The sequence below is a fragment of the Danio aesculapii genome, chromosome 15 (genome assembly GCF_903798145.1).
Source record: "Danio aesculapii chromosome 15, fDanAes4.1, whole genome shotgun sequence".
NCBI classification, from domain to species: domain Eukaryota; kingdom Metazoa; phylum Chordata; class Actinopteri; order Cypriniformes; family Danionidae; genus Danio; species Danio aesculapii.
Genome location: NC_079449.1, coordinates 26491153 through 26560442, shown reverse-complemented (window position 1 = coordinate 26560442; position 69290 = coordinate 26491153). Strand labels below are relative to the sequence as shown.

General features: G+C 36.6%; 1 protein-coding gene across 1 annotated transcript; it reads right to left on the bottom strand.

Moving 5' to 3' along the window:
- Positions 1 to 10418: 10418 nt before the first annotated feature.
- Positions 10419 to 39130, bottom strand: drd2a (dopamine receptor D2a). The gene is given in 12 exon segments (XM_056474557.1): positions 10419 to 11787; positions 15291 to 15626; positions 17501 to 17523; positions 19198 to 19264; positions 20289 to 20379; positions 20381 to 20489; positions 24628 to 24762; positions 28334 to 28359; positions 28362 to 28409; positions 28411 to 28446; positions 34511 to 34815; positions 38853 to 39130. Coding segments are annotated over 11 exon segments (1338 nt in total). The 5' UTR covers positions 34790 to 34815; positions 38853 to 39130; the 3' UTR covers positions 10419 to 11599.
- Positions 39131 to 69290: the final 30160 nt, after the last annotated feature.

Genomic DNA, 69290 nt, shown 5'->3' with positions numbered 1-69290 from the left:
TCAAACCACACCACGCTCATTCATTTAACATGGCTATGCTGTCAGGAATTGCAAATAGAAGTCATTTGTCCGCACAATTATGTAATTATTGCAGCAAATAGCATTGAACCAAGTCTATCCTATCCCTTCGGCCCCGAGTGAAAGCCTTGTTTTGATCTGAGGAGAATTCTGATCGACTAGAGGAGCCACATTTACATTTCTTTTTCAAGTAAGCACTTGTTCACTAAAGCAGTCTGCAGGAAAATGTTTTCAGTAGAATGGGATATTCTGGGGATGATGACCCCCTTAAGAACAATGTAAATTCAAATACATTTGAATTATAATACATTTAGGTCATGTTTCCTGTGCAGTTTTGAAACATTTTGCAGAAATCTACATTGCAAAAAACAAGTCGTATGAATCACATTTATTATCATTTGACAGCAACGGAGAAACGCCGCCAAATGTAGCGAAGTAAGAGTAATGATATTTCTCTAATTCCTGTGACGCTCCTTCGCTGAGGCCAGCTTTCAGCCTCCGCCACTGAGACTGCAGCTCTGCACAAAACGTTTGGCCAGCGGAGAAATTAAAATGGTCGTGCCCAACTGAGCCTGGTTTCTCTCAAGGTTTTTTTCTTCACTTCCGCCATTAGTGAAGTTTTTTTTCCCTCTCCGCTGTCGCCACTGGCTTGCATGGTTCGGGATCTATAGAGCTGCGCATCGTTGGATTTGCTCTTCAATATTTGGACTCTCAGTAGTGATTACTAAACCACACTGAACTGAGCTAAACTGAACTGAACTTAAACACTACAAACTGAACTACACTGTTATTATTTACTATGACCTTTTATGTGAAGCTGCTTTGACACAATCTACATTGTATAAGCGCTACACAAATAAAGGTGAATTGAATTGAATAATTACTTTTCATTATATAAACCATAAACCATTTTAAAACCATTTTAAGGTCAATATTATTAGCCCCCTTAAGCAATATTTTTTTGATTGTCTACAAAAAAAAAATACAATAATTAATTACTTGCTGAATAACTTGCCTAATTAACCTAGTTAGGCCTTTAAATGTCACTTTAAGCTGAACACTGGTATCTTGAAAACATCTTTTTGTTAAACACAAATTGGGGAAAAATATACAGGTGGGGTAATAATTCTGACTTAGTACTACATATATATATATATATATATATATATATATATATATATATATATATATATATATATATATATATATATATATATATATATATATATATAGTCATATTTTTTATGTTAAAAAAATTATGTTTAAATATTATATTTTAATGGTTAACAGTGTGAATGACTAATATGTGTTTTCAGGTTGTCTCTATAGTAACCTTTTGCGACACAACCTCTCCAATGCGGCGCCTCACGATATTTGCAAACAAGTCATATGAATCATATTTATTATCATTTGACCGCAACGGAGAAACGCCGCCAAATGTAGCGAAGTAAGAGTAATGATATTTTTCTAATAATTTACTTGAGTAAGAGTAAATGTAACGAAGTAAATGTAATTCATTACTACCTACCTCTGCCTAAAACACTGTTGTCATGTTAATTAACCGTGAGTCAGCCAATGAGTTCTTAAGTCTTTTTTCGACCCCAGGCTCATTGGAAGTGCGTACCTCTGCCAACAATTCTACAAAACCTAAAATACTTTGCTCAAGGTGTGTACTCATACACTGAAAAAATTATTCAAAGATGATTCCTTGGATTAACTACATTTTCTTACGTTAAGGGGTTGTAAACAATTTATTTGGGCTGAATTTAAACAAACAAATTAAGTTGAACATTATTAAATTTAATTTGTTTGTTTAAATTCAACACAAATAAATTGTTTGCAACAGTTTTGCAGACATCATTTTTTTCAGTGATACTGCACGTTTGTTTTTTGTAAGCATCACCGAGACTAAATAATACCCTAAACCTAATCAATTATGTTAACAAATGCAGAGATGATACAAAACTGCTTTTTATAGGCAAACACAAAGTTTTACTGCTTTGTTTTTTGTTTTGTTTTACACTTTATCACAAGTACAATGTTGTTCCTTAATTGAGCAAACGTATAGTCCAAATGGAGAGTTGTGTGACACAAATGTATTTGTTTTTAAATCATGCACGTTCTTAAAATGTTTTGAGGTCTTAATATACTGTAGTATCATGCTTACTGTATATTCAGTAACATAAACTTGGCAGCATTGTTAAGCAGTGTGTTTTGGGACATATTCATTTAGGATTTAGCAATTTGTAACATGCCAAGAAAGGCAACTCATTACCAGTAGAGACCCAAATTGATTGTTGTTTCCACTAAAACCAATACAACTCACATTATTACCATTAAAGCCATTACAAATTATTTTTTCCCGCAGGGTGTCGTGAAACTGTAAATATAACTGTTTTCTAATTTAAAGTAGACCAAATGTAAAAATTATACAGCCGTAAGATACTGGGGTGGAATGCCCCCTGTGGGACAAGATTGTGTCAGTTCATAAAAAATTATAATAGTTTGGCTTAAATGTTACACAACCAGAAAGGTGATTTATTTGGGTCATAAGCAATTGGAGCAAGTGGAGTGGAGAACACTGATATACAGTAAAAACAACTTGAATTTTAGGTCTCAACACTTTAAAAGCAACTCTTTAGGTTGGTACGACATTTTGTTGCAGCAGTTCAAACGGCAGATTGATTTAACAGCTTTTCTAGGCAACTCCAAAGGGCTGGGGTATGTTAAGAGAAACAGTACAACTTATTTATTGAGGTATCAGCTTCTCATAATCGTCCAGTCATTCGAAAGAACGCTTTGAAAACGTGTCACGAAAGTTACATTTAGCCTACATCAGGAAAGCCATTAATTTCACCATAGCCTACACACTACTGCTGCTGATTTGACACATATGCATACATACACACACAGCCCTATCTAGATAAAAGTCAGTTTTCACACAAAACAAACTGTTAAATTATGTTAAATTAATTAAGTCCTACTTTTCCACATAAGCAGTATATAATTTTAAAGCAGCGAAAAGGCCAAAATAGTGACTGTCCATGTGAATTGCTTATTTATGACAGCATTTTAGAAAAAATATGCATTTCTGACATTTTTTTAGAAGTTGCATTCAAAATATACATCAGAGGATGTACAATTGGATGGGCATGACACTTCTGACAGCAAGCTAGTCTCTGTATGCGATAAATGTCAAAAGCAATGATTTGATTCTGGCAAATGTGAGCAGCTGATGGACAAACCTGACTGGAAGAATTTCTAGGAATTGAGAAATCCCGCTGGCAAGAAAGTCTTTGTATGCTCATATGCCAGAAAACCATTTCAAAGTATAAGTCACAAGAGTATATTGCATTGATAGAAGATCTGTAAAAAAGGGTGAAAAAACATCCATTATTTTATGAAGCATGTGAGCAGGTCAGTAGAAGCCGGGTGGTTGTCTTGGGGAAACTGTAAAACTCCAATATTATCAACATGGGTTTGTAACGAAATTTAGCATTAACCTCATTCTGTCAAGTTTCAATGTTAAATGAATAACAATAGTGTAAAGAGTAATCAATTGCATATCTCTAAGGATTCCTCAATAACATGCAGTATTTCTTGCATTAATATTGCACAAGCCCTCACAAAGTTAAATTCAGTCAACATGATTAATAATCTTTAAACCCTCACCTCAAACTACCACAGGACTTGGTACCAAACCCTGCATCAGCCGTTTGGTCCTCAATACACTACTAAAAAAAAAGTGATTCAAAGGTTTTTGGATGAAGCAAAGTGTTTGGCAGAAGCAAAGGCCTACTTTTGGGACTAAATTATTCTAAGCAGCATCTAAAGATCCTTGGCAACAAAAAAGATCTATATTAAAATATGAAACAAGTACATATAATTTCCTTTGGCACTTAATTTAATGATGTGTACATAAAATAATAAATATAATGGTAATTGTATCCCCATATTACCCGCTCAGATTTTTCCTTTTAATATCTTTTGTATAAGTTAACTGTCTGCTTGAGGACATTTTATGTTAAAATTATTTAATATTGGTAATTTATTTGGTATAACCTGAATAAGTCAAAATTATTATTGTTAAGTTAAACCCCTAATGTTCCAGCGTTCTGCACATGCTATTGTATATAAGCTATTATTTGTAACAATCCAGGAAATGGTCTAGGGAGTTAAAATGTTTTTAAAACTGCAACTTCAGTTGAAGCAGGAGCAATATTTTGAAACCATTGCTACTTAACAGGTTGCATCCAAAAACTTTAAAATGCTCTCTTCAGAGTAGGGCTGCACAATATTAGAAAAAAACTGACATTGCAATATTTTCATTCACTGCAATATATATTGCGATATAAATGCAATTTCACCACATGACATGAATAGCTTGAACAGAATTCGTAATTTTAGATTGATTGGGATGATTCTGTGGGGGAGTATCTGCATAAAATGTCATTTAAAAAATGACAAGCAAAGTATAATACAACAAAGAAAAGATGCAAATAAACAATGATTTATGATTCTCTGGGGAGTCAAACAGTATTCAGGAGCAGAAATTAGATGATTACTATATAATAATAATAATACAAATAATATCAACACTATTTGAGTAAATAATTATGTAATGTTTAATATATTGTGCCCAAATGGATGAAATCAGCTTCAGATTCTTACAGCCAGGCCTTTCACTTTCAATTTTCAATTTCACTCTAAGGTTAAAATTTGAAGTTACTCCACTATGTTGTTAACTGTAATGTCTGGTCAACTACATTGCAGATCCCTGCACTAATGCGGACTTTCACATTGTGATATCGATGCTGAAACGATATATTGTGCAGCCCTACTTCAGAGGCAGCATTCCAAGCCAGGAAGGCATCAAGGCATGTCCAAATCACTTTCTGTCTTAAAGACAAGCCAGATCCTGAGCATTCCATTACAAACAGTTGAGCTAAAAAAAAAAACCACGTAGCATCTTGAAGCACTCTTTTGGTGTCCATTTGTGTGGAAAGGTAAATTTTTTTACCAACGTTTTCTAATTTTAATAACGTTAAGAAGTTATAGTATTGTAGTAAGGAAATTCACTTTTAGTTATCAAAGCACTCTCTATTTTCGTTTTGAAAAAGTCTCAGAAGTCTCTCTGAAATCTGTTTCAATAGTTCACACTTAGATATTGCTTGATACTAATAGCAGGTTTGGCATGCTGTCCTGGGAGAGAACCTTGAGCTCGGAGATAATTGAGCGCTGGGCTCCTGCCTGATCAATGAGCATGTAAGGGGGTACGAGATTAGGTAGTTCTCGAGAGCTCCCCCTGGTAAAGGAGGAAAAAATGGTGGATGGGGGATTCTTCAAAAATAAAGAAAAGGGAAATCAGGTGAAATGGGCTATTAATTGTAGGTTTGAATTAATCTGATTGGTTTATCAATAATGGTGGACGAGAGGCTAGGCGCGACCAATCACATCATGTGTTCCTCTCGATTTGATCAAACTTCATTTTTCAGGTGCTTCTAGAGTCACTACCTCATAGGGCAGCAAGTTAGCTTCCTACACTTTTGAACACAGTAACTGCTTGTCATGATGATCTACTGTATATCTTTTGAAATACCAGGTTTGGTTTATCAAGCAGTGGTGGCAGCTTTTCCTCCATGTCCACTGCTATAAATACTGTATATGATCCCTTATATTTGAAAAGATCTATCGTTTATTAACTGGAAAAATTATTCATCTGAACCTGAACCATACTATAAATGCTCTATATTGTTATCATTACTGTATGTGATAATAACTCTGCTATTGTTTTATTTATTGTATATCGGTATAAGTGTGTGGGTGGCACAGTGGTGCAGTGGTTTGCACCATCACCTCACAGCAAGGTTTGCATGTTCTCCCCGTGTTCGTGTGGGTTTCCTTTGAATACTCCGGTTTCCCCCACAAGTCCAAAGACATGCACTATAGGTGAATTAGGTAAGCTAAATTGTCTGTATTGTATGTGTGTATGTCCTGGACCTTCAGGTTGGGGGTTGAGCATTGGGCTAACGACCCACCTCATAAAACCTAGATGTTATGAAACACCAACATGGTGCGGCTAAATATCATCTTTGATGTAAATGACCCTGTGAGTAAGTATAAGTGGATAGAACTTTAGTTATCAGTCATATAGTAAACTGTTCTCAATTGAAAGGTTCCATGTTTGTAAAACTGAGTTTTCTCATTTTCTCACCCTCACACTTCCATTCCAGTCCTTTGTACTATTTCTTTGTTCCGCTGAAAACAAAGGAAGATATTTGAAAGAATGTCAGGAACCAAATGAATATCACCACTCATTTATGAACACAGCAGGAAATAAATCTTGTGGAAATAAATGAGTTGGGCATCTGCTTGTCATTCTTTGAAATACCTCTTTAAAAGTTCATGGAAACCAATTAAGGACTTTTTGTTGTAAGACTGTTCATCTACAGGAAATGTTGTGCTCAGAATGTAATCCTCTTAAAGAATTTCTAACTTTTTATTTCCAATTAAAGGGACAAAAAATGCTCTGATCTGGGACATTAAATCACTTTCAGTTCACTTACTGACCACTGGTGTCAAAATTCTACATGTAATCTCTTTAATACCTTAATACTTTAATAAGTATTGTTTAAAAAGCAATACATTTTTACAAAGTTTTTGATTTATTAGTTAATTACAGTTTTTTATGATTAAATATTCAATTAATAGTTAACATGAAAGTCAATCCAGGATGGTTGCAGATGCTATTGGACTTTACCATTTTTTCCATTGATTTTATATTCTTTCGATGAAACTGATTCTGACTGCAAAACAGACGTGAGTTACTACCCAAAGCTTGTGTACAAGTGAGTTTAGCAGTTGTTTGTAGTGCGGTGGTGTGTGTTGATCATCAGCTGTGTCCACAGATGCTTGCCATAGGGCTAATGTCATCGTGTCGTCCGTCCACAGAGCATGCTGTGTGCCACATCAGTCGAGTCAACCCTCGGGCCAGGAAGCAACTTTGTTTTATGGCCCCAATGTTCTTATCCTCCATAAAGTTTGCAGGGAAGTCTATGCCCAGAGTTGTCACAAGGTTTACGAGGATGAAATACATTGATATTGATATCGGATGGCAGACATTGTTGTTTGTATCTCTAAAAACATCTGTCATGATAACAGCAAGCCGTCGGTGAACAATTACTTTATTCATAAGCTTATATCAGTGTGCGACATACATCTCATGAGAACATGCATTACATTGCAACGGCAGGCCCATCACATTCAATGTGTGTCATTATAAAGCATGAAAAGCTACGCATGTAAACAGAAAAAAAGGAACCTTAAATAAAATTTACACTCATTTTGCTGACATTTTTTTTTTTTTTTTTGCACGCCTGGCCAATGCTCTTTGCTGTTCACACAATCCATTCCACAGGGATGTCATGCAGTTCAGCTTTATCCTCTCTTTTCACTCCGTCACTTATATTTACTTCCTCGAGGCCAAAAAACAAGGAACTACAATGGGGAATGCCTCCATTGGGAAGGCTAACTTATGATGGTCAAGGTTATTTTGTTTGAAAATATCAGCGTTTCACTCAAATTGCATTATATTCTTTGCTTTGTTTTTCTTTTTTGGTGTGAAATCCACTTTGCTGAAGATGTGGCGTAAATGCGTTGATATTTATTAAGAAACTGCACTGTTAACAATGTTTGCAAATCACACAGTATTTAACTGTAACATGAACTGCATTTTACTGTAGGAACGCTATGCAGTATGTTACTGTATTTTGAAGTTGCATTGTGAAAATTACAGTATTTTGAAAGTAAAGATATACAATACTGTAAATACACATACAGCAATATAAACTGTGCTGTAAATGTAACTACAGTATATTTGCTGTAGTTGATTTACAGTAAGTTACTGGCAAACTGCTGTACTGTAGATTCTACATGAAATCGTTAACAGTGTACAGCTGATTACAGTCAGTTTGCTCAATGTGTTATTTAATGTGTTATGCTGGATGGTAGTTGCAGAACATCTAACAAACACAATATAAACGTGGGACATAACGTCAAACATGACTGGCATCAATAGGCTTTTTCATAGAAATTAAAAAAATTGTTATATCAAGGGGTGTTACAGTACATCTATACGTTCTGAATAATCACGGTATGTGTCACAGTTCAATTCATGTACTCTGAGGATAAATACAGGCAGTCCAATCTCCAAAGCCATTCACACAGAACATATCTTTGTATCTGAAAATGTGAGATGGAGCTCTCAACAATGCTTTTTAAAAAAGCAACCTCTCCGCCATGTTCATTCATTTCCTTCGGCTTAGTTCCTTTATTCATCAGTGGTCACCACAGCAGAATGAACAGCCAACTTATCCAGCATGTTTTACACAGTAGATGCCCTTCCAGCTGCAACTCAGTACTGGGAAACACCCATACACTTTCACATTCACACACATACTGTACACTACGTCCATTTTAGATTATTCAATTCACCTACACTGCATGTATTTTGGACTGTGGACGAAACCGGAGCAAAAAAACCCACAAGAAAACGGGGAGAAGATACAAAATCCACATAGAAATGCCAACTGATCCAACCGGGACTTGAACCAGCAACCTTCTTGCTGTGAGGTGACAATGTTAACCACTGAGCCACCATACCACCCTTTCTCAGCCATGTTGCTATCAAATAATGCAGTTGTTATGCCAAGTCGCTTCTGTAAACTAAAGCTTGCAATGCTTGCGTCGCCCTCGAGTTCTTCTGATTGGGCCACTGCTTTGGAACTGACATTATAATGAGCGGTACTGCATGTAAAAGTAAAAAAAATAAACACAGCAGTCATGTACGAGGCACTGCAAAAGTTCCAAATGTACTGTAAAACCAAATGTAAAACCCATTTAAAAAACTATTCCGTAAATATTTTGGAGCTTAAGTTTGAATGATTTACAATACAGACATATATCCATTTATTGCTTATGTACAGTAATGTGTAAATATAGAAATATAAACTGTTTATTGTGACTTAAGTTATTTATTAATCTTTATGTCAAATTAAAAATACATGTTTTTCAGCCAAAGTTTACAAGAACAACTATGAATATGAGGGAGACTCCCAGAGCTCTGTATATTCAAGGGTCTGTAAAATGACCTTGTGCGTCTGTCTAGTGTGTTAAAAACATTGAAAATATAAGACACTCACTGCATCCTAAATGACACACTGTACATTATGCGCTTATACACTCAACCATGTAGTGTATGAGTTTAGTGTTGCCCAAAGTAGAAGATCAATGATTTTTTTTTAATTAAATGTTTGACATTTGTGAAATAAAAGACTAAACCACCAAATAGTACCTGTCATGTGTAAAACCACATTCACCTTCAAAAGATGGCATAATCACTTGACTAGGAGAACTGTACTTGATATTTAATTCAAGATTAATCCAAATGAATACAAAATGAAAAAAAGTAATCCAACCTCAGCACCCGATAGCGCCTCCCCTTCCACTACATGAGCAAAGCTGTGACTGTTATTGGCATGAAATGTTTAAGCAACATTCCACATTTCTTTTTTAGTTGAATAAGTGCATCATCTGGGTATTTAGAGCATTACTTACACCAGTGTTTCTCAACCTCCTTCCTGGAGGACCACCAACACTGCATGTTTTGGATGTCTCCTTTGTCTGTCACACTCATTTCAGGTCTTTCAGTCTCTGCTAATGAACTGATGACGTGAATCAGGTGTGTTTGACCAGAAATGTGTTTGAGAAACACTGACTGAAGCTGCAGTCACACTGGGCTTTGTGTGTGCGAAATTCTGTCGTACGGCGCTGCGAAAGGGGGCGGGATTAAACAAGATGATTAGACATTAAAAAAAACAGCGATTTGCTCCATGTTTTAAATTTCTGTCCAGAGAGGTCCTGTTTTGATCCTCGATTGGTCTCATGCAGTCAAGTGATGCGATTTCGCAAGTCAGAGTTCACCAAGCTTGAACTTTGCACCGCAGCGAACTGCGAAACTTGACGCATGACCTTGCGTTTCCGGTCTGACGCATTCGCGTGCGTATGAATGGAAGTCTATGGGAAGAAAAGCCCAGTGTGATCGCAGCTTTATACTATTTATACTCCAAATGGTGTAAAATAGTGCATAAGTATGTGATTTGGGAAGCACCCATTTTGTGTGTACAGTATGTAAACAAGTCTGTAGTCCCACATGCACAAGGACAGTGACTGATGAGGAGTTGTCTACTGCACACTGTAAAAAATGCAGGGTTCTACACAATTCATTCATGTTCTCTCAACACAAATCCATTAATTTACATAACTAATCTAAGTAGATTGAATATGAAATGATTACAAAATTGTAAAAATCGGGTTGTTTCAGCTCATTTTAAATTTTGAATGCACCCGCTGCTGATATACAGTAACAACTGATGAACGGACATCCCATGATGGCATTTTCAATAAAAGAGATTTCAGATTTAAAGCTTATTGAATCTTCAATTGGGGGTGGCTCAGTGGTTGGCACTGTCACCTCAGAGCAAGAAAGTTGCTGGTTCGAGTCCAAGCTGGGCCAGTTGGCATTTCTGTGTGGAGTTTGCATGTTCTCCCCATGTTCACGTGGGTTTCCTCCAGGTGCTCCGGTTTCCCTCACAGTCGCAAAACACAAAGACATGCTGTATAAGTGGCCGTAGTGTGTGTGAGAGAATGAGTGTGTATGGTTGTTTCCCAGTACTGGGTTGCAGCTGGGAGGGCATCCGCTGCGTAAAAAACATATGCCAGAATAGTTGGCGGTTTATTCCACTGTGGCGACCTCTGAAATAGAGACTAAGCCGAAGGAAATTATTGAATCTTAAATTTAAAGCTCAATTAATGTCTATTTGTTATTTTTGGAGAGGGTTGAACTTATCCTTCAATAGTTCAATACACAGTCTCCTAATTATATGAAGTTTTATGTTTCATTATTCTACTTATTTTGTACTTTCATATCAGAAGTAGCTTTTCAGATCTGTAGCTGACTGTGACACTTCTGTCTGTTCAAAATAAACAGAAAAAAGCAAGCACTGGGGATTTACTGCTTATTCCTGTGTTATCAAACCTGTATTGAACCGTGACCTCAAAACCGAGATACATACTGAACAGTGACATGTGTACCGTTACACCCCTACACAGTATTGTATGTATGCTGTTTTCCTCTAGTTCCGTTTGGGATTTTGTTGAGCAGATTTAGAAACATAATACTGACAAACAGATAAGGAAAGCCATTGCTTGAAGTTGTACAGTATCTCAAACATGTTTGTGCTGAAGATACTGATTAAAAAGCCCCATCTCCCCCAGGGTTTTTTTTTCTTTCTACTTTTGGATGATATGATCTTAGAACAAAATGATTTTTTTTATAATACAGTCAATTTATATACATTCCTTTAGTTTTAATCTCAGTGAAATGCAAGAGATGTACAGTAGCCTCCAGGCCAAAGTCCGCATGGGATGCGTTTATGATTCTTCCAGTGAAGTTTTACACTGTGTCCACTGCAGATGAGGTATCATTTCCATCCTTTTCTGCTCCACTGAAGTGAGTTCCGTCTCAACAGTGCAGAATCTTAATGAAGGCTTTGCGAAACTCGATGTTGAAAGTGGTGTATATGATGGGATTTACAGCACTGTTCACATAGCCCAGCCATGTAAAGGCAGTGTAGAGTTCAGGAGGGACTTGGCAGTAAGTGTTGACAATGTGTGTGATGAAGAACGGCAGCCAGCAGATGATGAATACACCTAAAAATAAAGCAGAGGTGTTGAGGAGAATATTATTTTTTAGTTAGTGTTAGTGTTTTATTGTGTAGTTGACTAAGCAAATGGAAGATAAAAGGCTGCTAAGACTGAACAGTAAAGATATTTATGTTACAAAAAATTCATTTTTCAAACAAATGTTGTTCTGTTGAACTTTTTATGAATCAAAAATGTATCACCGTTTCCATAAATATTAAGCAGCATTTTTTTTACCACTGATTATAATAACATCAGTAATAATTGATGATGATTATGATGATAATAATAATTCTAAATATCATCTCAATGATTTCCTATGGATCGTGTGAGACTGAAGACTGGGGTAATTATGCTGGAAATTCAGCTTTGACATCAGTGGAATAAATTACACTTTAAAATATATTCAAACAGAAAACAGTTTTTCTGAACTGTAATAAATATTTCACAAGTTTGCTGTTTTGCTGTATATTTGATTTTAAAAAATGCAGCAGAAAAGACTTCTTTCTAAAATGGCAAAAATGCAAACAGAACTGAAAGGAGTATGTTGAATTCATATTTAGCTGTGTACACCCATTCCACAATAATCAACTGACTTAATTTGTTCATGTATTTTCAACTTACAGAATAAATACATTATTTAAGTTACCAAATTAAGCAGTTGAAGTGATTTTATATGGTTCCATGAAAGGATTACTTAAGTTAATTTAACATAGATGTATTATTGTGCTTTTTTTATTCATTTAGTTGGTTAATTTAATTTAAATAGTTTTAATTAGTTAGCATTACACTTTTAAACACTATATCAAGTCTTTCTCTTTGTTCATCTTGCTCAAAAACATATAAAAGGATTTTTAAATTACTTTTACTCTCCTCATTGAGTCTGAAACAAAGCGTGCATTCAGCAAAAATGCTCAATTTATTCTAGTGTACTGCACATTTTAGAGAAGTACATTAATTGAAAGTAAAGAAAGCAAGTTGTGCAGATTATAAATAATATAGTTTTGCATTTTATTCAATAACAATACTCCACCTGTCAGGATTCTGCCACTTCTGTCGTGTTAATTTTTGGTTTGGTGGCAGAATCCAGACACTAGTCCTGCCTTGTCTAGTATTTTGTGCTCGGCTTGAGTTTTCTCGGGTCGAACACTCATATTTCTTGTCTGACTTCATCTTTTGTATGAGTATCATCTTGGCTGTGCTCGAGCCGTACAGGCTCCTACTTGACACAGGCGTGTGAGGTCCGGGCCTTCTCAGGAACTGCACTCTCATCCTGGAGTGCATTTCCCAAACAAAGACATAACTCGCGGCTGAACTATCATAGTATGATGCATATTTTGGGAAAAGAACGACGTAATGACGAGTGTTTCCCACAACTGTTGCTTCTCTGTCGCAGATCCATTGTTTGAACCACATTAGTTATAACGTAAAACGTCTATAATGACTGGCATGGAGTAACTACTTCTTTAGAGAAAAACGCCATAATTTTTGTGCAAATTATTGTTTTGTATATTGTTTATTTATTTATTTACTTTATTTTATTTATTGTAAAAGTCTACTTTTACAAGTTGACACATTCCAACCACTGCAGAAATGTCCTAATCAACAGGCCCATGTCATATACAGTACAGATACATTTCTTAATAAATAACCTACTATAAATTAAATTAACATTAACAAATGCTATTTATTTTTGTTTTCACAACCTTTGGAGACGTAACGTAAATTCTGCTTTTGAATAATAGGTCACCTATAGCTTTTGACATGAGCTACGGCTTGCGTTCAAAATGGCATAAATGTTTTCAAAGTGCACTGCAAAGGGAACGCAATTGTCAATATGAAGATTGCTAAAACTGAACTGTAAAAATACTTTAAAAAGCAAATAACAGCTAAGAGTTATGAGTTTAATGTTTTTTTTTTTTTAAATCATTCCAAGTTTAAATGTTGGAATATTCTAAATGAATAGGGCATAGGGGGGATAACGGGGAATAGATCACAGCCAGGAACTATGTTTCTAACTACAGCTCCAGAGGTATAGTTGCAAGCATACACGTTTGAGATGCAGTTTGCGAATATTCGTTGGAATGACGAATTTGGGAAAAGTTTTTAATGATGGAAATTGCGACCTTAGTTAGCTAACGATGGTTTGCAGAAATGCACCCCTGGTGTGTTTGTTGTTTTATTCGTGGCATGGTGTTATCATTCTCAGCACTCCGGTCTAGTTGGTTTCGATTAGCGCTGGGATTGGAAACATACATGCTGCATGTGAGCGCACGGTAAGTGTTTTCATTCATCGTGTGCTTGTGTCTTGCGTTCTGTTTGTAATGGTGTTGTCTTAGCACGTGGTTCTGTGTTTTACATTGTGCTTTCTTGTTGTGTTTTATATTGTTAACACGCAGTTAATGAGTTCTCCCACTGGCTGCATGTTCTAGTTCTTTTACGTGAGCACATGGCTTGTGTTGTTTTGTAAGCTGCGCCTCAAATGGCACACTATGCACTCATGTACTTATGCACTTACACACTCAACAGCATGGTATATGTATGCAGTGTTGTCCCAAATAGAGCACTAATGTTTTTTTTACTAAGCGAAAATTCAAACCGTTTCCCTGATGATATTTGACAGTTGCCAAATCAGTGAAATAAATGACCAATCAAATAATACCTGCCATGAGTATAAACACATTCACCATCGGGAGGCGCTATAATCACTCTCGTAGGAGAATTTTGCTTTCACCATCTAAAATAAATTAAGTTACCCAACATGTGCGCCCAATAGCTCCACCCCTTCCGCTACGTGAGCAAACCTGTGGTCGTTGAGTGCGTGAAGTGTCCATCAATACACACTTCATTTTACCGGCTGAATGAGTGCATCATCCGGGTAATTAAAGTGCACTTATTATTTTTAGAGTTTCCAGTGTGAACGCACTACTTACACTATTTATACTACAAAATGGGGTAAAATAGTGCATAAGTATGCGATTTGGGACGCAGCTTTAGTGTCATGTGCTCACGTCTGTTGTCTAGTCCCACCCTCCATGTTAACCCATTATTAGTTTATTATGTTCACCTGTTTGCTTGTTAATTATTTCTGCTTATAGTCTCCCCATACCTGCTGTCCTGTGCCAGTTCATCCTGCCTGCCTGTTCGTCTTGTCTTCCCTGCCATCCCAGTCTAGTTTGTTTTTGCCGTTTTGTTAAAGTTTTCCCCCTCGGGTTGTTTTTGTTGCCTTTTTGTTTTATTTTTACAATTAATAAACCAATAACTTACTGCATTTAGGGTCCTCACTGCCTTTCCTTCCTGAAACGTGACACCACCTGTCTGCTATTGGTCAGAAAACAGATTGTCTTGCCCAAAAGTCACACCATTAGCTGAGCCAGTGATGCTGTTGTCAGGGTAATTGTGATCCAGCAAGAACGCTTTTTTTGGGGGGGGTTTGGAAAGTGCCACAGTGTTTGCTCTTCGTGAATAAATCAACCAACATGTTTGTGTTAAAGTTCTTGAAAAGCACTTACCAAGGACAATAGCTAACATCTGAGTGGCCTTCTTCTCCTTCTGCTGGGAGATTTTGCGTTTGTTAAGAGTTTTGACCGATGTCTGAGTTTTGCCGGTAGGGGAGACCTGGATCTCGAATGCTTTGGCCCCTTTCGTGATACTGCTGGTGTTGCCATTTCTTTCAGGCTTGACACCAGCTTCAGGCGATGGAGGTGATATGTCAGTTTCTCTTAGATTAGAGTTAACCAGCCGGCTGTTTTGTTGACTTCCACCAGACTGATCCTGCTTCCTCTGTCTCGAAGGGTTTCGGTTTGTGATCTCATCCATCTGGATGTCGTCCCCATTGTTTACGACCTCTTTTATGAAGATCTAACCAAAAAAGAAGATAATAAAACCTGATTGGCTAAGGGTATGTTCACACAAACAGCTTTAAAATATGAAGCATTTCACACACTTTGACCATTCATTTATATAATATCAGTGTACCTTTTACACAACAATGTTTTCTGTCAAAAGCAAGAAACTTTTTATATGTTTTGCCTCCTCGTTTACATGACAATGTTGTTTTGGGGACTTTAAATGCATACATTTAAAAAAAAATTGGTGTCAAATTGGAAATCTTTAAAAATGCTGCCATTGTCATGTCAATGTAAACGCTCAAAAGCAAAAGTCTTTAAAAACAATGATGTCATTTTCATGCATATGGAGATGAATGGCAAGCACAAACAAACGATACACAACTATGGTGGAAAACATGATAGTAGCGTTGTTGGTGCTACAATTGTTTGCTAATTCTTCATCAGCAAAGTGTGGATTTACTTCACATAACAACCAAAATTAGAGATGTATCTTATTACACACACAGCAAATTCTACATAGACACAAGCACAGAGACACCAATGACATGTCGTCACTTGCTGACAGTTGTGTACTAACAAGACGACGGCACCAAATACTGGCCTGACATACATGATACAGCATTTATGGTATTTTTCATGAATCTATTTAAACGCATATCATTTTGAAAACCTCGTCTAAACGTAGTCCGAAAATGCTAACTTCGCTAACAGGATTTTCAAAACGTTAGCATTATCAAAAAATGCTAATATTTGTGAAAACAGTGACATTAAGCCCTTGCTTATTAAAAAACAACAACAATGTGTTATATGCACAGACAAGTGTTTCTCTATGATGAGATGGCCTGGCATGAAAAATAAAGTTTTTAGTCTTCGTAGATCCATGTGAACCAACATTTTGTCCTGTGTATGCTAACCCAACACAATCTCACTTTTCGTAACATTTTGATTTTATGGCTTCCATATGAATTTGTATGATCTCATTCGTACAATTTAGTATGATTTGCTTATCCCCCAATGATGGTTGGGTTTAGACGTGGGGTTGAGTGCCACACCTTCTTGTTAAAATCATAAATGTTCATACGACTGAACTCTAAACTGACACTAAACTAATAAAACATAAAATAGTTACATTCCCTTGTGAGATCAGGCTGGCTAACCTTTACAAATTGTACATAGTTATGAGCACAAAGACACCAACGGCATGTTGTCGCTTGCTGACAGTTGTTTACAGACAAGATGACGGTGCCAAATATTGGCATGACATACATAATACAGCATTTTGGTAATTTTCATGAATCTATTTAAACGCATATCATTTTCAAAACCTCGTCTAAACATTCTGAAAATGCTAACTTTGCTAACATGATTTTGAAAATGTTAGCATTATCAAAAATGCTAATATTTGTGAAAACAGTGACATTAAGCCCTTGCGTATAAAAAAAAACAACAGTGCGTTATGTGCACAGACAAGTGTTTCTTTATGATGGGATGGCCTGGCATGCAAAATAAAGTTTTTTGTCTTCGTAGATCCATGTAAGCAGAAATTGCTTTGTCGTCTGTATGCTTACCCAACATGATCAAACAGTTTGTAACATTTTGATTTTATGGCTTTCATATGAATTTGTATGATCTCATTCATACAATTTAGTATGATTTGCTTATCCCCCAATGATGGTTGGGTTCAGAGGTGGGGTTTGGTGCCATGCCTCCTTTTTAAAATTATAAATATTCATACGGCTGAACTCTAAACTGACAAAACATAACACAGTTACGTTACCTTGTGAGATCAGGCTGGCTAACCTTTACAAATGTACATAAACATGAGCACAATGACACCAACGACATGTCGTCACTTTCTGATGGTTGTTTACCAACAAGACGACGGCCCCAAATACTGGCCTGACATACATACTACAGTATTTTGGCCATTTTTGAATCTATTTAAATGCATATAATTTGAAAACATTTTCTAAACCAGGGATGTCCAAACTACGGCCCGCGGGCCATCTGCGGCCTGCAATCCGTTTTGTGGCGACCCGCGAGGTTTTTTATAAATATCAATAGAATCTGGCCCGCTATACAAAAAGAAATGTAATTCAATAAATAACCACCGGGTGTCGCTATGACATGCCTTCAATTAGGCAACAGTTATTGATATGACGTAAAACTAACCGAACAAACTGAACATAATTGATTATCACACTTTGCCGAGCCATGACGCAACCAAGAAAAGGAAAATCAGCGGGAATCAGAGGTCAGCGGGAAATGTGTCTGTTTAATTGGCCAGGAATCAGTTACAGTAATGAAGAAATATAATATTAAACGACATTATTAAACAAAACATCAGACCTTTAGCAAAAAGTAAAGCAATTAGCAGCTGCGCTATCAGCTCAACAACAGCAGTTTTTTCGTGCTAATAAAGTGCAAGAAAATTCTACGCTGGCTAGTATGAGGTAGCTCAGCTAATCGCACAGCACAGGAAACCCTTCACTGAGGGAGAATTTATAAAGGAGTGGCTGATGAGTGTTGCAACTGTAATTTGCTCAGAGAAGATTCAAGATTTTAAAAACGGAAGTCTTTCTAGAACAATGTTGGACGACGAAATAAAATAATTCCATAATAATACACACACACACACACACATACATACATATATATATATATATATATATATATGTTTGTCTGTGTGATATGTAAAATTTGGCCCAAAATTGTTTTGCATCTGGCCCTCAGCCCAAAAAGTTTGGACACCCCTGGTCTAAACATAGTCTGAAAATGCTAACTTTGCAAACATGTTTTTGAAAACGTTAGCATTAACAAAAAAAGCTAATATTTGTGAAAACAGTTGACCTTACGTCCTTTCTTATAAAAAACAACAACAACAATGGCCGTATGTGCACAATTTTCTTATGATGAGATGGCCTGGCAAGCAAAATAAAGTTTGTAGTCTTCGTGGATAAATGTGAACAGAAATTGCTTTGACAGCTTTGTCGTCTGTATGATAACACAACATGATCTCATGGCAATTCATAAGATTTTTGATTTAGAGGCTAATTTGTATGAATTTGTACGATCTAATTCATACAATTTGGTATGATTTGCTTATCTCCCAATGACGGTTGGGTTTAGGAGCGGACTTGGGTGCCATGCATCCTTTTTTAAAATCATACATTTTCGTACGACTAAACTCTAAACAGACACTAACTTACAAAACGTAAAACAGTTACGCTTCCTCATGAGATCAGGTTGGCTAACCTATAGAAATGCCAACTTTTCTGCTTTATAATGCATTGTTTCATGTAATGTGCAGTAAGGCCAAGAAATGAATCCACTCTCTGAAATGGCTTACCCCACTGACAACCTGTTTATTGTTTCAGTCAATATAACTTTATATAAAGTGTACAGTGAGTGCAGAGATTAGTATTTAATAATTTGTTGACCACGCTGTCGTTCTCAAATGTCATCTGTCTGCATTACTTCTGGAGGTTGCAAGCACTAAAAAAATCCTGTGAGTGCGATATCTGGGAAAACAACAGCGAAAATGGATGTACCACATTTTGTTGTTCACAGGAAATTCCCACTGGACTTGACGATCACAGTGCACAGTTTCACATCATCGGGATTGGGTGCATTTCTGAAACACACATGGGAGAGAAACACCAGACTGTTTGTGACAGATTTAGACCAGAAAGGAATTAGTCGTCTCGCCCAAGGTTGAGTTTAATTTCTTTGCAATTATAGAAATTGGAGGAATATTCGAGCTTGGTAATTCCAGTCGGTTACCAGCGATATTTTTAATGTCAGCTTATAGATCATATTTATAGGTAATCCTTTACCATTTTAAATGACCTGTTCTGCATAAGGAGGATTGCTAAAGCTTAGCGTTCTAGCGCATGTTTTGGATGCAGATGTGGCGAATCTAAAGATCATTTCAGATCTGAATCCAAAAGTTCTGCATTTTGGAAACAAGACACTTGCTCTATAGAAACATGAGGAGGAGTTTTGCACTTCAAAATGAACCGCTCTCCTGAAATAAACATGATGTTGATCTAAGCCTGTTTTCACATCAGAATGCTTTGGAGGAGACGCAGCAGTGACAGAAACTACTGATAGGAGATGCGATGTTTACTTTCGCCGTCAGGACACAGCATGAGAACTCCCTACCACAAATGGCTTTCAATAATGCACTGATGCCCTTGCAGAAGCTTAGGATGGGTAGATAAGCTATCGGTTTCTCTAAATAATGCTATATTGAATTTATTCTGCTGCAACATGCGCTCTGGTGAAGCCTAGCTGCATCTGTGTAAAACAATGTGCAGACTAACTATTATTATATATAGCAGTGATATGAAAGCTGTGGCTCACTTTCTGCTCATCTCACATTGATTGCTGTATGTTGGGAGAATCAATACAACAACAAAAAAAAAGAGATCGTTCTAGACTTCTATCTTCAAAGATGTGCAAGCATGTACTAATATCCACTTCTATTCAGCTGCTCATTACTGCTACACTGCTGATGGGAATTTCAGCGCTGACCAAATTACTATGAAATTCATTGACACTGCAGTTTTTTTTAACAATCCCATTCGCTACCTAACTTCTACTTGAGTGCCGAGTAGTGCAAACTTTCACAACTAGTCATGAAACAGCTGACTCTCACCTTTATGGTCGAGCTCATATCATGTCTGTAACTGGGCATGTGCGTTTGGTGTTGACCACGTTTCCGTCTTTTGCGCAGTACTAGTACCACGGTAGATCTGCACGTACAACTAGCAGAGTTATGATGAAGGGAAGTAGAAGGACACAATGGAGGAGTAAACTACAAAGGCAGGATTCGCAATCACACAGAGAGCATCGTCATGGGTGACTGGAATAGAAAATACAGGGAAAATTAGCTAGCAAAATATTCGGAATATTTTAAATATTCTTAAATCAAGAAGCATTTTTATAATAATATGGACAAGTTAAGTGAGTTTTTTTCTTAAAACATAAAAATAAAATAGTCTGACAATGGGGTAAGAAAAATAATCTTGTTTTAAAATCGAAACGTTTCCCCAGTGATGGTTGCAGCTGGAAGGGCATCCGCTGCATAAAAACAAATTGCTGGATAAGTTGGCGGTTCACTTCCGCCTGTGGCGACCCCAGATTAATAAGGGACTAAGCCGAAAAGAAATGAATGAATGAATGAATCAATAATCGAAAAACAAGAATATTTTTCTAACCCCATTGGCAGATTATTTTGCTTGTTTAAGGAAAAAATCGCTACATTTGGGCACATTATTTCTCAAAACAAGACAATATTTTATACTTGTCTAGAAAATGCTTCTTGATTTTAGGAAAATTTAGATATTCAGACTAGAAACAAGACAAAAATATCTAAGTAAGAAAAGCATTTTTTGCAGTGCATGTTCACATTTGTACCTTAAAGGTATATTTGTTCATTCATTCATTCATTCATTTTCTTTTCGACTTAGTCCCTTTATTAATCTGGGGTCGCCACCGTGGAATGAATCGCCCGGTATATTTGTTATTATTGTTTTTATTTTTACAATTTTTTTTATTACTATGACCTTTTATGCTTACTATGACCTTTTATGTGAAGCTGCTTTGACACAATCTACATTGTATAAGCGCTATACAAATAAAGGTGAATTGAATTGAATTGAATTGAATTATATTATATATTATGATATTATTATTTAAAAAAAAGTACAAATGTGTACCTCATAGTACCTTAGATATAAAACTGCACCCTAAAGGTATGCAAAATGTCAGTTTACGGTATCTTTGCAGTACAGGTACTGCCCCAGCTTTGTACCTTTCTTTCTGAGAAAGCATCAAGAGATATAATATTTCATTATTCAATATAAAAGATTCAAGTATTTTAAATTATAATAAAATAATTATGCATATTTAATTAAAAATGTATAAAAAAGAAAACATCTCATATTCATAAATAATTATAAAAAATAGAATCACATAATATTTAAATTAATGGTGCAGACGTTTAAAGAATAATTACATAGAATAAAACAAAAATGTATGCATGTACTAAAAAAACGCTAAACAACATATTAATAGATTATTAATACATAATTATAAAATAATAGACTCACATAATATTTTAGATTAAAGAGTGCAAACATTTAAGGAATAATTACATAGAATAAAACAACCAATAACAAATAATACCAAAGGAGCAAATCAAATAATTATCCAAAATATATACAGACCATGACTTATAGAAAGCTTTTTTTAAAGAATTATTTTAAACACCATGCTATAGTATTATTAATAGGAAGCAGAAATCAGGTTTTTATACCCAACTGACTTGACAAATGACCTTAATAATCTACAGTTAGAATGGTGATCCACTTGTCATGAGAATAATCGTTTATATGGGTCAGTCCATTCCAGTTCCTTGTCTATGGGAGTCTAACAATCAAACTTCCTGGTATCTTACATTATGATTTGTTTGTTCTAGCTCACGAGTGGCCGTGACCCTCGTCCCACCCCACTGTGCGCATTCAAGCAGAAGAAAGCGTGTGCTGGATTAAATCACTTCCTCTAACATAACTTTCAAATGAAGCAGTGACCCTAACTTCATTTTAGCTGCCCCTAACACCCAGTGTGCAGAAAGATAAAGACACTAGTACTCTGTAAATTCAGCAAGGCTGTTACATAGGTACTATAATAAATATTATCAACAGAGGCTACTTATTTAAGCTTACGTCAAGAGGATCCACTTCAATTGAGTTTAGCTGTCATAATCCGTAATTAAATCATTTGTAGAATATGCGTAAAGAAACAAAGGAACAGTGGTGGATACTTTGCAGGAGAGTAAGCTTTTTATTTGCTTCTAAAGCTTCCTTTTAAAAATGTCTATCATTTTTTACTTGTGTGCCACAATCATTTAACATCCGTAACCTTCGTTTAAGGGCACTCTTAGCAAATGCATGCAAATTAATCACATTATTGAAGAATTTGATTAGCAGAGCGTGGAATTAATTGGAATCACAGTTTAATAAACAGTCTCAACTAAAACTAGAAAAGTAAAGTTTGTAGACAACTGTATGGTGGCTTGAGGAAAGCCTCATCTGAAAGTTTGAAGAAGTTTAAAGATTAAAAGAAGTTTGAAACAGTTGCCATAGATAGAAAAACACACGTATGTTAGCATGTTTCTAGTATAGATTGGCATGTTTCCTGCTAGGCAGTTGAAGGGTGTTCCGAGTGGTTGCTAGGTGGTTACCAGGGTATTGCTACTTAATTGTTTGGTTGTTCTGAGTGGTTGCTAGGCGGTTGCTAAGGTGTTGCTAGGGTGTTCTGAGTGTTTGCTAAAATGTTGCTAGGTGGTTGCTAAGGTGTTCTAGGTCATTGCTAGGTTGTTGCTAGGTGGTTGCTAAGGCGTTTCTTGGTGATTTATTATGGTGTTGCTAGGTGGTTGCTAGTGTGTTCTGAGGTGTTGCTAGGTGGTTGCTAAGGCAATTCTTGGTGGTTACTATGGTGTAGCTAGGTGGTTGCTAGTGTGTTCTGAGTGGTTGCTAGGCAGTTGCTAAGGCGTTTCTAGGTTGTTGCTATGGTGTTGCTAGGTGGTTGCTAGTGTGTTCTGAGTGGTTACTAGGTGGTTGCTAAGGCATTGCTAAGTGGTTCCTTAGGTGTTGCTAGGTGGTTGCTAAGGTGTTGCTTGGCGGTTGCTAGGGTGTTCTGAGTGGTTGCTAGAAGGTTGCTAAGGCGTTGCTAGGTGGTTGCTAAGGTGTTCTAAGTTGTTGCTATGGTGTTTCGAGGGTTTTCTGAGTGGTTGCTAGGCAGTTGCTAAGGCGTTGCTACGGTGTTCTGAGTGGTTGCTAGGGTTGCTAGGTTGTTGCTAAGGTGTTGCTTGGTGGTTGCTAAGGGGTTGCTAGGGTGTTCTAAGTGGTTACTAGGGTGTTCTGAGTGGTTGCTAAGGTGTCGCTAGACGGTTGCTAGGGTGTTCTGAGTAGTTGCTAGGCAGTTGCTGACATAAATTAGCATGGTTATAGTTTGAATTAGCATGGTACCAGCATGTTTACAGCACAAATTAGCATGTTGTTAGCATGGTTCTAGTATGATTAGCATATTGTTAGCATGTTTCTAGTATAAACTAGCATTTTGTTAGCATGAATTTAATATGAATTAGCATGTTGCTAGTTATGATTAGTATGTTGTTCGTATGTTTCTAGTATGAAATGGTCTGTTGGTATGTATGTCCAATGTAAGGTCTATGGCAGTTTTTTACAATGGAAAGTCTATGGGACAGTTGCTAGGGTGCCTGCAAGTGGTTGCTGAGTGGGGCTGTATGTTGTAAAGGTAATCAGTGATTGGCAGATTGGTAGTCTGATGGTAAATGAGCCAATCTTAAGTCGTATGACAGTCTGGCGCAAGTTATGAGGTCAAAAATTTGACCCTATGTTAAGTCTGTTGGGACTTTTTCTCGAATTTTCTGGGTCAGTTTTCAGAAAACCAAAAGTCGGATCAGTTAGAATAAGATAGAGCCAACTTAATTCAGTATAGTTTGGAGGTTTGGAGTTAGTTTGGTGGTTGTAGTTTGAACAGATATTAAAAACGCTTCTTCTCTTCCAAATCAAAGAAGATAGATGGAAGAATATTAAGTTTATGTGGTAAACAGTACTATCGGCTTTCTAAGCCACCATAAATGTATAGACTGCTTTTTTTTTTAAATAAGTCATTAAGGCTTTCATTATTTAAAAATACCGACCTAATTGGTGTGAAATAGTATACAATTCAAATGTGTTTAAATGAATAGAAAGTCGTTTGAAAAGACTAAACTGAATATTTGCGTAACATTTTCCCATTTTCCCTGCTTTTCCTGACACTTTTGGTCAACTGATTGTCCATTATTATTATTATTTTTTTTTTTGCAAAGTCAAGTATTATTTTTTTATTTTGTTAATTCAGTTCAGACTGTAAACATGACTGACTGACAGCCCAGTTGAAGTAAATATTTTCCCATATTTACCCAGTATTGTTGAGTCCAAACAGCAGTGGACATGATATAGCAAAAGACAGAATCCAGACGACAGAAATCATGACGGTGACTCTCCTCTTGGAGCTGTAACGTGTGTTATATAACATAGGCATGGCTACAGCTGTGTACCTGTGGAGATATAAGACAAAAAGGAGTTGTTTGTTGCCTTGTTGTATATTTCTCCATGTCTCTGCACAATGAACAGGTATGCCTGTAATCGTGTGACATCATGATGTACAACACAACATATAGGTGTTTCCTATGACCTCTGGTAATCCACTGAGGTCTTTCTTTCTAGAATCTGATTACTTACTATATAAATGATGGAGCACTATTGATCTTACAAGTATTCCTTACTATTTTGAGCTCATTTAAGTGACGATGTACAAGGAAGTTGATGTTGTTGTCTATAAATAACTAGCGATTGGAGCTTTTGAGGTGCTGCTTTGTGAAGCTTTATAACCATTGTGAATCATTTGGTTCAAACTAGTGGTTTGGAGTGTTCATCAAAATAAATATTATATGTTGTTAGGTAGTTTGTATGAGTTTTTAAAAAAATATTTGCTCACCTGATGTTAAAGAGATTGTTCACCCAAAAATGAAAATTCTGTCATCATTTACTCACCCTTGGCTTGTTTCAAACCTTTATGAGTTTCTTGCTTCGGTACAACACAAAAGAAGTTATTTTGAAGAATGCTTAATACCTGTAACCATAGACTTTCTGACAGTAGGAAGCAAATATTATTCGAGTCAATGGTAACAGGGTTCAGCGTTCTTCAAAATTTCTTATTTTGTGCTTTTACCAATGAAAGAAACTCATTATGGTTTGAAACAAGTCAAGGATGAATAAATGTTGACAGAATTTTCATTTTTGTGTGAACTTTCCCTTTAAAGTGTTAATTCACAGAAAAAAGAAAATTCTGTCAAAAATTACTCGCCCACATCATCCCAAACCCCAGAGACTAGGGCTGTGCGATTTGGGGAAAATATTTCTTTGGAATTTTTTTGACAGATATTGCGATTGTGATTTGATTTGCGATTTAATTTTGCAGTTAAACTTAAGCTCAATAATCTGTCTAGTAGCTTCTTACTGCTAAAATGCAGTGAGTGTTAGTTAAAAACGAAACAGAAAAATATTAACTCTTAAACCTTTATTCAAATTAGGTTTTAAATATTCAAGAATGAAAACTCATTTTTCTCTAGAGCAAACAGTAATACAAATAAAATTACCTTACCTTTCTGTAAACAAGGTTGAACTCAATTAGGGAGATTATGTAGCTATAATAAAAACAAACAAAAGAAAATTATAAAAATACAGTACACTCAGCAAACTAACAATGGCTGATAACAGGCAGATTGAAAAAGTTCTGACTGGGCAGAATTAAATTGTGCTCACTCAATTGGTAGTTTAGACTGTCCCACACCAGACGCATCAAGCATTTGCTCTGGGTTGTGAGGAAATTAATAATACATATATTCCATGCGATGAAGTAATCGCAATGTTCAAATCGCGATTGCGATTTGTTTCGATGAATTGCACAGCCCTACCAGAGACCATATTTATCTTTAGAACACAAATGATGATATTTTGGATTAAATGCAAGAGCCAATCGTCCATATACAGCCCAATCGGCATAACTTGTTCAAAGAAAAATACCAAAAATATCCTCCAAATTGTCCATGTGTCTTCAGTGGTTCAGTCAGAATATTATAAAGCTAGAGAATATTTTTGTGCACATGTAAAACAAAAATATTGCCTTTATTCATCAGGATCTTCTCCTCAGTGTCAGTATAGGGTGCACACTCACCAGCACTGTGCACTGATATAACCCCCCCGGATCCTCGTGACCTCCTCTGTTTGAAACAAAGCACAGATGCATCTGAGTATCTGAATAAAGTCATTCTTTTTGTTTTATGTGCACACAAAAGTATTTTCATAGCTTTATACTATTCTGATTGAACCATTAAAGGTTTTCTTTTAACCTCTTATGACTATTCCTGTCTATAGAGAATGAGGGAGCTCTCAGATTTCATCTAAAATATCTTAATTTGTGTTTAGATTTGAAACAACACAAGGGTGAGTAATTGGTAACAATTTTGTTAATAACAATAACAATAACAATATTGTTTTAAGTAAAGTTTATTCATGAACTCATTTCGAGAGGATCACATGCTTATGATTGTCCATGGCTGGTCCCGCATTAGCTAACACATGATTCACCAATCAGATGGTTCCTAACTGATTAGCAATGTTGCCTCACAGCAAGAATGTCACTGGTTAAAGTCCCTACTGAACTAGTCGACATTTCTGTGCAGTTTGCTTGTTCTCCCAGTGCTCTCAAGGGTTTGCCCCAGGTTCACTGGTTTCCTCCCACTGTCCAAAAACACGTGACCTAAGTACTGCAAATCGAACATTTCAAATTGGCATCATAGTCGAGCTCTTAGTAAGCCGTATATTTCTCTTTAGCCATCCCTATATCTGTCATTAGCCAGAAACAAGTCTGGGGAGTTCATCAAGATCTACTTGAGCTTAAACTCCCCTCTCGCCCTGCTAACAGGAGGGAGCCCAGGGCTCGAGGATCTTATAAGCTCAGGGTCTCTCCCTGGGCAGCATGCCAAACAAGCTCTATTATCAATCATCAGCTAAGTGTGAGCTCTTGAAAAATATTCAGATTTTTCTCTGCGTACCCCCCAACCCAAGCCAACCCCAAGTCAAGTTCTGGTGGATTTATGCGAGAACAGCAGGTGTGAATAGCGCTCATGAGAGAACATTGAAATATCAAAAAGCTTACCCAGCAGCCTCTCATGAATTCGCTCCCGAAAACAAAAACAAAAACGTACCTCCTAGGACGTATTTTGCGGTCTCCAGAAATGTATATAGAGGTATGTTTTCAGAATGAGTCTGGGTTGGTTGTTTCAATACAAACACACAAAAAATATATTTTAGATGAAATCTGAGAGCTCCCTTATTTTCCATAGACAACAATGGTCATAAGAGCTTAAAAGAAAACCCTTAATGGTTCAATCAGAATAGTATAAAGCTATGAAAATACTTTTATGTGCACATAAAACAAAAAGAATAACTTTTATCAGATAGTCAGATGTGCCTGTGCTTTGTTTCAAACAGCAGTCACGAGAATTCAAGGGATATATACTGTATCAGTGCTCAGTGCTTGTGAGCGTGCACCCTATACTGACACTGAGGAGAAGATACTGATGAATAAAGTCGATATTTTTGTTTTACATGTGCACAGAAGTATTCTCTAGCTTTTTAATACTATGACTGAACCACTGGACAATTTTAAGGATATTTTGGGTACAAAGTTGTGACGATTGGGCTGTGTAGAGTATCAGCTCCTGCATTTAATCCAAAATATCATCATTTGTGTTCTAAAGATGAACAATGGTCTAACATGGAATAACATGGGTGAGTAATATATATGCACAGTTTTGATCAGCATGTTGTGTTTCCAGCTCTTTGAAACAGCGCATCATTTTGCAAAGCAATTGGCTCAGTTGAGTCACAGCTTTGAACAGCTTTGTTTCAAACGTCGCTATATATAACAACAGCCTCAGCATCAAATCTGGTTTATTTTCAGGTGTGTAAAAGCTGAGTAGGTCTCTCTTTTGAGCTGAGCAACCAAATTACGTCTCGCTCAGCATTCGACCAGTCCTGTAATGGCAATGCAGAAACACCCACCTGTCGATACTGATGGCACATAGATTGGTAGTATGCTGGCTGTACACATCATCACGTCCAGGGGGACGAAGATGTCCACAGTGGATTGTGCTGAAGCGCCACTCTCCCACCACCTGTGAGGACAGACACCGATAACTAAACACTCCGCTAATTGTAGAACAAATCATCTGTACACAAACCTGCGCTGTTTGCCTGCAAATGTGCAAAGTCATTTACTTGCCAGAAGTGCTCCGAATCTGACTAACATCTTTCAATTAAAAATATCCATGGTAACTGCACAAGCACCTGCTTCTCTGGCCTGCGAGTCGATCTGCAACAGCTTCAGCTACTATAATAATGTTTAAAGCAATAAAATATTGGCATTTTCTCTGGTTTATGTGACCAAACTGGCAGAGAGAGGCAATATAGCACAGGTCAGCCTCGTCCACGCTTTGCATCTCCTGAGTTCGCTGGCAGAGCTTTCTGAGCGGCCTCTGATTAATGTGTGTCCTCAGGCAAGCCGAGGGACTGAGAAACCTCTTGATGGTCTTAGGTCCCTGCCTCTGGAGTTTGCATCGCTGTCATTGATTAAAGAATTATTTGACACCTCTAATGAAAGCGGCTGTGAGTTGCCGGAATCAGTTCATCACCATATCTCTAAACTCTGATGAAATGAGTCTCACCACTATCATTCTCAGACATCGCCGGTGATCAAAACACGTCCTTGCACTAATAGAGGGAGAACGAGAGAGAAAGAGAGAGCCACGCAACAAGCTTTAGAGAGAGAAACTTTTTAAATTAGAACTCATAGAAACAGCTGATCGGAGTTTTGTGGCGTGAGCTGAAATTGGATTTAATTAATTTAATAAAAAGTGATGCTATTTTATAGGATCCTAATTTTGTTTTAGAGGTCTTTTATAATTTGAATCCATTCCAAGGTGAAAAAGCACTTCATTTCTCAAAGAAATACACTGCAAATTCTTTGTGTCTGAAATTAGGTAAGGTAGGGTAAGGTAAAATGATTCATTGCAGGTTTCAGTCTCTAATACACACCATATCGGGTGAATTCGATTGTCAGAATTCCACACACAAATCTTGGGTGAGTTTTATTGGGGCTGGTTATTAATCGAAGGCGATTATTCATGCGTATTTTGGCAGTAAAACTGCTCTGTGATCAGCAGCTGCTTTCAGATGGAGCAGGGTTTACTAAACAGAGACATAGTTCATTTTTGCACACTGAAGTCTGAAATTTTCGCATGCGTTTTTTTTCGTATTCATATGCGAAAGATTTGTCAGGTAAACAAATCTTGCACACCGAGTCCGATGTGTATTAATTAATCCATTACAAAAACGCAAGTCAAAGCAGTCATACTTTGTTCTCCTCTCTCTTCTCCAAAGTAGAAAAAGAAAGAGGAAAAGGCTACATATTGTGTTCATCAAATACTGCATAGAGGAAGGAGAGTTCAGCCCATTATCGAAGAGCTGTGCTACGATTATCCTGAAATGCAAGTTTATTTCAGGAAATGAATGGAATTTTAATACATTACTTGTGTACATCACACATTCATGTACGGTAAACAAATCCTGAACAGAGACTGGCAGTACCTATAGACATTAGAGTGGCCGCGCGTTGACATGTCGACACAACAGACCGAAGCAGACCATGCTTTCTATTATGTCTATGAGCAGTACGCCAAATTGTATGGACACCCGCACATCAAGCAGCAGAAGTAGATGTGTGTCCAGTCACTGAATCCAGGCATATAGGGGTTTCCTCAACTGTCTGCCATATTCTGTCTTAATTTTATGACAACACACAGTGGCATAAAATATCTATAGCTCAAATGACTGAAACTGACAAAACACCTCTCAAATCGCTTTTTCGGATGCAAAAATCGGAAAAAATGCTAACCCGGTTTCAGATTTTTTATGACAGACGAAAGTTTCGGAAGCAGTGTGTCAATACGACTGACACAACATGAGGCCGTATTTCTTTTTTAATGTGTGAAAATTACGGAGGAACATTTCGGACAGAGGAACATTTCGGATTCAGTGTGCAATAACCTTTAATCAGCGAGATTCTGAAAACAATGAGTTGTTCTGTTTGCCACCTTTCCACTGCACATGACATTCGGACACAACTGTTGGAATACGCCCCCTTGTGGCAATCGCACAGAACTTTCAGTTTTGTTGTGCACCGTGTCCAAAATAAAGGAGTGCAAAAGCAAGAGCCATTATTGTCCGTCCGTTCACCATGGTTGAATGAATGAATACTAGAAACTCATAGACCACAACTCCACACAGCTCCCGGACTACTCTCTATTGGAAATAAATGACTTCCGGTCTGTTGCTTGTCATTTGTCGTGTGGAGTGGAAAGGAGGCTTGAGATTTGCATCCCTTTTCAGTGAACTACAGCTTTGTGTTGTCACTGATTTGAAAGTATGTGAAAATTCATTTAAAACTTGTTTTTTTCTCTTAACTCCCCTTATAACTTCAGTCGAGTGTTTGAAATGAATCAATATATGAGATGATTACATAGTTGTGTTTATTAGTCACGTTGAATCAATAAAAGCAGTTAAATCCTCTGCTCTGTTTGATTTCCTGATCGTGTATTTTCTTTGTTGTGCATTGACAGTTAAAGCAATCGCATGAAATTCCAGCTAAAAACATGGACAGCCATTGTTTTCATTGCTTTCAGAGTCTCTCTTTCTCTCATAACAGTGTTATATGGATACGAGGCAGGACTATCAATAACTGATGAGAAATAATGCATGTGAGCTGACTGGTCAGATGGTTCCGTCTTTTGCGATTGGTCTACTGCTTACAGTTGTGTCACAAACCAAACACTCATTAGCATATCTGAATTTCAGCTTTTCTCATCATCACTTATAAACACAATGAGCATCAATGCTGTTGGTTTTACAAAATTTTAGTCCTTTGTAAGTGCATGTAAAATGAATTTGTTTGGCACAGCAGAAAAAAAATCACCCACCCAAACTCTTCCACGGTCTCAGCAGCAAAATTAGTGTTCGAGGGTAAAATTGTTATTTGATGTATTTGACAAATAGACATTGTTTGTGTACATTCCAGGTAGACCATATCCTGTAATTATGCACAATTTTTACAAGCTACAGACCATGTAGGTCTGTGCAGGAAGTAATGCTAGCATTATTGGGGCTCCTTTTAGGCTGTTCAGAATCGGTTTCTTTCTAATGAAGGGACTTTAAAATGAATTAATGTATCCAGAATACATCAACCAACAAACTATTTGTGTATGAGTGGACAATTAATAAATCAGTGATTCTTTTAGCACCAATTAATTCAGGAAGAACAGACAAAGTTACAGTGCATCCGGAAATATTCATAGCTGTTTCACTTTTTCCAAATTTTGTTATGTTGACAGCCCTATTCCAAATTTATTAAATTAATTTATTCCTCAAAATTCTACACACAATACCCCATAATGACAATGTGAAAAAGATTTTTTGAAATTGTTGCAAATTTATTAAAAATAAAAAACCTGAAAAATCCCATGTACATCAGTATTCACAGCCTTTGCTGTGAAGCTCTAAATTGAGCTCAGGTACATTCTGTTTCCACTGATCATTCTTGATATGTTTCAGCAGCTTAATTGGAGTTCACAGTTGTAAATTCAGTTGATTGGGCATGATTTGAAAAGGCATACACCTGTGTATATAAGGTCCCAGGGTTGACAGTGCATGTCAAAGCACAAACCAAACATGAAGACAAAGGAATTGTCTGTAGACACAAGACTGGGGAAGGTTACAGAAAAATTTCTGCTGCTCTGAAAGTTCCAATGAGCACAGAGGCCTCCATCACCCGTATGTGGAAGATGTTTGGAACCCCCAGGACTCTTCCCAGAGCTGGCCGGCCATCTAAGCTGAGTGATCGGGGGAGAAGGGCCTTAGTCAGTGAGGTGATCAATAACCCAATGGTCCCTCTGTCTGAGCTCCAGCGTTCTTCTGTGGAGAGAGAAGAACACTTACAGAAGGACAACCATCTGTGCAGCATCCATCAATCAGGCCTGTATGGTAAAGAGACCAGACAGAAGTCACTCCCTGCCTGTAATTAGCCAAAAGGCATCTGAAGGACTCTCAGACCATAAGAAACTCTGATGAGACTAAAATTAACTCTTTGGAGTGAATGCTGGTGACGCAGTAGCGCAGTAGGTAGTGCTGTCGCCTCACAGCAAGAAGGTTGCTGGTTCGATCCTCGGCTGGGTCAGTTGGCCTTTCTGTGTGAAGTTTGCATGTTCTCCCTGTGTTCGCGGGGTTTTCCTCCAGGTGCTCTAGTTTCCCCTACAGTCCAAAGACATGCAGCTTACAGGGATTGGAAGGCTTAAATTGTCCGGAGTGTTTGAGTGTGAGTGGGGTGTGTATGGATGTTTCCCAGAAATGGTTGTGGCAGGAAGGGCATCTGCTGCGTAAACATTTGCTGGATAAGGTTGTAGTTCATTCCGCTGTGGCGACCCTGGATTAATAAAGGGCCTAAGCCGGAAAAAAAAATGAAGAAGATGAAGGAGTGAATGCCAGTATTAGTGTTTGGAGAAAAACAGGCACCGCTCATCATCAGCTAATACATCCCTACAGTGAAGCATGGTGGTGGCAGCATCATGCTGTGTTTTTCAGCAACAGGAACTGGAAGACTAGTCAGGATAGAGGGGAAAGATGAATGCAGCAATCTACAGAGAATCCTGAATAAAAACCTGCCTCAGAGTGCTCTTGACCTCAGACTGGGGCGACGGTTCATCTTCCAGCTGGGACAATGACCCAAAGCACACGGCCAAAATATCAATGGAGTGACTTCACAACAACTCTGTTAATGTCCTTGAGTGGCCCAGCCAGAGCCCAGATCTAAATCCTATTAAACCTCTCTGGAGAGATCTGAAAATGGCTGTATGCAACCTGATAGAGCTTGAGAGGTACTGCACAGTAGAATGAGCAAAAATTCCTAAAGACAGGTGTGCCAAACTTGTGGCATCATCTTCAAAAACACTTGAGGCTGTAATTGCTGCCAAAGGTGCATCAACAGTATTGAGCAAAGGCTGTGAATACTTGTGTACATGTGATTTTTCAGGTTTTTTATTTTTAATAAATTTGCAAGAATTTCAAAAAATCTTTTTTTTACATTGTCATTATGGGCTATTGTGAGTAGAATTGTCGAGGAAATAAATTAATTTAATCCATTTTGGAATAAGGCTGTAACATAAAAAATTTAGAAAAAGTGAAGCGCTATATGTGGCCAAATCAACTCAAGGTCAAACTTGTGAAAGGGTTCTAATTCTTTTTCTTAAATCGCGAACTTGGCACAGCCAATCAAGCTTAAGCACTTGCCCATATTGGTATATTTTTGCTATGATAATTGGGTTATTTTCATGACTCATTTTAAAGTGAGAAAAAATGATCTCATCAGACCTAATAAAAATACTGAGGACTTTAATATTGCAACATACCAAGAGCAATTTTATGAAGTCATAAACAGACTCCTCTGTGTACAACATTTCATTTCAATCTTCTCACAGTCGCACTCTTTAATGATCTTTTTACACGTATAAATGATTCAAACTAAATAAATTATGATCTTAGCCACTGACTGAGAATGCAATTACTCAGCGCTGCCCTTTAGGAGGAAAAAAACAACAACAACACAAGATATCAAACTCTAATTTAATATGGCGAGTTATAATAATGCTGTACAATAGATGTGCTTGCATATGCAGTGCCACTTTTGACCTATTCTCCAAAAATCACACAATCAACCAGCTCACATTCACAAAAGAAGTCAAGATTTGTGTCTGCATGTACATTTTCAGCCTATGGATTTTCCTTGCAATCTGATAGCTTTGCTATATGTATGGCTCAGTGTCATGCACAAGGGATGCTTCTTTAGGTTGAAAATGAATACTAACCCCTGGCTAGGATCAGATTTTCTTGAATTAGACATGCGCTAGTGGCTACTGCAAATTGATTGGCTTGAATAAGGTTTAAGACAATGGTGCCTGCAGCTCTTCTTCCTTAATTCTAGCCCAGATTGACTTAAATGAGTTATGAGGAAGACGGCAAAATAATTTACTATCTAATCAGTTGAGAATAATCCATCCTCGCATGATTACATACCACAGCTGATTTATGGGTTAAATCATTTTAGTGTCCCCAACAGAGAGCGGTAAAACCTACCTCGAGGTAAACCACCCATGGCATAACAAGCGTGGCAACCAGCAGATCAGCCACAGCCAGGCTGACTATCAGGTAGTTGGTGGTGGTCTGCAAGGCTTTCTCCCTTGACACGGCCATGCACACCAGCACATTGCCGAAGACAATGACAAAAATGAGCAGCGTGAGAAGCATGGCATAGTAATTGTACTGGTGCCGCCCCCCTTGTTCCGTGGCATTGAAGTCCCGTGATCCATTTTCAAAGAAGCTTTCATTATAGGCATACGCTGTGAAGACTTCCATCAGATGGTTGAAGCCAAGCTGAGACCCTAGAACCAAAAGACAAGACTTATTAAATGAAGGAAATGCAGTATGTTTTTTTCACTCACATGTTTTTTCTTTCCGAGCTGTGTCTTATCACATCAACCAGATTGCACAGCATGTCCCGCTAAGTTTTGGCATGAAAAATCAATTTCTTATTGGAACACCTGAGCAGTAGCTTTGACTAGAAACCGCAGGGCCGTGGCCTTGCGCTGCATGGTACACTGTGTAAAGTCTATTCTTTATTTATGGGTGATCATTCGCACAGCTGTCCTGAAAAGCCTGTCTTTGAACTCTGGATGTGACTTGACTAACTAGGACAGAAGTCTCCTCCCTACCTACTGTTTCCCTTGTACGACGTCCAAGAATACAGACAGAAACATAAGCGGTATCAGCTAAATATAAGTGGACACGGGGAGGTGAGAGTGTTTTGTGAAATATCATAACAAGAGGGCTTGTAGTATATACTGTCTCTGCAAGCTGACAAAAAAGCAAACTGCACGGTGAGCAGTGTTTTTTTCCCCTTGCATATTTAGCAGGTTTTCAGAATTCGTGTGAGCTCAGCACAAAATTTATTACAGCTATAACGAGGAAATGGAAGAAATTAATTTGCATTCATGACAAATGAACCTATTCTGGCCACCAAAATTATATCACACTTTGAACAAAGGTCTGCTTGTCATAATAATAGATTAGAGAAGTTCTTATTGTCCCCTAAAGCTGTATATTGTTCTTTTTATCTCAAAGCGATGTGTAAGAATTTAAGAAATTTGTAACCAACTGTAACAAAACAAGACATTTCCTCGCTTCCTAGATTGTCTGTGAAAGCCTGTACAATGAGTTATATTTAAAGGACTTATTTTTGTCAGCAAAATAAAAAGGCGATGTGATGATTATGCTCTCCCAAGGGGAAGCATATACAATGTAGAAAGGTCTGAAAACTGAGCCTTTGGGTACTCTGCATCCAACTTTTGATCTATGTGATACTTTTCATTTACTGCTGCAAACTGATAATGGTCAGTTTGTTCCCAGCAGGCACACAACGTCATAAGACGTTAACATTAGGTTAGATTTAAGTTTTGACGTCAGGTAACCAAAATTCCATGTCTAACCAGTGTCTGGACAACGTTATTTTGACGTCCAGCAACAATGACAAATGACATTGCTATTTGGTTGATTGTAGGTTGTATTGGACCAAAATTCAACATTGAGCTAACATAAACCAACGTTATATTGATGCAAATACTGACATTTATTTGTCAGGTATGGCAAGCAAAATCCAGTGTCTGATAGACGGCATAGTGGTAAAATCCAAAATCCCCATGGCGTTGGGGTACAACGTCAATTTGAGGTCATGTTGAAATTTTAATCCAATCCAATTAAAAGAATGCTATGTTTGTTTTATTATTGATGGAGCACATATTTACATACAGTATTTTTATTCTACATTCTAGCAGTTTGAATAGAGTCTGGATGTTTATTATTTTTCTATTATATACAGTTGAAATCTTAGCCCCCCCTGAATTTTTAGCCCCCTGTTTATTTTTTCCCCAATTTCTGTTTAACAGAGAGAATTATTTTTCAACACTCTTCTAAACATGATAGTTTTAATAACTCATTTATAATAACTGATTTATTTTATTTTTAGTGACATTTAAAGGCTTAACTAGTCTAATTAGGTTAACTAGGCAGGTTAGGGTAATTAGGCAAGTTATTGTATAACAATGGTTTGTTCTGTAGACTATGGAAAATATATAGCTTAAAGGGGCTAATAATTTTGACCTTAAAGTGTTTTTTTTATTTAAAACTGCTTTTATTCGAGCCAAAATAAAACAAATAAGACTTTCTCCAGAAGAAAAAATATTATCAGACAGTGAAATTTTATATATATATAAATTTTATTTATTTATACATTTATTTATAAATGTTGTTTTTCATAAATACATTTATGTTGTACGAATGCATTGAGTCACGGTGTCAATTTTGTCAATGAAATCCAAAACAACACTGAATTTTTAATTTATAAGACTATATGACATAAAAATTTCATGAAATATGTCAGGCTATTAATCAAATTGTAGCATATAGCAAATTAAATACAAACAAATCACATTGGTCAATTCACAATGCCTTGTCCCATGTGATGTCAATCAGAACGTTATGTAAGACGGAGGCAAGAATGCTTGAAACTTGCCGCACCTTGAATGCAACATTACTCAGGGTCTCAGCAGCGCCTCGTCGGCAGTTACTCCACGTACAGTAAATGAACAACTGTTAGAAGGCAAAACTGCTAGAGCAATATGTCGTCACTTAAGCCGTTCAACATGATAAAATATGCATTTTGCTTGGGGAAATAACCCCAAAACACTACAATCATTAATGTAACCCAGCCTTGTGTAAAGGGACCACCACTTATTGGTTTTTCCACATAATTGCCTCTTTAGCCTTCTCAGTGTCAGTTTTGATCATGAAAGCTGTCTCAGAGTTGACACTCCCTGCAGAGGAAGAAACATGCATCACTGCTCAAATAAATCATGCTTTTTCATTATTTCTCATATCAGCCAGTAGACCAGTGTTTGTGATTGTGTTTTTAATGAGATTTTGAATTCGAACAACTGAGAATGTGTATTTATCTGTACTGTAAGTGTATATATGTATATAAATTCAGGCTGAATCAAACTTAAGAAACAGGTTTATTCCATTTACTTTAATATTTAGTGTGGTAACACTTTACAGTAAGTTTTCGTTTGTTAAATAATGACAAGAAAAAAAATATTTATACTTATTAATTATTATTTTTATACATCTTTGCTATTTTAATGAATAATAGTCTCATCAAGCAGCACATCATTAATATTGAGAATTTAATTAGTTTACATCGATTAACAATGATAACAGCTCATGCATACTAATTTGTTTTATAATGTTATGTTTTCTAACAAGTGAAACATTATATCTACTATACCCACACTTTTTTATTATATTATGTTTTTAACTATTATTTTTATTTTTTTTAAATGTAAAGCATTTGACAAAGTTTAATTTATTTATTTATTTATTTTGTGCATATGTACGTTCTGTTTTCATTTGTACGTTCTGTTTTCTGTTTCAAGTTATGGCTATGGGTTGGGGCTATTTATTGTCACCGCAAGACTCTAGCTAAACAGGGTATTATATGAATATCTACAATGCTATTTATTTTTAGTGTGTAGAGTGTGTTGTATATGTAGAGTTGAAGTCAGAATTATTATCCCCCCCCCCCCCCCCTTGATTTCTTTTTTCCTTTTTTTTATATTTCTCCAATTATGTTTAACAGAGCAAGGAAATTATCACAGTATTTCTGATAATATTTTTTTCTTCTGGAGAAAGTCTTATTTGTTTTATTTTGGCTAGAATAAAAGCAGTTTTTAATTTTTTATTAACCATTTTAAGGTCAAAATTATTAGCCCCATTAAGCTATATTTTTTCGATATTCTACAGAACAAACCATCGTTATACAATAACATGCCTAATTAACTTAGTTAACCTAGTTAAGCCTTTAAATGTCACCTTAAGCTGTATAGAAATGTCTTGGAAAAATGTCTAGTAAAATATTATGTACTGTAATAATGGCAAATATAAAATAAATCAGTTATCAGAAATGAGCTATTAAAACTATTATGTTTAGAAATGTGTTGAAATAATGTTCTCTCCGTTAAACAAACATTGAGGAAAAAATAAACAGGAGGGGGGTAAAAATTCTAACTTCAACTGTATATCTGTCTCTCTGTGAGACAACACACATCACCATTCTACCCATAAATTAGAGCAATTTTGTCACTTTCATTCGCGGGTGAATTAATTGCAGAAGATTACAACCAGAGCATATTTACACAGTAATCTGAAACAAATGCTTCTTCTTTTTACCCTTCGCGCAGTGGAATAAAGTTTGTCTGAAAGTGTCAGCATCAGCGAAAATATGCTAATTAACAGCTCTACTGTGCTTTCTAATTATTCGTGAGCAAAAATAACTCGCTCACAAATGAGAGAAGATGCCGTGCTGTACCTTCAAACCGCAACTTTCATCCAAAGAGCGGAAGTATCCCGTTCCCTATATTTTATATCCACTTTTCTCCATCGGATACACTTGTCCATCCGAGCGACTGTAACTGTATTCCTCTTCTGTCTCAATTACAGCTCCACGGGTGGAAACAGCCAATGTAAACCGGCAAACGCGACTAATTCCATAGGGAAATTTCATTGTGGTGATTAAAAGAAGGTGAGCATGACGTAAGTACGCTTTTCCTGATTTTGTGGAGGTGTTAAACTACACTTAGCAGGCGCAGCGCATATCCGTTTGAGTCCAGGCGAAGTCTGAGCAGCGCGTGCGAGCGCAGCATCTGAGCGCGCGCTTTCCGCACGCGGTAACCTTCAGCATCCACTGAGGGACAATCTCAGTCCCTCCAACACACATTGAGAGGGGTGGAAACGAGGCGGGGCTGTTACATAAACATCAGTGAGAATAAAATACAAGTATATTCTTCAATCACACTCTCATTCTTTTTAAAACCCAGCAATTAGTCTAGCAGAATTGTCTACCACTTCTTGTTTTCCTTTCTTTGTAGACATTATTCATAATTTAACTTTAAACTGTAAATGACCAATTATTCGGATTAATTTAGTCTATCTTGTGCTTTGGTTTTAATTAAAGGTCTGTTTTGAATTTAAATTATCAAAGAGTGGTTGGGTGGGATTTATTTATTTTGTTAATTATATCTCATGAATCTCATGAATACATTATTGGTTTACATTATAATATGTTTGATGTTGGTAAAATATCATTTATCACAATTATGACTTGCTTACTAGTAAAAAAGAGTTCACATTGTAATTATGACTAGAAAACTGTGAGGATTTTAGAAGTGTCCATCTTTACCATCTTTTAATTAATTTAGCTGCTATATATGCGATGATAAAGGTGCCATATGTACATTCTCAGAAATAAAGGTACGTGAGCTGTCACGGGTGCTTTTTCAAAAAGTACACATTTGTACTTAATGGGTCTATATTGGTACCTCAGAAGTATATATTAGTACCTAAAATTTTTAAGAAGAACACTTTTGTACTTTGTAGTATTATGTACCCTTAAGGTATTAATATGGACCCATTAGGTATAAATTTGTACCTTTTGAAAAGGTACCACCCCAGTGACAGCTCATGTACCTTTATTTCTGAGAGTGTACAGTTCTGAGTTTGAGGACATGAACGGCACTAAATACAATGTCACATGTAGTCTCGAACTCACACTGTTACTAATAAAGGTTCTTTGTTGACAATAGTTACATGAAGAACCTTGTACAACGTCCCTCATATCGTTTGTCAGTCACTAAAATGGCCCCCCACCAATTTGAGTTTGAGAACCATGTTCTATGGGATCACTATATGAAAACCAACTTTTGTTTAGTTTTGGCCCCTTTTCTTTAAGTGTAAAGAGTCCCACTTTCTATTAAGTGACCTTAATGACGTATAATTACATCAAAGAACAAAATACTATGTACTGTGTTCGTGATGTATTGCAGAAAACTTGTGCTGTTGAGGGTCAGGTTAGGGACAGGTTGGTGGTATGGGTAGGTTTAGGGATGGGTTAAGGCGTAAGGGCTGGTCAACAGCATAATTTTAAATGTAATTACAGAAATTAATAACATAACATAATTACATACGTGTATTTAATCAAGTATAAGTACGTCAAAACATGTAATTACACAATAAGTACATTGTACCAAATGATTAATATATAATATATTAGGCTACCTAATAAAAAGTGGGACTATGTTAAGTAATTACAACATGACATGAGCACAGCAAAACTTTTGCTATATCAACATGTCACTCAAAATTTAATTTTAGAAATTAGTGAAAATAAATGTTTCGGTCAATTCCCAATGGTCAAAATCAAGTCTCATGCTACATTTTATTTCTCGTTTTGAGAAGCCATTTCACATGTGTCATAATATAGAAAAAAGAGGCGATTGCAATTCTTGTTTCATGCCTACTTTAAATTGACTTCATCTGTCATTGCTCGATCCCCTGATTCTTACAAACTGTTGTTAATGTAAGTCAAGTGCAAATCTTTTAAAACTAGATTACATGCCATGTTACGGGCAGATATGAGCGAGCATCACTGATACTCACAGTATATTAGTTGTATGCCTTGTCTTGGGGCAAGGATTGAATTATATGCCCTCCTATGGCCTTCAAGTCTTTGGACCGAAGAAAAAAAAAAAACACACATCCCTCACTACCCCTACAGCAACAGAAGGCCGCTTTGAGGATTGGATCTGAGGTAGACTTTAGACATGGTGGGTGTGGAGTTCACAGAAAAATGGATTTGGTGCCATGTGTGGTCTCAAGCATGAGTCTGCAACGATGAAATGAAGCCAGGGTGAGGTTGTAAGTGCAGAACTGATATCACTTTAACAACATAGAGATGATCAGCTACTCAATATACATTTATAAATGCATACACGTAATGGATTTATGATCACATTATTTGATGATGTACCTGATAAAAAGTCAATGATAAAGTTTCAACTTTTCAACAGTTGATTCAATGATAATTCAATGAAGGTCTGCTGTCAGGGAAAGGAATCGTGTAATCAGGCTGTTAAAATAAACAAACAAAAAAAATCATCTTTCAAAGATTACCTACAACTTCACTGAGCAATAGTCACGGTACAATAAAACTTTTTTAGGTCCCCTTGGAACATTTTAATTGTGTTCCTTGCTATTTGCATGTTTAGTGAGAAATTACAGTGCATTTACTTTATTTGTAAAAATGCAGCGTGTTTGTGAAGATTTGCATCATGTAACACGTTTTGACATTAGTCAAACCAATAAGGATCTTTTCTCATTTTGCTGCTGTTTTTGTAATTGCAAATTCAAGTTTCAACCTTTCGAATGTTGATTCATGTTAATTCAATGAAGGTCTGCTATCTGGGTGTAGCTTTTACTGAATCCAAACCCTCTTTTTTATACTCTGAAAGATATATTTGTAATTGTAACAAAACTTTGTTGTTGGACTACTTACTGTCAAACCACTAAAAATGCATTAGACAGTAGGCCTATGATATTGTACATCAGTAGGCTATATAGGACAAATAACACAAGTCAGGTGTTTAGAAAGAGTACTTTATTCTGTTTGACCTGCAAAATCACCTAAAAACAGTGATCTGAAAGATAAACTTACGGATAGAAAGAAAACAAAACAAAACAAAAAAAACATTATAATCTGTGTGCTCTAAAATAAATCTTGACTGTGTTGTTCTGAAGCATTTCCGGCTTGACCGATGTGCAACATGCAGTTAAAATTAGTCTTCTTTGCTCAATAACCCAAAGAAAATATAATATCAATACTTTTAAGACTCTTTAGTTTAAACACATACATTTACCGGAAACACTGGTGAGATTTTACCAGTGTAATTATTAAAATTAATCCAAAACTAAAACATTATTCATATACGGAATCAAAGTCTATTAAATATATCTTATTCAGCAGGTTGTCGCCTAAAGAGCTGCAGAAAAATGGTGTTGCCTTGGTTGCTGCAGTAAAAAGCGGCATGCTGTTGAATCTAGTAGGATTTCACTGAGTTCATCAACTACACAGCATCCTGATATTCGTGGATTTAATTCAATCAAACTTAGCATACGATACCTTGTACAATCAAAAGGATGGAAATTTAATACCTAGCAAAAGTATCTAAGACTTCTAATACTTTAAGGGCCTTAAACTTCTCTACCTTGACTTATCAACTCTTAATACCCTCCAAGGCACCGTAGACATCCTGTAAAAGAGTGGCTGTAGTGTGAGTCTGGGGGGAGCCTGAGAGGTGGAGAACTGCTTTGGAGTGTCGGCGGTTTGTGTCTTCTATAAATAAGGGGAGCGGGGAGGGGGGGGTTGGGGGGTGCAGAAGGAGAATAAGGCTCGGCGGAGTGTCTCTGCTGTTGCAGAGGTGCAGTGGTAGTCAGCATTGAAGCGTTATGAGTGCTAAATATTGTCAGTAGTGATATGTAGAAATGAGATAAAAAGGGAGCTCAGCTAGAGGGTGAGTGTAGCTCGGCGGAGCGTCCCTGCTGTTGCAGAGGTGCAGTGGTAGTATTAGAGTTAGAATGTTCCCACAGAAATGTAAAATACTGTCATTAGTCATATGTAGAGGTGAAGGTGAATAAGGGCTCAGCAATAGCATCGCTGCGTTTGCAGTTGTGCTATGGGTGAGTGTTGCTCAGCGGAGGGTCTCTGATTAGTCTTTGTTGGAGTGTAGCTAGATTCCGAGGCTTCCCCTTAAAGCATACCGCTAGGAGAGCAGCGAGAGTTCGGCTTCATTGTAATGGCTTGGATCGCCGGAGTCTTGAGAGTTTAAGCAGAGTTTGTGGATTGCGTTGTGTGATGCAATTTGAAGTAGAAGGTGTAAGAGCTGGAGTGCAGGCGTCTTGCGGAAACTTGGACTCGATTGCTGGCGAAGCAGCGGCTGAAGTCTCAGGGAGAGTGGGGATCTGGCTGAATTTGTTGTTTGTTTGTTTGTTTGTTCTTCCATATCGAAGGTTAAATGGTGCTGGAGCGTAGGTTAAATGCTGGAGCTTTTGTAACGATCCATTTATTGTAAACAAGGATCACTCTGATTGGATCATTACTGATTACGGATGAGCAGCCAGATGTGCTCAATCATATCATGTGCTCCTCTCGAAATTATGAAACTTCACTTGTTAACAGACAGTTTAGGCTATTATCAGAATTATGGGAATTATCGGCCCTACAAATTTTATATTGGATTAACATTTTTTTTGTCTTATGCCTTACCCAGAATATAAAAATACATATGAATACATTTATTTTTACATTTACTTCAATCATTACTATTGGAATGTCAAGAGACCTTTAACCAGCACAACAAAAAAGGTTTCTGAAGACAATCTGCACCTTTAAAACTAAAGTTTAATATAGAAAATGTGGTCCACGCTGCTCTCACCACCATAACCCTGTCCCACTACAGGCCTTCCATGTTTCCATGAGGGTCCTCATGGGTCCTTTGCACCTGCCCTCTTTTTCTCTTGAAGAGAAAGTGCCACCTCAAAGTGAAAGTGTACCCCCTCCCCCCTTAATTAAAACAACAACTGTAAAAAACAACATTAGAAACCACTAAAGGAACCCATATGAACATATAGCCAAAATTACTGATTTGCGCATGTACATAGGCTATTGTCATTACAATGTTTGACAAAAATATGTAAATAATATTTTTAAAATATGTAAAATATATGTAGTATATTTCTGTGCACCATCTATGTGCACTAGTCAGCCAATGGATAAGTTATTACTCTCCTTAGAGGAGGCCGATAAGGTGTGGGTAATTCAAATAACCCTGTTGCCATAGGAACTGGTAACAACAAATGGCCTTTGGTTTTTTCATATTTCACAGATATCAGATTGATAATTTACTGTCACATTGAAAATTCTGCCTAGACTCACTCCTGCTCATGTCATTTCATCTGTGGATCACACTGACTTTCTTTGTATGGATAAAAATATCTCCTTTAGCGTTCTACAGTAGTAATGTAAGTCATACAGGTTTGGAATGACATGAAGGTGAGCAAGTGAAGGTAGAATCCTCACTTTTGGGGGAACGATGCCTTTAAAGCACAGTGATAAAAATACATATACTGTAGTTGATCACAGCTCAAGGGCCACTGTGGATACTGTATGTTTACACCAAAGCCCTATATCGTAAACTATTCAGAAGCAGCTTACAGCGCTCAAGTTGAAAAGTTCAGCGCTCAAATAGCCTGGTGGAAAATGTAGGAGTCAGCATTAATTTGCCTCTGAAAGTCAAATATGAAAGTGACTTCTGGTCTGTGCCATTGGCATACTGTATACTTCTTCTCTGAAAAGGTGGCAATTCAGACCCAAACATCTGTCAGTTATTCAAGTAAGTATGAAGGAAAAGCTTTCTTTGATTGAGTTTGTCCTGTTGTAAATGAAAGGACGTTGTTAGAAATGCCAAATTGTTAGAAATGTGCAAATTAAAGGAATTTGTAAGTGAAAAATGAGAATGCTGTTGAGCTATTTTAACTCATTCATTAACTTGAAGTAGTTACTAAACTTATTTGAAGTTCTATGGACTAATTACCTTCAACTTTTATCAATCTTTTTTAAACTTGACAGTTTTGTGATCTAGGGCATAAAGAAAGCTATAAGCCCTGCTACAGTAAAATACTATAAAGAAGAATTTGTGAACAGGACCATTACATAAACACTCATGAAGTAGTTCATGTAGTTTTTTTTTTAGTATGCTGGAAATGACAAGAGGCTTTAAGATGTCTTAAATACATTTGTAATATGTATTCAGTTTTTATTATACTTGCCAGCACGGTGGCTTAATGGTTAGCACTGTCGCCTCACAGCAAGAAGGTCGATGGTTCAAGCCCCGTCTGGGTCAGATGGTGTTTCTGTGTGGAGTATGCATGTTCTCTCCGTGTTCATGTGGGTTTCCTCCGGGTGCTCCAGTTTCCCCCACGTTCCAAAGACATGGGGTAAAGGTGGATTGAATAAACTAAATTGCCTGTAGTGTATGCGTATGAATGCAAGTGTATGTGTGTTTCCCAGTGCTGGGTTGCAGTTGGAAGGTCATCTGTTGCGTAAAAAACACATGCTGGATAAGATGACGGTTCATTCCGCTGTGGCGACTGCTGATATATAAAAGGACTAAGCCAAAGGAAAATCAAAGAATGAATGTATTTATTATAATGGTAATATTATATTATTTAATATTATTTAATATAATATAATTATTATAATATAATAATATAATATTATTTATTTTAAGGGTAATACAGAATAACTTAAGGCATTGCATCAAAGCAAAGGGTTTTATTTTAGGTTTTCATTTTGCGAATAGATATACATTGTTATACCTTTACTTGGCTAGTACATGTAAAGGTAATGTAAAATAATGGACACAAAATATTGATTTCAGGGAAAATAACTTTATTAGCTCGCTGGACAAAGATGTTAGTTAGCTAGCAAACAGCAAATATAAACAAAACGGGCATTTATGGGATACAGTATTCATATTTGGGCTGCACGATAATGAAAACAATCTGAAATTGCGATATTTTATTTTACTGCAATAAATATTGCGATATGAATATAGTTTCACAAGATGGTTTGAATAGCTGTATTTGACAGTTTTCAGGGAAGTCTAAGTCTAAGGATTCAGGTACAGAAATTGAATAATCACGATGCTAAAAAGAAAAGAAAAAAAGCTTTTGCTTTGTTTAATTTCTAGTGCAAATATCTAAAAATTCAATCAATTAAAATAGTTTCAACTTTAGAAGAAACAAGTCAAAATTCAAAGCTTTTCCTTAAAACAAAGCAAAATTATCTGCCAGTGTTTCGCTTTGAATTGCAGATATTCAGACTAGAAACAAGACAAAAATTCTAAGTAAGAAACATTTTCTGTCTTTCTTTCTTTCTTTCTTTCTTTCTTTCTTTCTTTCTTTCTTTCTTTCTTTCTTTCTTTCTTTCTTTCTTTCTTTCTTTCTTTCTTTCTTTCTTTCTTTCTTTCTTTCTTTCTTATTCTGTAGCTCCTGGTCTACTATAATTCAGGCTCAACATTGCATACCTTGCGATGTGACTATTGCAGATGCGCACATTGGGATACTGATGCTGAAACGATATATTGTGCAGGCCTAATTCATACCCCTGATTATAATGCTATTCGATACAAAAAATTTACATTTTGATGTTGACAAAGATCTTAATTTAAAACTGTTTTAAGATCTTGCCTGTTTGTTATGCAATAAACCAAGAAAAGCCATCCAATATTCTACCAGTATATCAACATAGAAACAGTTTCACCGATTGTTTCACTCTGCCGGCAGCATTTCTCACTGCGAGTGTCATGGTGGACTAAAAACACTATAAGTTTACAAATGCTATACTGCCTTTGTGTCCTGGATTCTAATTTGTATGTAAGAATGTATTTATTTACACCTCAAATCTGATTTGAAATGATCACTGAATTTAAATTCATGGCTGATCATCTTTTTGAATCCCCATAATAATGTCATTGATTTGATAGGTTCATTAAAAAAACGTTATTTGCTAATACAGTTCACGTGGCATAAACTGTCAAGAGTAGACCTGAACATATAGTCAGTTATTTTGTGTCAGTTTTGACATTGATATGTGTAAGGAAAGTCACCTGGATGTCTAAAGCTCCATCACCAGTGTAACAGTGAATTCTGCGCTAATTTTGAAAGGTCAGCTTGTTTAAAACTTTCCAATAGATCGTTTTGGCGGCTCAAATCCGAAAATGCCATCCCACAACGATGATAAATCACCATGCACAACATAAATCTGCAAAACATACCGTGACTAATGTCTTTTAAAGTATGTGAGGGATGGCCTTACATTACCCAAAAACGACTTGTTTCCATCCCTTGGGAGAATGCAGTACAGTCTGATCAGGAACATTTCCTTCACTTTAAGGGCTATATCATAACAATGAAATCTCCTCGATTTAAATAAGAGACCCTGGGTTTCAGCAAATCGAGAGAGTGAGCGAGAGCCACAGGGCTACCATTATAAGTCAACTCAGACTGAGTGGCCTCTATTAACTCCTGCTGATGAGCAAGCTAATATAGAATGCAAAACAAGGCATGCTGACTTCAACAGCGGCCACTATGAAATGTGACTTTAAACTTTATGTTAAAGTATTGATGGCCAGTGAGTGCTTCTGGAAAGACTCCATTAATAAGCAGATTTGTGTTGATGCTGTACGCTTTAGATGAAAAGCTGCAAGTTCTCAGAAGAACAGATGGTAGAAACTGTTTTTTTTTTCTGACTCGGTGGATGTGAAGCTCTGACAATGGCACATGCAGAACTTGAGCGGCGTCTGTCTGGAAAGTTGAGCTTTTGGCCGAGACGTCTTTGGAAAAGGTGCACTGAAGCATGATTGCTTTCCCTGTCCCATCTTTGAGCAAACTCTCCGTCTAGTTTATCTCTGAATGGGACTGTAAAGCACCATTATACGCTTCAGTCAACTCTCAATCAAATGGCATAGCAGCGAAAGCACTTTAAATAGATTGAATTTATTGAATATACATGCTGTATTTAATTTAAATGAATGTGTATGAATCGTTTTAATTAATGCTTTTCAATCTTTTCGCTGAGAGTTCCATACAATTGCAAAATTATATAGATTTGCTGCACAATAACCCTTTCTGCCAAAATTAATAATTAAATGTAATATATTCTTTAATTTGTTTAAATGTTTTAATTAATTATGCATAGACAAAAACTACAAACTAATAAAGTGGTGTGGAAAAAGTGCTTGTCAAAAATATTGATTCATTACTGATTATTGTGGTGGTAATCAGGCCTGGGTGTGGCTAAAGAAATTGAACTGAGGTGTGATTGAGCCTGCCTGATCTCACGAGGAAACATAAGTGTTTTACATTTTGTCAGTTGAGTGGCGAATTTGTACGAGTTCAGCTGTATAAAAATGTACGATTTTAAAAAGAAGGCACCCCTAAACCCAACCATTGTACTAAATTGCACAAATGAGATTGTACGGATTCATATGAATTAGCCACTAAATCAAAAAGTTACGAATAGCTGTGAGATCGTGCTGGATAAACCAGAGTTGTTATGTTTTAAGGAGGCAAACACTCTTTTTACACAGGGCTATGTAGTTTTGTATTTTGTATTCCCTTAATAATAAAAACCTTCGATTTAAAAATGCATGATACGTTTACTTGTGTAATCTTTGAGTAATATTTTAAATAGTTTGATGATCTGAAACATTAAAGTGTGACAAACATGCAATAAAATATGAAATCAGTAACCAATGTATGTGTATATACACACAGACTATTATAGTTGAAGCAGATTTGGTGTGAATAAAACAATATTTAAATATTTAAATAATTATAAAAAATAATATGTTTTGTCCGATTATGACCGTAATATGACCGTATGGCATGACAGCCCTAGTCTAAAGAAAAAAAAATATGTATATATATACAGTATACACAATGCTCATTATAACCTGAGTACTCCCCATTTTGAAAATGAATATTTTTATCCATTTCTCAATGAATATAGGCAATGTATTTTGGTGCATTTAAACTAACCAGATTTATGAAACATATATTTATTAAAATAATATTTTAGTCACCAAACATATTTAGAAATTTAAAGATAATATAATTTTAGCAAAATATTGCAAAAAATAAATTACAACCTATAAAATTTCAACTAAATTTCTGCTTCCCTGGATTTTTCCTCTTTTTTAAAATTTGTATTTAAACTTTTTTCTAGTTTTTGGACCATTATCGCAAGTTATTTTGTTAGATAAGCTCCAGATCTGGCTTCAGTACTGACTAATCTAATGTAAAAAGAAATATATTTTTTCATTATTTTTGTCTCTTTTTCTATTCATTAAACAATTGTATTTGTATTGCTTAAAGTGATATTAACCAAACTTCTTCTCGAGTGTGATGTTTTGCATACTAATGAAGCATTTTTGCAGAAGTAGATGGAGCTGATAGAGATGCAAAGGCCTGGTTGTCTAAAATTAACTTGAGCTCTGCAGCGAAACTTTCTGTCAGCAGAAATGTGTTCAAACTGAACACAGAATATGTACAGTTGAGAAAGGTTTAGGCTTTTAATGTTGTGCAGAGAATTCGTAGAAAAAGAGGACGTATGTATGGGTGCGGCCAATGGAGGACTGGAGAATGATTAACAAGTGACGAATTTCACTAAAGTCCACCTGTTAATATCAGCTGCCTATATAAGTTGAAGTCAGGAAATGTTGCGCACTCCTGAATGTAACTGTTGCATTGCATTGAGGATAACAGAATTCTGTATACAATAATTTGTATACAATAAATTGCTTATATGTTAAACATCGAACAAAAACCTCTCCTAATCTTTTTTATTGATCACGCATGGAATTGGTTAAATATTCCAACACTACACAAATACAATATTGCTTTCTATTAAAAATATTCATTTAAAAGATTGATTTGTGAGGGGTGTACTTACTTATGCTGAGCACTCAATAAATGTTATGCTCCACTGACATAAGAAAAAAAACTCTGTACAATGTAAATGATAACATTACACTCAGTTTCAGAAACTTTCTGTTTAAACCAAAGCAAGATGCACAGATGCATACTGTACATGTACATCTTAGATCTATCATGTTCTGCCATCAGAAGCATTAAATGTGTTTTACCATCATCGCTGATCAAGCTTTATTTTGGATTGACTTTGATTTGCACCATTTTAGTTTACTATACTGCTCTTTTCATTCCTCCTTTTAAGCTGAAATGGCGATACATCATGCTTATTTCTCTCTATCTAATATTCTGTGATAATACAGATAAAAATATAGCCTGTTTTACTGGAATAATTGATCCTTGACAGTATTATAAAGATAAATGACACAGTATGAGAAGATAATTCCAGTATTTGGCTCCAAGGTGACTTAAATGAATGTTTTCAAACAGTATTACTCATCTTTATGAAGAAACTGGTCAGTACTCCTCGAGGTTGCGGTCTGATAGGGCCATGCTGACCTTCAGTACTTAGCTAAACTGGATGGTGGCTTTTATAGTGGAGGAAATGATTCATCATAATGAATGCTCAAACTTCAGCAACTAGTTCTTGGCTTTAGACTAGTTATTACGGAGCGCCTATTTCCATCAGTAAGTGCATCTGGGACAAAGAGCATCTCATAATATTAATGAACAATGCTATATTAACTACATGCATCCAGTTCATGGGTTCATTAATATACATTAAGCGTGAATAGTTTGGATGCTTGTTGTCTGTTTGCCAAGAAAGAGATTTAATGAAGTGATATAAATCCTGTTTCTGTCAATGAATCATTCTGCTGACAGAACAGAATAAAATGGGGGAACTGATAGAAGGATAAGATTAGAGCCCGAATTAAAAAGGTAAATATTGATTTCTTGGTGTTCTTCTTGTCTTTTCTCATTCACAGATTCAGCTGGTGATTCGCTGTCTGATTGCTGAGGGAATATGTGTGTTATATTTGAATCTGAGTTAGCTATTAAAAATAAATAAGGAATTAAATATAGATTTACCTTCAACATTTTTAGTCAATGACATTGCAATATTTGTCTTTCAAAACGTAAATTTTCTGCTTTATATCTACTGTACAGTGCTAGAATTGTATTGATGCACCCAAGGCTAAACATTCATAAAATGAAAAACGTACACTCACCGGCCACTTTATAAGGTACATCTGTCAAAGGAGGTCAGAGGAGAATGGCCAGACTGGTTTGATCTAATAAAGGCAACAGAACTCAAATAGCCACTCGCTACAATGGAGGTATGCAGAAGAGCATCTCTCAATGCTCAACACGTCCAACCTTGAGGTAGATGGGCTAAAGCAGCAGAAGACCACACCAGGTGCCACTCCTGTCAGCTAAGAACAGGAAACTGAGGCTACAATTCGCACAGACTCACCAAAATTGGACGTTGCCTGGTCTGATGAGTCTCGATTTATGCTGCACCATTTGGATGGTAGGGTCAGAATTTGGGATCCACAACATGAAAGCATGGATCCATCCTGCCTTGTATCAATGGTTCAGGCTGGTGGTGGTATAATAGTGTGGGGGATATTTTCTTGGCACACTTTGGGCCCAATTGAGCATTGTGTCAACGCCACAGCCACAGTATTGTTGCTGACCATGTCCATCCCTTTATGACCACAGTGTACCCACCTTCTGATGGCTACTTCCAGCAAGAAGTACTAGTAATGTGTACCTAATAAAGTGGCCGGTAAGTGTATATCAACAATATTGTATGTAACTCTTTGTTTGACTTAAATAGCCTACTGTGTAGTCTATCATTCTGGAGGTATGACCACTACAGTTATTATGATTTCACCAAGTAGGACATGTTTCTGGATCAACATCAATGTTTGCCCTGGAAAAATAATCCAATCAGCCAATCAGAATCAAGAAATACATTTACATTATAGTTTACGCTTACAGTTAGGGTTATGTATTTCTACATAATTGTAACCAACAACTCCTTTCATCTGCTTTTGTGAATAATTCACATTTTGGGTTGGGTTTAGGGGTAGGGATTAGGTATAGTTTTAACAAAAAAGATGTTCAGAGATGTTAATCCCGTATCTCATTGTACTTGGCAAAATCACACCCACCATTATTCTACACCAGATCTGTGTTTTTTTATTTATTTTTTTTCTGAGTAAGCCATTAGATTATTCACTCTACCAAATTATTCAGAATCAAAAAGAATCACCACTATTTAATTGCTGCTTAGAGATGTGAAACATTTAATGGACTGTCACAAACAAGCCAACAAAAACTGCAACTTTCTTAAAAAGATGTCTGTCCCTTATTTGTATTCCATTGCCCAGTATCTCACATGTGAGAAAATGTGAAAAAGATGTTTTGTGTGAACCAGATGTGAAAAATGTATAACAGCTGTCCCTGTCAAACAATCGGACCTCAGTGGACAACTTTTGGACATCAGTGAATATCTTTATATGACAGCGCCTACCCCTTTTCTTAGTAAAGTTTAGCAATATATAATGAGCATACAGATTAACTTGATGGATAAATGACAACTAAAAAATTTCTTTTGTGCAGTCATTTATTCTAAATACAGTATTACTTAAAACTAAAGCATGAAAATATGCAGTTTTGTCTAGGTCTGTTCTTGTGTTGAATTAGTTAATTCTATAGAAGTCCAATGCATGGTCTTTATGTGACTTTAAATTTTGTGAACTTATAATTTTGTAGAGATCTGCTGAAGATACCATGACATTTACATTTACATTGCATTTACATTTAGTCATTTAGCAGAGGCTTTTATCCAAAGCGACTTACAAATGAGGACAAGGAAGCAATTTACACAACTATAAGAGCAACAGTGAATAAGTGCTATAGACAAGTTTCAGGTGTGTAAAGTCTAAGAAGCAAAAGCATTAGTGATGTAAGTTTTTTTTTTTTTTTTTTTTTTTTTGAGAGAGAGTACAGTTAGTGGTATAGCCAGAGAGGCAGTCAAGATTAGGAAGGAAAGTGGAGACTAAATATTTGAGTTTTTAGTCGTTTCTTGAAGACAGCAAGTGACTTCCACCAACTGGGCAGATTGAATGCGATAGTTCGGGAAAGTGATTTCTTCCCTTTTAGGGATGGAACCACAAGGCGACGTTCATTCACGACGTTCATTCATGACGTTTATTCACGACGTTCATTCACGACGTTCATTCACGGACATAATTAGTTGAGTGTGAAGAAATTAGAAAAATTGTACAGTTGTGTTAGAAGAATAGTTCTTCAAATTTTATATATACACTGTTTATTTGCAAAAAATAAACAAATACTGTATGTGAAAAATTATTGCCAAAGGCATTCAGATAAAGTATATTTACACAGAACAATAAATGGTAATACAGCACAGTGAAAGGCAAAACCATTTTCTTTGTGAACAGCTAGCATCTTTTTGTTCTTTTAAACTGGACTTTGTAATGATCTATAATGTAAATACAAGTACTGAATCATCTAATAACAATCCAAAGTTGTAGTAGTAGCAGTAGTTGCTGTACAGCATTAGTAGCAGCAGTAGTTGCTGTAGTAGTTAGTGTAGTTGTTGGTGTACTGTAGTTGTTGTTGTTATTTTTTTATTATTATTACTTGTCATTTCACTGTCATTATTACTATCTATCATTACATTACTATCATTGTTGTCATTCCCTACCACTTATTAGTTGTGTTCTATCTATGTTTTAATTATATATATATATATATATATATATATATATAATATAATTTGCCTCACCTTTTTGATATTTACGACCTATAATCTATGCTCTCTATACTGTTTTGCATGTTTTATATATCTTACATATATATTTTTTGTTTTCTTATTTATGTACTTTGTCCTGTCCACCCAGTACCTTTAGATGCACACACATACACATCTGCCTCTACCTGACTATTTTTTTTTTCAACTCTGTTATTTGTTTTTCTTTCTCCATTTGTATGTGATTCAATGTAATTTGTATACCTCTTTGAGTAATAAAAAAACAAAAAAAATAAATAAATAAATCCAAATACAGCACTGCGCCCCACTAGCAGTTATGTTTAGGGGTGGGCCTTCTTTTTAAATATGAATGATATAATGAATAAGATCATACAAATTCAATGAATTAGGCAATAATTCACCAAAACACAATAGTAAGGTTGGGTTTCAGTTTGTGTTTATTTCGATATCAATACTTCTTTTAGTTTCTGTTTGTCACGCTTTGTTAATTTAATGTCCATGTTTTTTTTTTTTAGTTTGCTACCATGTCTATTTATCATTTGCACCCGTTTCTCATCTAGTTTGTTTGATCCCTGTATATACAGCTGTTAGTTTTCACTATGAGTTCAGGTGAGTTCACACTACACCGTAATCACTATAATTACTGTCCTATATTCTACCTAGTAAAAAGCATTCACATCTTCATAGAACAATCCTTGTAACAAATGACCACTCCACCATAGGCCCATTAGAGTTATTTTGGTGCTGTTTAATGTTAAATAGATTTGCCATAGAAATATATAATTGCAAGTCTGATGATGACGTGAACAACTTCAAGTAGGACGACAGGAAATTACAGTAATCATTACATGACGTGAGCATAGCAGTATGTATTTTCGATGATTACTATTCCTTGTTACCTCCTGCACTTTCTTTTGTGTTATGGTTGAAAGCAAAAAAATCTAAGAAAAAATGAATTTGGTAACATTTTTTGAAAAATATCACCAAAAATGTTTATATAATTTTAACGTTTTTGTATTGAAGTACTTTTTATATTGTATTTTCATAGTATAGAATTGTTATATAGTATATATTTTATATTTATGTTGTAATTACTGACTTCCATAGTATTTTTTGTTCTACTATTAAAGTCAATGTTTACCAGTTTTCAACATTCTTCAAAATATCTTCTTTTGTGTTCAACAGAATACAAAAATGGGAACAAGTCAAGGGTGCATGAGTAAATGATGACAGGATTCCCATTTTTAGATGAAGACAATCCCTATAGGACAACCCCCCCCCCCCCCCCCACCCCCCAACACACAATTAAAGATGATCTGATCTACCTGTATTTCCCAAACCCACTCATACTGTATATACCTTATATTTCCTCTCATCTCCACACTAAACAGCATTAGTTTGCTAAGGAGGGTTTTCAAAGGGAGATCATGGCTGAGTTTTTGATAAGCGAACATCTGCCAGGCATCCCAGATCTCCCTCATCACATCCAGGTCTTTGACCCAGAACGTGGTGATCTGGCTCTGACCGTGCATCTGCCTTTTTTAAGCCTGTTAAGCTGTGCTGTGCTGTCAAGGCTGTGAGCCTGCTGCTGCTAAATGATAAGTAAGAGTTAGATAAAACTGCGCCTACGAAATACTTACGAGTCTTATCCTTCCTTTCTCTGATATGCAAGAACGAATCTGAGACAGCAAAGCTCTTTGAACAAAAGATGAGGGGATGGGCTGTGATCAAGATCGTGTGTGAGATGGATTATTTAGATTGGACACTTTGAGATTTCCTCAATCTAGATCTTATTTTTCACATTGATAGAGGAGCATTAATGCATGTAAATAAGATGAATGTGATGGCGCAGAGTCAAAAGTGATTTCTCAGGCTTTGACAGTTTATCCGTGTAAGTCTGAAAAACTCCATCTCTAGCACAATGTAAAAATTCAACCTGCTTCTCGAATGTCATTATACGAATTCACAACCCACTGACTCACTATTCCTCTCCAGCGCTCAGCTATGGGTGACTGACAGGTGTTGTCATCCATTTTTATAACAAATCAGACAGACTGCTCTATTGAATACTTCTCCCCATACATTAACTTCTTTTCTCTTTCTCAGTGTCCCGCAGAGCGTTTAATGGTTCGTGTGTCAGCAGGAGAACTGCTGACATAGATATTTCGTTTTCGACAGAACGGGAGAAAACTTTCAAGGTCCTATTTGAAAAACAACAACAGAAGCAGGTGAATATTACTCTAGTGAGATTAATCAAACACGGCTGGTGTTCTAAAACGAAAGATTCTACATTTTGTCTACGCTTGAGGAATGTTGGTACTGCTATTCTCAGTCTAAACAAATCTACACATATAAAACATGCAATCTGTGAAAATGACTAGTTTTAAAATGACCATATCATGATGTTTGAGTGCACAACGTCCCAGCAAAATGGGTAAAATATATTATTATTAAATTGAAATAAAATAAAAGAGAATCCACTTGGCTGAGAAAAATAATATAAAAAATTATTTTAAAAGAGATTTTTAAATGTAACTCAATAACTAAACTTGTACTGAAAAACACAAGTCAATAAAATATCCACATTTTATTGAGAGTAAAATTTTATTGACAGTCAGTGAATAAGTTGAGAGGTGTCATTTTACTGGCCTTTCCATGACAGCACAGTTGCGATTCTGTTAAAAACCGGTAAAATGTCCTGTTGGCACATTATTTGAGCAAACTTTGCTTTTCTAGTGAGCGTCTGTGGTTCATTATGGATATATGTATATGCATACATGAGCGGAATATCCGCAGAGTGAAATATTGAGCTAGGGAGGAGTTGTTGCTCCCTGTTGATTAGGCCCCTTAATAGTAACTCTGCAGGGCCCAAAATGGCATGGGCCATTAGAATCATCCTAACTCCCCGCCCTAGTGATGCCCATGGCAGGCCATATTTGAAAAAGTTTTAGGCTGTATCCAAAATTACTCCCTATACTCTCATTCGCTATTCCCTACATTAGTTCACCAATATAGTCTACTTAAAGGAGTGAATGGAATTAAGCAGAGTGAACCAAAAGGTAAGCTGATCAGTTTGTGCTTTGCTGGTTGATAAGTCCCTCAGACCATTTAGATTTCTTAGTCAGACCCTGTGATAGTTATTTAATACTTAGTGAGCTGACTATTAATAATGAAAAATTTAGTAATGAAAGACTATAAATAATTAAAAAAGTATTTCTATCATGTACATATTAATTTTATAATATAATAATAATAGTTTATTTAGAACTTTGGACACTTTGAATGACACTTTGTGGTCAGATGCAATATTTTATGGATTATGGATATTCTTGTTGCTGAGTGGACATGGGTTGTACACTTATTATTGGGGTGCATTGTGGGATTGATTGAGTGCACTTCAGAAGATCCACTATGGTTTCGGACACCACTAAAATTGGCTGCTCTTACAAATTGTGCACTATTTAAGTGTATACTGGGTGATCGGACACAGCCTTACATTTATGTATGACATGGTAGCCACTTAAATTGCTATATTTTCCCATGAGATTGTGCATTTTGTTTCTACAGGGAATGCAACACTTCTGAGAGAGAAAACGATGTTTTGGTTTTTTTTTTTTTAGTTTCCTGAGGCAATGTAATATACTTTTGCAAGCCTTTTGCATAAAAGCACTGACATATAATTTTTTACTTACATTACATTTTTCAATTACCATATCCCCTTAGGGGTGCCATACAGTTCAGACAGAGACATTTAAGCAGAGACATTCAAGCTTTTATTATTCAGGCTTTATTGAACGAAACTCGTTTGATTTAGGATCAGAATCTGTCTCACCTATTGCCATCTTAAGAGTTTTCTAGACTAGTTTCAAAAAGATACATTTAAAAGCAGGATTGCGAAGGTACCGTCTAAAGACACATCTCCATAAAGTAAACCTTGAACCTTGAAGGCGAAAATACTTTTAAAATGCCAGTGCTGTAAAATAAAATTCTTAAATGTGCATTAAAAGCAGGTCTTGTGCTCTCAGGTAAATGTATTTATTGTAATGTTTCCTGGAAATTAAAAAGATTTTTCTTTGCTGTGTGAAGCGAAAAACATAACTCTGTTGCCTGTGAGCTGTAGGCTAATGACGATTATTAAATGTTGTTGAGATTAAAGGCTAAAACTTTTATCATGGCATGTTATTATATTTATAATGATGTAAACTGCAAGAAAAGTTTACTTTAACAGGTTATTTCCCTATGTCTAGGAAACTACATTGGCATAAACAACAAAATGAGGTTGGGGTGGTGGATTCCCTCCCCTTCGGTCGACAACCCTTGCTCAGTTGCAATTAATTGAATGGATTTATTGTAGGTAAAGGTAACAATTCAATAAGCATATCTTCAGGGTGAACACTGGCCAAAATAACAAACTAAAGGATCAGCAAAGTAAAAAACTAAATAACCTTTAAAAAAGTTTCAAAAATGCGTGGACATTCTTGTCAATGCTAAAGTCATTGGCCGGAGGGGTAGGGAAAACCAGCCACCCCCAGTAACAGTCGCACCAAAAATGAGCACCTCGAACTCAGGAAGTTCCGTTTTATAGCTCTCCACGACCAGCAGCCGATTAGAAACTGGACCACATTAACATGGGAGCTTATGGGATTATAAAAGACAACACAAGAAGGCAGGACAAAGAAAAAACAAGCATAAAATGCCCTTTCAGCTGCAACCCATCTCTGGGAAACATCCATACACACTCATACACTATGAATAAATTAGCTTACCCAATTCACCTAGCACATGTCTTTGGACTTGTGGGGCAACCGGAGCACCTGGAGGAAACCCACACCAGGAAACACTGGGGGGAACATATAAACTCCACACAGAAATGCTAACTGACCCAGCTAAGGCTCGAACCAGCGACCTTCTGGCTGTGAGGAGATTGTGCTACCCACTGCGCCATCGTGCTGCCCCTTAAAGAAACTCATAAACATTAATATCATTTATAATACAAAACAACTTGTAAAACAAATCTATACAGTAGGTATTGTAAACTAAAGATTTAAGGCATTTTAATAAACATTTGGTAAGCATTTTCTGATAAATACATTTTCATTATAGATATCAGCACCTTGGCTATTGCTTTCCAATACGCACAAGAGCTGGCAAAAGTCCTGCATATGCAAAGTGTTCATGCAGACATTTTAGTATTGTAAACAAACATTCTCATCATTAAATGTGATCAAGAATGAGTTTTACAAGTTTCAAACAGTGTATGTTTGTAATGAATTACAGTCTTTATAACCTGAGCCACATGTCAGTACAATAATAAAAGAAGACGCTTCAATCCCGGATTGTGGACGTTAAATAAGATTTTTTTTGTACATTAACAAAATGGATATTCATACCGCAGTGGATATTAACGTATATTCTGTCGTATTTGCAAGGCAAAAACAGTGCAAAGTTAAACGCGTGCACTGTGCATATGTGCGTGAACATTGTAATGACATTGTAAGTCGTCGTTCTTATTAACTCCGCAACAAATACATCAAATAATCATTGGTGAAGTTCTTACTGTAGTATTTCTCACAATCCTGCTTCCTTCATGTCTGTCACTGTGCTGTTTATCAGCCGAGGCGGAGATTGAGGCACACTCTGACAGGCATATGGGAACAGTGGTCGGGGAGAACTAGCATTAAAGGCACAGGCAACAAAAACAGCTACAAGATGCTCAGAGCTAAAAATGACAAACTTCTGAAAGGTATAATAAATATTCTGACAGGTGTTTTAAGTTGAAGCTTTACAGAGACATTCTGCAGACACAAAAGACTTTAATATAGGTAAAGGTGCTCTTTAATATTAGTTTAAAAAACAACTGAGTTTTATTAACTCCATTTCATTTTAAATTGAAAACAATTATGACTTGAATTTAGATTATGACTACAGCTTTAACGTGTTATTAGACATTAACTAATAGATTAACATCAGTTGAGTTTAGTTGAATTAAATAATGCTAACTGGCTAATGCTAAGTGTTAACGTACAATATCTCTATAAGTAGTTACATCATTTTCAATCAATAATTAAGCAAGTATGAGACCAGATTAAATGCAAAAATGTTCATGTTTATTGTTCTATTAAGCTACCCAAGTCTCAGAGCATTTGGCACTGTTATGAACAACGAAGCATAAACAATGTGAACATTTGTAAAAATGACTCTAAAAGTTTAAGCTATAATTATTTACAGTAACTTGAAGTTCCGGGCAACACGGTGGCTCAGTGGTTAGCACTGTCACCTCACAGCAAGAAAGTCGTTGGGTCGAGCCCCAGCTGGGCCAGTTGATATTTCTGTGTGGAGTTTGCATGTTCTCCCAGTGTTTGTGTGGGTTTCCCCTACAGCCCAAAGACATACGCTCTAGGTGAATTGAATAAACTAAATTGCTCATAGTGAATGAGTGTGTATGAATGTTTCCAGTACTGGGTTGCAGCTAGAAGGGTATCATCTGTGTAAAACATGTGCTGGATAAGTTGGCGGTTCATTCCGATGTGGTGACCCCTGATGAAGAAAGGGACTAAGCCGAAGGAAATGAATGAATGAATGAACTTGAAGTGCCAGCAATATTGTGCTTCATTATCACGATATATTGAATAATTGGATATCGCCATATGTCTAGTGAGCTGTGGTCCGGTGGCTAATGTTAATTCTCCAACAGCTTTCACACATGGCTGAAGTCTGCCAGGTGTGATGCACATTTACAGCAGATCAGTGGGACGCTGGCAGATTGGAGTAAGAGGTCAGAGTTTGGGAACACGGTGACCTTGAGCGCTGTGAAAGCTGGCCTGCTCAACACTTAACATCCCTGTGTAATTGGGAGGAAGATGAAGGCGCTCTGCCGTGATGTGTTCATCAACTGCTGTTTGAGTCGAATCACACTTTTCATAGTTCAATGAACCCAGTAATTATTGAATAGTGAAATGAACTGCTGTGAGGAGCGGGGCAGAAAGCATCAAGTGAGCCATGTCGGAGAAAGGCCATGCCGTTAGGATCTTGTTAAACACACAGTGGCTGAAAACGGATTTGAACAGTTCAGTGTATGCAAATTGTGAGGTATTTGTGTTGACATTAGGGTTGATGTGGCATGGTATAAAAATAGTTTAATGGAAATTTTCTCGTGAACTTCCTACAGTACATGGTGTTAATGGGTTGTTGCTAGATCAGATATGATTGTGGCCAGAAGATTACGAGAATTATTTATATTACTTTTTAAATTTCCCATTAATTGTATTTTATTATCATCTACCATACCCCAACTCTAAACCCAACCATCACAGTAATGTAAAAACAATAGTTTTACCAAGTATTATTTATCTTATTTTTTAAATTACCCAATAAATTGCATTTTTTTTACATCTACCCCTACCACAACCCTTAACCCAACCATAACAGTACTGTAAAAATATAAATTATTGTTATTCAGTGTCACAAAAATTATGCTATATTGATGTGCGTATTCACAGCTGTATCCTGTCTAAACTTTACATTGTAAATGCTTAAAAACACTTGTTATTTAGTTTCATCAAATTAATAAAACTGGAACTGAAATAAACTTTTGGATCAAATAGAAATTGAATTAAAGCTGAATCAAATTCATTTTATAATTAAAGTCCCCATGAAATCAAAACTAACCATATGATTTTGTAAGCTCACATTGCTAGTTTTGTGGTGAACAATTCATTTGTGCACGTCATTAAGAAAAAAAAGTTTGCTCCGCTAATCTTTAATTGAAATCTGGAAATGCACTTCCTTTTTTTTGTTTTTGTTTTTGTTTTTAATTAAAATTGTCAGATTACGTTTATCTTAGGAAATGGACGTGGCTAGCATACTTAACCACGCAGCTCTAGCTGCCAGTTTTGACAACAAACAGAAATGGTGAGGAGGAGGAGTCTGTTAGGTTGTAATAACTTTCCCCAAACACTTTCCCCCATCTCTCTGAATGAAATGCCTACTTTATTCAGCTTGCACTAGAAAAACAAGCCACGCCCACTGTTTACTCATTTAATATTCCGTTTCTTTGGAACTGCTTCACAACATGAAAAAAATAACGGTCAGAGCTTTCGGTTTATGGGGACTTTAACAAATTACATAAAGTTGACTATTATTGAACTGAACTGAATCAACATTGAATCTCGATATGATTGACACTCTTGTTTAATGAAGAGCTGCTTATCACTGTAAAATAAACAATGTTAATTAATGATCAGTTCCTCATAGCTTGTCATTCAAGAGTGTTTCAATTTATTTTCACATTCGAATTGCATTCGAACTGCTTTTTCTACTTTTGACGTCAAAAATTCAACTCCATGCTATAACTCAGGCTACGCTCACACTGCCTGCCTTAGTGCTCAAATCTGATTTTTTCTCAGATCAGATTTTTTTGCATGGCTGTTCACACTGTCCTTATAAATGTGGCCAATATCAGATTTGCAGTGTGAACAGATCATGGTCCTAAACTGACCCGCATGCGCAAAAGTATAGTTACGGACAGCACAAAATGTCTAATTATGCACACGTCACACTGTATGAAGTAAGCACGTTATCAGATCATGCTTATATGATTATTGTCATTTTCACAGACAACCGTGGTGTATTTTAAGAACTGTAAATGATTGTTCTGCTAATTCTAATGTGTATTTCGGCATTTGAAATCTAAAATAAGTCACTTGTGATTGAAAACACTGATCATTTGTGATTTATGACAACCGCGGTGCGCGTTTGTTTGACTACCGGTGTAGTAAACTCATCAAGGGTTAATGAGCAGCCGCAGACTGAACTGTGAAGGCGGCGTTGTTTTATCTCCGTTTGCATCTAATTTTACTTCGTTATAAACAGCAGACATGTAAAGAAGGGGGGGTTGGTTGCTCGAGCACCTGCCCTTTTTTCTCTTGGAGAGAAAGTTCCTCCTCCTTTGCACACGGATCCCCTATCCGCAACATGCACGATGCTCTTCAGCTTCGCGATCAACCCGTGCCCCAATCATTAACAAGCACCAGTTTTGCCTTTAAAATTTTTTTCAACATGAACAACCAACTTTCTGTGGTAAAGTAATCACCATGTGTGCCATTCTACTGTGATGCTGAGGAGTAGATGATGTTTGCAGCACAGAATGATGATGCATGTCGCTCAAAGATTATGTAAAAATCACATGAAATCCGACATAACCGTTCACACTGCGGTCGCATTGCAAAACATCAGATCTGTGTCTGATTTAAGACCACATATGAAAGTGGCACAGATCTGACCTGAAAAGATCAGATTCCATGCGGTTTGGGCTGTTCACACTGTCATCACCTGAGTCACATGTAGACAACAAAATCAGATTCGGGCCACATTTGGCTGCAGTGTGAACGTAGCCTCAGTGACTTAAATTGACATTTTAGTTAACTGAAATGACAGATTGAATAAATGATATCGAAATAGAACTAAATTAGTTAAATAACAGAAAATATTGCCGGAAAATACTGAAGTGCCTGCTCATTACAGGTTGTTAGCATCATACTTTCATGAGTAACTAGTAAAAATCACATTTTAATATCATAAGTCTCATAATTCATTCATTTTCTTGTCGGCTTAGTCCCTTTATTAATCTGGGGTCGCCACAGCGGAATGAACCGCCAACTTATCCAGCATTTGTTTTACGCAGCGGATGCCCTTCCAGCCGCAACCCATCTCTGGGAAACACACTCATTCACACTCATACACTACGGACAATTTAGCCTACCCAATTCACCTGTACCACATGCCTTTGGACTGGGAGAAACCGGAGCACCCGGAGGAAACCCACGCGAACGCAGGGAGAACATGCAAACTCCACACAGAAATGCCAACTGACCCAGCCGAGGCTCAAACCAGTGACCTTCTTACTGTAAGGCGACAGCACTACCTACCGCGCCACTGCGTCGCCAGTCTCATAATTGTAAATAAATAAATAAATGAACTATAGGTTTTTCTTTTTAATTGATGAACTATAGACAGTTCATGCACATCCATCAAAGCCATATTTTGATGACGACGTGACTAAATGGAATTATGGGAGTCTTCATTACATTCATTACAACTTCATTACATATGGCACTCATGTTCATGGCTGAGCTAAAGTATTCAAAACGTATGAAAGGATGAAGTCTAAAGACAGTGAAACATAAAAAAGAGCACTGAAGCAACGTTTGGTAGAATGTAAGTGCATAAGTCAGAAAATGTATTATAGTGGGGTTTTTTTATTTAGATTTTTAAATGAAAATTCGCACATATTGCCTTTAATGAGTGAATTTGTGAAAATGACTCATTGATTGTCTTTTGTAAATGTTTTACAGTTACTAGTTTGCATTACTTGCCTGATTCACTCAGAAATGAATAAAGTAATATTAGTACTTAAACTTCAGTACTAATAAAACATTAAGTATCATTTAATGTCCTCATGCACATGAATGTACAGTAACTAATACAAAATGGATTTTTGTAATTTTTCTAAGTATGCAGGTTAGAAACAAATTGACAGCATATTTTGGGCTAGGATATCCAGTGTGATCATTTTCAGGGCTTTTTTGGTCTAATTAGAGGTATTTGAGCGCAAGGTGACTGGCTGAATGTTTAATGGAGATAAAGGTCAAATCTCTAGAAGGAATTCTATCTCATAATACCTTACTGAAGCAATTACAGTTCAGCTTTGAAACAGGGATAACCTTTCCTCAAAGAGTGCTTGAACCTTGTTCACTTTTTTATTTTGAAATATTAAACAATTCAATGCATATTAAATAATTGCCTGAATGCATATTAGTAACACTTTTGAAATATAGTAAAAAATTCCTTTGCTAGATGACATGTTGACAGATTTTTATTCAGTGTAAACTAGTTTTGTGGGAATGACACTTACTTTCCACTTTTTAATGAATTCTTTCTGTTCCTTTTTCAATTCTATAGATTTCAGCTGCACAATTAGGTTCATGCAAAGCAGAGCAAATCACATGTACTGCTGAAGCTGCAGGCGGAGTATTCAAAATCGATCCTTAAAAGAATAGTTCACTCAAAATGAAAGCTACCCCGTAATTTACCCATAAACCATCCTCAGAGTATATGACTCTCCTTCTGTCAGATGAACACAGTCGGAGTAGTTTTACATTTTATCTTGGTTCTGCCATGCTGTATAATGTTGTTGAATTGAGGCTATTTTACTAAAGTTTTCAACACAGCACAGTCCACCCTAAAACGAACATATACACTGCCAGGGGGTTAACACGTGTCTTATAAAGTGGATTAATATTCTTTTTTCCAGTGGTCCCACGGGTCATGAAATTTATGGAATATCATGGAGTATTAAAAAGTCTATTTCAGATATTGAACTTCAGTGAATTTGATATATATTTTTTCCAAGTGATGGAAAATCTTAAAAAAACAGCCTCTACTCAACACCATCTGAAAAAAGGCCAGAAACATACAGTACAAACCCCACAAAATAACACTTAAGTACAGTAATAAAAAAAAATCTTTGAACCCTGTAATCCCAAAAAGTTTGGATGGAAAGGTTAACACCAGCACTGAACTATTGCTTAGGAAGCTTAAGAGGAGTTTCCCTCCTGCCAATATCCAAAACTACTTAGTTCTACTCCACAAAGGAATTGAAGGCAAGGCAAAAAAGCATCCCTGCCAAGTGTTTAAATTGCTTGTACTCTTTGAATGGCTTGAAATCCAGTATTTTCTTGTTAGTCAAAGTTAATCTCCTAACACTGATCCTTCAAAGGGAAAACTGGTTTCACATTCACTGGGTTTCTCAGAAACGGGCTCATTTTGGTTGATGTATTTAGTGCATTTCAGAAGCCCGTAATCTATACGTTGTTTTTGTTTCTGCCTTTGCAAGGATTTGGTAGTTAGGATGTGCAAAAGTCTTGGGTATTTTATTGAAATGCTAGTTATTTAGAGTCATTGTACACTGCCTGACAAAGGTCTTGTCGTAAGAGCAACAAATATTAATTTGACTTCTAGTTGGAAAAGTGGCAGAAAGTCATTTTTCAGATGAATCGTCTGTTGAACTGCATCCCAATCATCACAAATTCTGCTATTGGAACCCCCATGGACCCAAGATTCTCACGAAAATCAGTCAAGTTTGGTGAACGAAAAATCATGGTTTGGGGTTACATTCAGTATTGGGGCGTGCAAGAGATCTGCATAGTGAATGCTAACATCAAAAGCCTGAGGTGTCAAGACATTTGTGCTGCCCATTACATTACAAACCACAAGAGTGGGCAAATTCTTCAGCATGATAGCACTCCTTCTCATACTTCTGCCTCCACATCAAAGTTCCTGAAACCAAAGAAGGTCAAGGAGCTCCAGGATTGGCCAGCCCAGTCACCCGACATGAACATTATTGAGCATGTCTAGGGTAAAATAAAGGAGGAGGCATTGAAGATGAATCCAAAGAATCTTAATGAACTCTGGGTATCCTGCAGGGATGCTTTCTTTGACGTTCCAGATTACTTTATTAATAAGTTATTTGAGTCATTGATTTTAAATATTTAAAAATCAAGACATGATCATATTTTATTTTGGTAAAGTAAACGTAATCTAGAGACCTTTGCCTTACATATAAGCCACTTCTAATACCAAGCGATCAACTAGAAGTCAAGTTATTATTTATTGTTCCAAAAACTTGGATAGGCGGCAAGGCTATTGTCAGGTAGTTTATACATTTTTTCTTCTTCTTCAGTCATTTGCTTTTTGGATGGCTATACATTGTGATTCCAGAGGCAAATGCCACAAAAACGCTGCCTCAGAGCAAAACCATTTGGATAAAAATGATAAATCTAAATTGTCAAGACACCTTATTGTGACAAATGATGTTTACTGTGCAATAATCATAAAAAAAACATTGAACAGGTGATTCTCATAAGCAAACATTATTTCTATCAGAGAGAGGCCAATCATCAGGCTAAGAGAATGAAAACCAACATGGCTTATCATGCTGTTTTATGTTTTCATCCTTCCTTGCAGACTTAAGGACGGCTGGTGAAAATAAATCACAAATAATGAAAAAGGAGTTCATGGAGCATACCAAATCTATCACATAAGGTCTCCAATGGCAGAATAAAATCTGAAATCCAACCATGAAAATGTGACAATAAATTTAATTGCTCATTTCTAGCAGCAAATTTGGCGTATTTCTACAACAGCAGAACATGATTGCTCGCAAATGAAAAGTAAGCAAATGATGTTTGTTGTAATTGTTCCATTATGCTGAACCTGTTGTGTGCTGTAAATAGAGATTCAGTTTGTGCCACGAGAAACCAAACATTCATATCTGTAATCCGAAAGATAAAATCCTCAGTCATCACAGGATAGCTTTCGGGAACAATCTGTCCCAGCTTCTCCACTGTTATTTATTATGCAGTCTGGATAGGACTCTGCTGCAGACTGTTAAAGGATAGATATCTCAGACCATCTCAGCCCCCCAATCTCCAAAAAAGAGAGCTGATTTCAGCCAACTTAATGGTCCACACATAAACTGACGATGCTAATATTCTTAAGATAAGCTGAGAAGCGATAATGCAGGCTATTGGCTTGGGCATCTTGTCACATTTCTTAGCAATTCTGCATGCTATTTGGATGACAACCCCAATAAATGAATGCACTACGCAGATCAGCACTTCAAAGGCTCCCTTAAAGCCAGCTAGTGTTGTCTGACAGATGTGATCATTATTAACTCATTTCCTCCTCATTGCATCTGACATGCTTGTATATTTGAGTACTAATTGAGGAGTGCGCATATAAGCAAATGCTGCAATCCCACTGCAATTTTGAAAAACTATAGTGTATAAAATGATGCTATAATGCAGTTATCTAATTTATTTTGAATGCGTAAGCTCTTTTTAATGTGCGAGACTGGGATAGTTTACCCAAAAATTTAAATATACTCACAATTTACTCTCCCTCAAGTGGTTCCATGGCTGAATGGCTAAAAGAATAACAAATTGAGGTAATCAGTAAACATAATTTTAGGAAACAAAAGTCGTTTAATAAGAAATACCATTTTGTGGTATCACGCACTTAGCAAAAGTGAGCCGTTTTCCTTGTATTGCTGAAATGTACACAAGTTGCTAAGAACAGGAGTTTTAACTAATTTGAAGCACCTGTTTATCCAATTTAGATACATTGTACTATAAAGAAAAAATACTATGGTATTAATCAGTTTGTTTGATAAAGTCGATGCAGCACAGGTGAGCATGAGAGATTCTTTCCAAAACATTTTAAAACCTTATCAATCCCAAACTGTCAAACGCTCTAGGGCCCCCGCAGCTCCACGCTCCAGGCCGACCTCTGCTGCATGGACTTGGCTCTCGTTCCTTCCCCCTGTTCTGCCTCCACTCCACCTCCCTCCTGGTCTCCTCGAGGGGGGGCGGGGGGGGGGGGGGTTGTCACAATCACTGGCGATCTAGCCCATGCAGATTGATGGAGGACTACAAATGTGCCACCTTATGAACTAAAACTCCCTTCAGGCACCACATACACACCTGTTTAGCTCACCTTTGATTACACACACACAGTTGGGAGCTACTCAAGGATTGATCACTCAGACTATATAAACTGCTCAGATTGACACTCACATTGCTGAGTCTTGTTACCGGTAGCAATTCTAAGCATATTACCCAGTCAAGTTTTTCACTCTATCCATCCTTGTCTTGATTCTCTGCCGCCCAGCCTATTTGCTTGTTTAGACTATGACTTCGGATTGCTTGTATGCTCCAGTTTTGCTCCTGTGTTGATCATTGCTTTCCTGACCATTCTCTGTTGAATAAAGTACTGCATGAGGATCATAGGACCAGAATCCCTTAAGTTACAGTAACTATTCGATGTTATCCCATGACAATTCGTAACTTTTTGCTTTCGTGGTTAATTTGTACTGTATGAATTCGTACGATCTCATGACAGTTGAGTTTAGAGGTGGGGTTTGGAGCCATGCCTCTTCTTTAAAATCATGCATTTTCACATGACTGAACTAGTCACTGAATTAGCCACTAAACTGACAAAATGTAAAATATCTACGTTTCCTCATGAGAACAGGCTGAACTATTCATTTAACTACTAAGTAACATTAAGTAGATGTACTTACTGTATGATTAGGATCATGATGCAGCTAAGGTTTAACGCCCGATTCACATGGGGCTTTGGCGTCAAGGCTTGACTGAGGGCGTGTCTGAAGTTGGGGCTGACGCGATCATCATAGCAGTGTCAGCCAATTAATGAATTCCGCAATTGGCTACTGTCTGGGGTATTTGCATAAAGCAGTTTGATTGGCTGACACTTCTGTTGGTGCTTGAAAAGTTGAGAAATTCCCAAATTCTGCAGTGAACGGACCCACAATTCTGTTTGGTTATGCTTGACGTCACCCACTCAAAGTGAATTGAAAGAATTGACACTGACGCCCCGTGTGAATGGGCATAAGGTTAGTTACATGTAACTATGTACAATTAATTGTAATTACTATTGTATAACAAGGACATCTTGAAATAAAGTGTTTTGTTTTGTCTTGGTGTAAGTTAGTCTTCATTTATCGAGAAATAATTATTCATCCACAAATTGTCAGTCAAA